The following is a 72,089-nucleotide window of genomic DNA, read 5'->3' as shown; positions in this document are numbered from 1 at the left end:
ACTGACATATGCCATGATGAAATTTTCAAGACTCTCACAATGTCAGAGAAGGCAGCAATGAATCGGCTGAAGATGGTAAAGGTCAGAGGCAAGAGAGGAAGGGGAGTTCCAGTCTTTTTGACTGAAAACACAAAACAGAGTGTGGATATGATAATAGACTACCATGACCAAAGGCAAAGAGATGATGAGCCACGCAGATACATATTCTCTCGAGCATGTGACACTGCTAGTACTCCGTACAGAGCCTGTGACGCAATGAAAACACTTACTGATAAGGCAGATCTTATGAAGCCAGAAAATGTCAGGTGTACACGACTACGGAAACATATAGCAACTACGTCCCAGCTGCTGAACTTAAATGATCATGAGTTAGAGCAGTTGGCCAATATGATGGGTCATGATGTTCGTATTCATCGAGAATATTACAGACTTCCGCAAGATGTCCTGCTGTTGGCAAAGGCTAGCAAACTACTCACAATATCTGCAAAAGGTGAAATGCACAAATATGCTGGAAAGTCACTTGAGGAAATTGAGCTGAGTCCAGACGACACTGTAGATCTAGATGAAACCGACCAAACAATGTCGGGAGACACACAGACTGAATATAGTGATGAAGAGACTGGACCTCGTGATGTAGACAAGAGCCCTGGAGGAAGCGATGCAGAAACAGTAGTTAGTGACAGTGAAGAGTCTGAAGTCTTTGAAGAGGTAAGCAGACGTACCCAAGCAAAAGTAAAGCGTGTAGGCAGAAAATACAACAGGTGGACAGATGAACAGACACAATATCTCAAATCCAGGGAAGAAGTCAAGAAAATGTTGAAGACTAAAACTGTGCCAGGAAAACTGGTTGGATTACAAATCATACAAAAGAGTAAGGGACTGCTGAAAGACAAGAACTGGAAAGAAGTTAAATTCAAAGTCCATACTTTAAACCAACTTGAAAGGAAGAGGTTGCAGAAGAAGGAAAAGATGTATGTGAAAAAGTAAGCAGGGTGTTGTGGATGGACCTCTCCTTTGACAGCTGAATTAATTGCGACATACCTGCATTTTGTACCATTTTTTCTTTTTTTGTTTGTATTGAAGTGTTACTACAAAAATTTGATATAGGTTTTAGTTTAGGGAAAAGAGTTCATATTTTACCTAAATTCAGTATCAGTATGGTACATGCTGCAAATCACATCATGGTTGATTATTACACAGAACACCTCTACACCAAGTGCAGTTGGTAGATGCTTCCAATAATATTGGAATGAATTTTGAAATACTGGCCTTTCAGGTTATCAAATACCTTACCTATGGTATGTGTCAGTGTTGTCTCAATACTCAATTGCCCATTTTCATTTTTTTTTTATCAGAAAGTAAGTGTTTCCTATTATTTTAATTAAGTTTAAGAAATCTGTACAGTAAAAGAAATGTCCTGCATTCAAAGCATTTGGTGATGGATATCCAAGAATTGTTATGTTGGTTTCGTTGATTTGCGGATGTAACACTGACACCTGATGTTTCCAAATCAACCAAATGCTTCATCTATCATGAGTCCCTGTGATTTCACTTGATACCATTGGTTGACTGTCTCATGTAAATATGTTGTACAAGTACATCAATTAAGGGTGGTGGAGGGATAATGTTTTATCCAATATGTTTTATCTCGTAACTCGTGAACAACTCTGATGGGAAGTGCATGAGTGTATACATTTTCTGACAGGAAATTACACAATAAATCCATTGGTGACTCCATTTAAATCACACAAAAAACCTGCTTTTTACCCAATTTTTTGGACCACCATTATAAAGTAACTTTACAGGGAAATTTTTTTTTTAATGTAACATTAATCCAGGCACTTGAACCTCATTTACTACTCTCAGTTGTTTCAAACTCGTACCTATTGTCCAAAACATTGACAAATATTTTTTTGAAAATGTCATTCCCAAGTTTGAGTTTATGCATCATGGGTTATGAAAACAAACTCAAGGACCTACTTTAATACAAAAAATTAAAACTAAAATTTAGTTGCTACTGTATATTCTGCATGAAAGTTTACCAAGGAGATGCTTTATTTTGGTGTCTGGATTAGTTCCAAAAAAAAAAAAAGTGGAGAAAATAATACGACTGAAATTGTTGATTTTATGCAAAAACATTTATTTTCATCTAATGGCATCCAATGGCATCCAATGGCATGTTTCCAGTTTTGTAATGATTGCCAATTGTGTTAATTTCCACAGATTTTAGATTAAACATCCACATGGTATATATTTCTGAAAAATTTGAAACATGTTTGCATAATGTTGCATATGAGTTACAGCGCTGTTATTTTGCTCTCAAATGACCCTTCATTTGCTCAAATCCCTCATCCCACCTGTCACATATATCACTATGCAGATCTTCATGGTAAATATGGTATGTTTTGTTTCAAACCTCATTTTCAAATGATGATAATTGATTACTCAACTGTGCATAGAATAAGTGATTTTACTAATATGCAAACATGTTTCAACTTTTTGAGAAATGCGTCTGTATATCAAACATCTGTACAAATTCAATTCATAAAACCTTTAAACATGGGTTGAATTGATATTACACATACTGTGTTTATACTTTGCATATAGCACATGATGATTTGTTGATGTAATTTGTTATCCAGTCGATGTAGATTTGAGAAAATTATAAATGCTTTATTTGGGTGTCTGGATTAGTTTTTAAAAAAGTGGAGAAAATAATGATAATTGACTGAAATTGTTGATTTTATGTTCAAACATTTATTTTCAGTTAATTTTCAATCTCATATTTGAAAAATCACAAATATTTTGTCTCCTGATTTTAGGACAAGTTTGCTGACAAGAGGCCACGTCCAATGGCATGTTGTTTTCAGTTTTGTAATGATTGCCAATTGTGCGTATTTTTCCAAGTTAATTTCCACAGATTTCTGAGTAAACATCCACATGGTATGTATTTCTGAAAAATTTGAAACATGTTTGCATAATGTTGTATATGAGTTAAAGCGTTTTTTTTTTCTTCTCCCAAATGACCCTTTATTTGCTCAAATCTCTCATCCCACCTGTCACATATATCACTATGCAAATCTTCATGGTAAATATGTGTTTGTTTTTTCCAAACCTTCTCATGTTTCAAGGATGATAATTGATTACTCTGCTGTGCATGGAATAAGTGATTGTCACAAACGAGGCGTTGTAGAGAAGACTACAGATTTTACTAATATGCAAACATGTTTCAACTTTTTGAGAAATGCGTCTGTATATCAAACATCTGTACAAATTCAATTCATAAAACCTTTAAACATGGGTTGAATTGATATTACACATACTGTGTTTATACTTTGCATATAGCACATGATGATTTGTTGATGTAATTTGTTATCCAGTCGATGTAGATTTGAGAAAATTATAAATGCTTTATTTGGGTGTCTGGATTAGTTTTTAAAAAAGTGGAGAAAATAATGATAATTGACTGAAATTGTTGATTTTATGTTCAAACATTTATTTTCAGTTAATTTTCAATCTCATATTTGAAAAATCACAAATATTTTGTCTCCTGATTTTAGGACAAGTTTGCTGACAAGAGGCCACGTCCAATGGCATGTTGTTTTCAGTTTTGTAATGATTGCCAATTGTGCGTATTTTTCCAAGTTAATTTCCACAGATTTCTGAGTAAACATCCACATGGTATGTATTTCTGAAAAATTTGAAACATGTTTGCATAATGTTGTATATGAGTTAAAGCGTTTTTTTTTTCTTCTCCCAAATGACCCTTTATTTGCTCAAATCTCTCATCCCACCTGTCACATATATCACTATGCAAATCTTCATGGTAAATATGTGTTTGTTTTTTCCAAACCTTCTCATGTTTCAAGGATGATAATTGATTACTCTGCTGTGCATGGAATAAGTGATTGTCACAAACGAGGCGTTGTAGAGAAGACTACAGCTTTTACTAATATGCAAATATGTTTCAACTTTCTGAGAAATGCATCTGTATTTCAAAGTTTCCAAACTTACGTTGAGGAGTTTATATCAAACATCTGTACAAATTCAATTCATAAAACCTTTAAAATGGGTTGAATTGATATTACATATACTGTGTTTTTACTTTGCATATAGCACATGATGTGTTTCAATGACTATATTCTTCTTGGCACATACTGCAATGAAGTCTTAATTTGAACTGGATTGACAGCAAGTTGTGTTGAGTTGCAGTGTAAAAATTATGGATAGATAGATAATGCAACTCTATAAAGTAAGAGCATGGATGAAACCTTTTTAAGGTCAAAAGATTTGCTTCACTGCCTGCAATTTGTGTATAGCTTGTGATTTAATCCATTATAAGAATGAAGGTGAAATTTGTGCAGTGCTTTTTTTAGATTTCAAACATTTTTTCAAATTGTATTTTTCTTTTTCAAGTTTGATGGTTAAAAAGTTGACAAATTGTAGCTTTTTTAGGAAAACAATTGAGATTGTAAACTGCCAGCACTGTCTCCACAGCTCTTAATAGGGCTATTGCATTGGCTTCAACTTCAAGAATGCTGAGAAGATTTCCCTGTTAAGTGAAGTGCATGTCTACCAGTTATTTTGTTATTTCACTGATGTTGAACTCGCAAAATAAATGTTCAATTGGCATTTACAACAGAGAATAAGTTGTGGATATTATCTTTTATTTAAAGTATTTTAACACTGCAGCAGCAATCTTATTTGTAATTTAGAGACGGTGCTAAACCCAAGACATACATAAGAAATAAGCACAACAAATCGCTGACAAGACAAATCCATACATTTTTTATCTTTATTAAATGAACGCAAAGAATAAAATATCTGAAATGATAGCCATTTCATTGCAGAGTGCAAAGACGCCACAAATTTTTCACATTTGAATGTTGAAAATATAAAGACATGTTTAACACAATATTGACATTGGAAAGCACCAATTCAACACCCCGATTGTTTGACATTACAAACGCAATTCAACACCCCGATTATTTGACACTGCCAACACATGCACCAATTCAACACCCCGATTATTTGACACTACAAACACATGCATCACTTCAACACCCCAATTGTTTGACACTGCAAACACATGCACCAATTCAACACCCCAATTGTTTGACATTGCAAACACATGCACCAATTCAACACCCCAATTGTTTGACACTGCAAACACATGCACCAATTCAACCCCAATTGTTTGACATTGCAAACACATGCACCAATTCAACACCCCAATTGTTTGACATTGCAAACACATGCACCAATTCAACACCCCAATTGTTTGACATTGCAAACGCATGCACCAATTCAACACCCCAATTGTTTGACACTGCAAACACATGCACCAATTCAACACCCCGATTGTTTGACATTGCAAACACAGTGCACCAATTCAACACCCCAATTGTTTGACAGTGCAAACACATGCACCAATTCAACACCCCATTTGTTTGACATTGCAAACACATGCACCAATTCAACACCCCAATTGTTGGACATTGCAAACACATGCACCGATTCAACACCCCAATTGTTGGACACTACAAACACATGCACCAATTCAACACCCCAATTGTTTGACATTGCAAACACATGCACCAATTCAACACCCCAATTGTTTGACATTGCAAACACATGCACCGATTCAACACCCCAATTGTTTGACACTACAAACACATGCACCAATTCAACACCCCAATTGTTTGACATTGCAAACACATGCACCAATTCAACACCCCAATTGTTTGACATTGCAAACACATGCACCAATTCAACACCCCAATTGTTTGACATTGCAAACACATGCACCAATTCAACACCCCAATTGTTTGACACTACAAACACATGCACCAATTCAACACCCCAATTGTTTGACACTACAAACACATGCACCAATTCAACACCCCAATTTCTTGACACTACAAACACAGTTCAACACCCCAATTGTTTGACACTGCAAACCATGGGTGTCGATACTTACGTAATACCTATTCATCAGGGGGGGGGGGGGGGGTGAATGAATAGATCATCCCCCCCTGATGAATAGGTATCAGTTACGGATCGACACCCATGCTGCAAACACATGCACCAATTCAACACCCCAATTTCTTGACACTACAAACACAATTCAACACCCTAATTGTTTGACACCACTTGGTCAAACTATTGGGGTACCTCAATTGTAGGTTCATAACGTGTTCGAGTACTGGTCCAGAAATTAATGTTTAGGAGCGTATGCGTGTGTGTGTGTGTGTGTGCCCATTGTGTGTTTATTTGTGTAATTCAGTTTCTATTATTCACTAGTCTTAATCTATATCTATTTGGTATTTGTTTCGTACTTTCTCTCTCTCTCTCTTCATGGCCATTCCTCATAAGCATTTTGCCTTTCTTTTGGTCCTTTCCATACTCCACACTGTATTTTGAATAATTGTTGTGTGTTTTTATGGTTAAGGTTAAATAAAATATCTTCAATATACATGTTAATATTTCGTCGGCACAAGTCAGCTGTAGCCGTCTCCTGTTTGTTCTATCAGTCGACCAATACAGAAGAAAAGTTAAGTAATTCAAATAAACATTGGACATATCGAGAAGTGCATGCAGCTTTCAAAGAATGATACCCTTCTAATATCGTATTCCAACTGGACATTGTCTTGTGAAATTGGAGAAAGAAAGCATCCTTAAAACGTGACGTGGGTGCCATATAAAGGATTGTCAGAAATTGCTATGTAAAGATTTACACATTGTTACACAAACTGTCACGTGTCATCTCCAAATCACTCAATTATTTAAACTGTTTTTATAAGGGGAATCATGAATAATACTGTCCAAGTGTAGTTTTCATGTCACGAATACTAAATCGACTATTTTAAGTTTCTTTATTCTTGCACCAATTTTGATTCAAAAACTGATCGGATCTGTGTTCCTGATTTGTCCTGATCATTGGCTAAAAAATCTGTAATATTTACCATTTCATTCTTTTTATTGAAGAAATATCCTTATGGACATCAGTGGAGCGTTGGTATTTCTACCGCCTAGACTACTTCATCTAACCTGGGTTCCTTGTTACGTCATACTTATTCTGAACATTAACCATTCTTAACCTGTTCTTAATCTATACTGTAATTCCCCATTGAATCGGCAGAGCTTAAATATTTTTATTAACCAAAAGAGTTAACATTATTTTCTCCTCAAATCATTGTAGAGTGTTGAGATACCCAAAGGTGTTTCATATTTTCAAAATTCAGATCCAGAAGGAGCGAAACTTGTATTAAAATATGTAAATTAGAACAAGAAGCTGTAGGATTATCCGAACACGATTCCTTTAGGGGATAAATTGAGGTAATGAAATTGCCTAAGAGTTGATGTTATGAGTGTGTTTACTACACGTACGGGGATGAAACAGTAATCCATCAACTTATGTTAAGTGTACAGGGTAATTAAGAATTGTTTCAACAAGCCTGTAAGCTTCAAATGCTTAAAAAAAAAGAAAGTGTTGCAAGCAGGATCGTCGTTTTCGATTACGTTTAGCCTTGGTCTCTTCAATTTTGTACCTCATGTCGTATAGTTTGCTGAAATCGTCCGGAAGTCACGGATGTCGCCTTTCTATTAAGCCGGATGTTGAAAACATCCATCTATGTTACATCTCTTGACTAGCACTTCGGCTGCTTTCGTCGCCTTTCCCCCCGGTCGCTCGTTAGCCACTCGTGCTATTTTACACCAAACACTACGAACCAATTGACACAAGAATTGCTTTGGGCAACACAATGACGTTGCAAAATGACAAATTTCCAATCTTAAAGATAAACTTGAGTTCTGGTTAAAAAAAGAAAATGAATTCTCACAGAATCTAACGAAACTTACACTATATGTTCAAGATTACAAATAAATGTCATGTGCCAAACAATTTTGGAAGAAAATGTATACTGGCTGAGTAATGAGCATAGAAAGATAAGGAAATCAGGGTAGTACTAGCCCCGACACCATGTGTGTTGTCCCATATATATCTTTCTGTGTAAGTGATTGTTACTTTACCAAGACTCTGCCAAATTTATGATGATTTTGATAACTCCAGAGCCTTGCATTACACACCATTACTTACATGTACATGCTATATGATCAACTTTTCTGATCCATTCCACACCTTTTCTTTCACAATGCAATCGCATTACCAGAACTCAAGTTTATCTTTAATTAGATCCATGACAATCCCCTGAATACCTGTAGAGATCAATCTTGCAATGTAAACAAGTAAATAGTCTTGAACCCTCTGATAAATATACATGTCCCTATGATCAATACAATGAGTGATTCAAAGTTGGGTGTGAGTGTTATTGTTAGTCTTTAGACAGTCAAGAGCTCTTAAATCGAGCTAAACATTTGCTGATGAAATTAAGAGCCCGATACCGATATCCATATAGATAGCTTAACACACTAACAGTTTCAAAGCTTTATAGCTTTCCTATTTTTGATGGGATATTGCTCAAGCTTACACTGACTTGTTTCTCTTGTTTTTCTGCTTTTGTTGGTTCCAGCTAATTATCGGGGTGCACCTCCCCTTTAAAGAAAAAGTCTTTTTGTTTCGCTTTCTGTTTTCCCGGAAGAAGAAAAATTTGGGTCATCAAATATTGTTATAACATTTTTATTTAAAGTTTAAGAGATATGCAGGAAAGAGGCTGTGGGCACTTAATTTTTATTTTGCAAATGTATATATTGTTGTTATGGGGTCAAACTAATAAATATGGATGCTGAGTTTTCAAATATGAGTTGAGTCAGTTGATTGTCTGGAGGTGACTTTGCTTCAACTTTTTATTTTTCATGCAATCTCCAAGAAAGTGATTTTGTTTTTCAAAAATAGGTTTGACATAATATTACAACAGTTAGTTGATTGTCTGGAAGTGACTTTATTATCCATTCAATGTACAAGAAAGTTATTTTGTTTTCCACAATTAGGTTTAAAATATTGCAATAGAGGTGATCTATCCTCCATTACCCTCAAGAGGAATACAAGGCAATCTCCAATCTCTTAATCGCAGACAATATTCTAGATGTCTTCTATCTTTATATGTCAAGTACCTTGAGATTACTGTTCCAGACAAAGCAATGTACATCCCCCTTTCCCCCTCCTACAAAGAGAATATAACAAATTATGGGAGATTGAAAGGGGCGGGCAAGACTTAGTAGCTCCTAGAAATTTGGCAATGTTTCATAAGACATTATTTATATATATATATATATATGTATATATATATTGGGTAAGGCAGACTAATGGAACATGGTTGCAACTCCGAGTTTCACGCCTTGCGAGCGATCATCAGGCAACTCAGGACTTATCCAATATATATTTTGCTCTGCCCATAAGCATTGAGCACTGTACGGAGGAATAGACCAAATCTAAGTATATATATATATCTATATATATATATATATATATATATATATTCATATGCATGAAAATTAAAGAAACAACCTCACAGTCCAGAACATTGATTAATTGCTTTTCCATGTCTACAATATTGTATCAGAGAAAACCATTCCACTTGTGATTTAATAAGTCAATGACACTTCAATGAATAATTACTCTTTATTTCTGAAACTCAATTTGTGAATTTGTCTACTTGTATTATAATAAGTATGTTTAAATGACCATGTCGACATTTTGTGTTTGTTTGCTTTATCTTATAGCAAAATAACAGATTACAAAACTTGTTTTGATGGTGAATAGCAGCTCATGCAAGCTGAATATTGTGCATTATCCTAAATAATTAAGGTTATATTATATGAGAGAAGAATATTTGTTTTAAAGACACACGTTTTTTTGTAATGATGTTTCTTTTAAAGATGTCTTGATAAATAAGTGTTAGATAAATGATTTTGAATGTCTCTTATGTTTTCATTAAAATGTGGCCTACTTTTGAATTTTTCAAAAATAATTTAAAGACAAAGAAGTTAAGTCAAATAATGTGCATTCACACGTTCAAGAAAATAATGAGCGTACTTGTACATTAAATGTATATGTACAGTTTATAAAAAGATATTTTTAAAAACACCGAAATTGTAACAAAATTTATGTGCGATTTGTTTAAAATGTGAAACTATATTTTTGTTTATGTGAATATTTTTCTTCTGTAAAAGTGTAACTTTACTTGCAAATATATGTTATATGAAAATGTATTTGTAACCTGGTATGTAAACGTTAAAGTTGACTTACAAAATGTATTTAGGCCTATGTGAAGATTATTTGTAACTTTGTAAAAAGTGTTATAAATTATGTTTTTAAAAAATTTATGAGAGAAGAGAATAAAAAACTATTACAAAAAAAAAGATCTCGAAATCAACATTTGCTTAATCCCTAGGGGCTAGTGGTAGTGAATAGGACATTTGAACGTAAACTATTAACACCAGCCACAAATGTCGGTTCAGCAGACGACAATTTGTCAACATCTATAACACTAGCTACCGGAAGTTGACGATATTCAGCGGCTAATTTCTATTTCAGTGTTTAGGCTGGCTTTAGTGTATATTAAACACTAACACCAGCCGTAAACACCCAACTTGAACTCACCCATTGTGACACAAGGAGATTTTATTTTTGTGTTTTATTTTGGTAAAATTTATCCTGTTCGACTTTATTTCGACTTTATTTGAATGGATACTAAATCCCTCATCCACTTGTGAACTATGTGGAAGCAGAAAAATCATATACACAAGCTAATGAAAAGTTCGGGATAATGCGGGCAACAATGCATGGTAAAGTAGTTTATTATGAAAATAATACTGAATAATTGTCGGCCATATTTGTGATATACTGAATCAAGTGGCCATCGATTGCATCATCGATTGGTAAATAGTACGTGAGTAGAAAGGGGGAAGGGTAATGAGGTAGCGAATTTATGGGTCGAAAGTAACTGAGTCGCACACAACATGTACAATGTACAAGTACGTCATCAGCAATACGAACTGCTTGTCGTACAGGTTATATTTGAATTTTTAAAAAAAAATCAAAATGCTTTTATGCTTAAAAGACATGTGACATATATCTTGTTTGTTATTCAGTTTCATTAAGCAAGGTTTACTTAAAGCCCCTCTAGAGTGTTGGGAGCCCTACGTTCGCCAAAACTTTGATGGCAAAATTGCATTTAAATAGTATCATAATGTGAAAGAGGATGCATTTTGGACACACTTCTGCAAAGATTTCCCCCAGAAATGCGTTTGAAGACAAATCATGATGAAAGAATACATAATTTGTGTTTTCTGTCGTACTCAGAAAACCAAAGTTGTGTACTTTTTCATCATTATTCGAAATCAAATGACATCCTCTCCATCTTAATGACACAATTTAAGAGAAATGTTTGCCATCATAATTGTTTGGGCTCCCAACACTTTAGAGGGGCTTTAAAGAGTTGTGTAACAAACTATTTCATAATGATGTACTAACCTTAGTATTAATCGCGGTACTGAAGTGATATTTTTATCACATCGCATGGGTAAGGGAATTATGTTACTATATGACATGTTTTTAGAGGTGTTGAGGTAGAGTGGTTTATTCACTTGAATCTCAATCCAAGGGTTCAGGGTTCAAATCCCAGCCCGCTACCAATGTACTTTGGAAAGAAAAGAATCCCCATTTTACACCCACACTCCGGTGCAAATGGGAATCTAACAAATCTTGTTTTTTTTAATAATTTCTGGGATCGAAGGAAGAGCAGTTCTAATACTGATGTGGCTACACTGGGTAAAAAGATCCAATTACTATTATATAATGAAAAAATCTAAGTCCTTGCCAACATTATTCTTACGCTTTGTCGATTATTTTCCCACCTCCATCGTCTGTTTATTTCTTATTCTTCAATCTTCATTCTAGGGTATGATTTGTGAATGTTCACGTTGTTCTTACATTGCCACTTAGTTGTCTGAACCTGGAGTCATTATAATGTTTTTTTAAACAAATAAATCAATCTTAAGTACACTATCTTGTTTCTTTTTTTCTTTTCTTTCTGGGCATGATTTCTTGATAGCTATTTGCGATGAATATTTTATTAATCACATCATAATTTACCTTAATCATTGACATTACCATTTTTGTCTAGATATTTCGATTAACACAATCGAACTGCGTGCAATGGCTTATAATTCCATCACTAAGAAATTAGTGGGTGTCATTGTAGTTTCGGATTCCGAAATTAGATAGTTATATTTCAGGAAGTGAAAATAACAAAAACTGAGCACACATATAACTCCATAATTATACCCGAATATGAAATCTTATTTCCAATGTCCATATTTTACACATAATCTTGAATGAAGACAAGACAAGAAACTTGTAGTTTTTTTATCCAGCAATACAGCCGCAAATGTAACCCTTCTGTGTGGAGTCGTCTGTTCGAGATTATCAACGGAATTCTTCTTATCCTTGGGAATTCTACCGAAAGTGTGTTCTACCTCCTATTGCATCAAAATATCGATGATACAAACGGAATTTGTCATTATTATGCTGTTTTTGGAACATATATAAAAGGTTATTTCAAGCATTACAAAAAGGCGATGGATAACTTCCTCATCAGTTGAGTTGGCGGGTTATTGCAATAGCGTTTGAAAATCACACCATCAACGGTCAATATCTCTTGGCTATCCTTTATTAGGGTACGATAACAATAACCCAAGAGAGCGAGCACGCTTCTTATTTTGAAACAGATTTTATGTCTATCAAGGGCTATATTTGCAGAGCACTCGGGGTATCATCAGCGTTCATGAAGTTAGATAAACAGCCCGGTCGCACCACCAGTCATTTGTTTGCCGTTTCCCAACAAAAAGGCGATGCATTCTCCCTCTCAACTTGAAGACGGCGATGACGACTAAAACCCGATGGATCATACAGGAAGTGGAAGAGTGTACATAGAACGTGAAGAGAGGGAGGGGGGGGGGGTAGGGTCCAAATATGCAACACAGTTTCATAATCACAAGGGATGGCTCCATCGCAATTACTTATGGTATTTTAAAGTACCGTTTTCCAACAGTTCTTTTCTGAACGTCTTTTCAAATCAAATATTATAACGAGCTACCCAAGAAATTAACTGATTTTGGACTAAGGATTTTATACATTTTTAAACTTTACCGAAAAGTCGTACTTTGTTTCTATTTAAAACGGATTTTTAAAGTATAGATAAGGCTCTAGGCCAGCATGAAATATCTTCTAGAGTATTGAGGTACCTGTGCCCTTTTCCAGCGAATACCCCCCCCCCCCTTTTAATGAAGGAAAAATGAGAAAGAGATAGATAAGGATGATGTAAGAAAGGGAGAGAGAAATAAAATAATATAAAAATAAAATAACCCATCCCCTCTTCGTTAGGTCGCTCTGTCACTACACTCGCTCGCACTCCACACAACCATACAGCAAGCCCGGCGTCCCCAATGGTTCGAACCTCGGCACTGACTATATCTTCAGCATTATAGGAAATTACACTCAACTACAAGCACGGACAAATGAAAAACAACTATCACAATAATAAATTAATCAAGTGTCACATTGGACAATCACTCCCAGACGAATTGCTCCCAGACAAATACCGCATATTACCCTCAAGGAGTTTTGGAGATTAATTAGGAATAAACCATTAAAGGGTAAGGGAGTTAATTGTCGAAGGGCTTAGTGGTCCGGGTAAATATTCCGGTTTAATTGTCAAAGGGAGTACCATGGGGTAGTTGTCGGGAAGTGATAATTGGAGTGGTTTTCCTGAATATCTTGTTAGTTGAACATTAAACTTCTAGCAAAGGACCTCCGCGTCGGTTTTTCCTTGGTTAGCTCTTTGAATGATATTGTAAGATTGTATACTTATAACTGTAAGAGAAAATAACTTGTGAAATTGCATTGTGCTTAGTGCATCTCACGTGAATATTGGGGGGAAATGGGAATTTATGAAGGAAATGGACGTTTATCTCTGCTTTCTCATACTCTGCTTAATACTGTTTATCGTTGTGGGTAAACAAATGAAATGGAATGGAGAAAAAAAATAGTGCACATAATGTAAAAAAAATAATGCCTGTTATGATGTATATCAGGGTCTAAAGCGGGCCACCGGGCCATACGTAGAGTTGCATAGTGTTGCGTACTGACTACATCAAGCGTACGATGTCCAACGCTGACCTACGTAACTATACGCCGGGGGACGAAAAGGGGTAAGGCGTAGACACTAGACGCAGAAAGTAAGCCATGCCTACGAAATAGTGCGATTCTCTACGACAGTCCGACGAAGCAGTAAAAGCGTTTAAAGGCGTCCTAGATCCAAGCTACACACAGTAAGCCGTAACCAAACATACGTACCCTTTACGCCAGGCCTACGTAAACGTACGCAACCCTACGCCTGTTACACGCAATCATACGTGTTGGTACGCCAAATACATACGCCGTAGGTACGCGGTGCCTATGCACATGGTACTTAACCATACGCGATCTTACGCGAGCCTACGCATAACCTACACAGGGACTACGCCGAAGCAATATTTTTTTCATGAGTACGTAGTCTAATTTTGGCGTACTCGGTACGCCACACTACCCAACTCTTCGCATATCCGATGTAAAGGGGCTTTAAAGGTGTCGACGATACCTTTAAGCGTACGCAAATAACATGACACGTTTGTGTGTTTAATTATCCGGATGCATATTTTTACTGTAGAGGATGAATTTGGTCGTGATTATTCATAAATGCGATCTGCCGCGAGGAATGAAAAACTAAAAAATGAATAATATTTCAAGGAAAATATTCCTTTCAGAGCGCTTTTAATGATACATCGATATGTCCTACAAATCACGTATGTGGTAGACGACGACATATATGTTTTATTTATAACGACAAATTGCTCCCTAGACGTACGATGATTGCATGGGATATGTCAGTTGTAGAACATGGTGAAATGTTTCAGTCCCAGCCCCGGGGGAGGGGGCAGGGGCTTGATAATGAAACCGAGCCGGTTGCTGTTTTTCAATTTTCAGAATTAAGCTGTCTTGAGAAATGTCTTGCGGGACTCAAATGACGATGGGTTATTTCCGAGTCTCGCGCATTGCGAACCTTACGTATCCTCCCCCTGGCAACGTCCTTTATTTCATTGCACACGTGGGGAAACTGGTTTAATGCAGCACAGTTTCGAGGGGGAAATGGCGAGGAGTGTGATAGGTCAAAGATTAAATTTCGTCGATTGGAACACCTGAAATGAATTGACCACATTCTGGGGGTCTGTTTTCTTTATACACATAAGGATCGACATGTTGCTAAGACTCACGTTCGTCATAGAATGTCAACTCATTCTGTAGATATACTTTTAATATAAATAAATACCTGCAGATTTTCAGATCAAGGTCTAAAGAGGTCGTTGCACATGCAGTCACACCCGCCAACTCCCACATTCAACACAGTATAGAGATCTTTTGTCTCTCCTATCTTCAAAATTTTGTGCATTAAATTGGTATCTGTTCATGTGTAATTATGATACAGGATAGATACCAGACACCCTGAAGAACCAGTGATTTTTTTTTAAACTTTCGCCCAAATTATTATCGATATAAAGAGATCATTTTGAAGGTGCACTTTCCCGTGATGTGCGACCACTTGTTATATATGTAGAAAAAGACAAGGAAAAGAAAGTTAAGTTCCATGAAAAACAAACACACCCTTATCCACACATACATACAACTTTTCTATGCAATGGTTTGACTACATTTACTCTAACAATTGTGTTTGGGATGGCAGACCGAGTGAAGATCGAGCGATATAATTGCAAACAAAGCGCATGTGCCCAAAGTTGATTGTTCTCACACAATAACGATTAACTACTACCTTATATGATAGCTGAAAAGCACCACTGGTCCTCATTCTTGACACTAATTTGACTGTTCTCACACAATAGCGATTGACTGCTACCTTATATGATAGCTGAAAAGCACCATTGGTCCTCATTCTTGACACTAATTTGACTGTTCTCACACAATAGCGATTGACTGCTACCTTATATGATAGCTGAAAAGCACAATTGGTCCTAATTCTTAACACATTAAGGCTGTGTTGTTGAGTCTTGTTTTTTTTTTTTTTTTTTCTTCCTTTTTTCGTTACAGTTCATGACACACATTGCTTTACATTACTAATGAACTATTCATAGCAATTGACATGTTAACCTAGTGAGATTGCCTGTCGTTCATTGAATTATTAACTAAGTACATCTACGCATCAAGTGAAGCATTCAGAATAGTGTGACGCTAGCATTCTCCTACAGTCAATGTTTGCCTGATGATCTGTACGAAGATGAATTCAAGGTGAGGCAATCACAAAGTATCGCTATAAAATGTCTCAGCTCCCCCTTAAATGCTTATATATATATATATATATATATATTTTTTTTTTTTTTTTTTTTTTTTTTTTTTTGGGGGGGGGGGCATAGAAGGGGAGGTTATTTGAGATTCGGTAGGTCTGCGAACTTTAAAAAGGTTACATGATACCTACAGGCTACGTCACTGGTTTCTCCGAATGCCCTAGGATGGGAAATTGTGTGCTGTTAACCGAAAGGTGTAAATTCATTTAAGGCTATATCTATAAGGTCATATTACATCTCATGTTGATTGCAACCGGCAAGGCAGCCATGGCAGTTGATAAAACAGTACCGCCGTGGAAAGGGTGTTTGGGGCTACACTGTTTAAACAGAGTTCGGGAATCACATTTTCAGTTCCCATTTAACGATCCATGTGAAATCATATCACCAGTCGCTTTCTTGCACACCTCCAACCTCTAGACCACCCGACAATAAACTGTGTGAGGCACATCACTACCTTTTACATCACTTTACCACAACACGAAGCGCGGCGAGAAAGAGGCAAATGCAGTGCAGCGAATACAGGCGAGAACATGAATGATATGACAACGCAATAGCGCGACACTCGTCAAGTGAAGATGGATATTAAGCCACACAATAATTTCACTTCACGTCATCAAAATCTAATCAAGGATCATATCCTCTGAATTACCGTAATGCCCTCCAGCTTATCCGTTGATGAAGTTTGATTCGGCTAACCTTTGCAGCTACACGATCCCCCAAAGAGCAGGATACAACCCGACGTTGACAACAATAGGGTCGTTTTTTATCAAGAGACTTCATCAACAAAGGTGTTTGTTTAATTCATACTTTACGTGTTGCCTCATATTAAGACGTCAAATTAGATTCATAGACCCCCTTGAGGTGAGGTCGGACAGATATTACGACCTTGGCGGCGCAGAAATGCCGCCTAAGAAGATTTTTATTTTCACTTTCGCGGAAGGTATTGTGTTCGATGATGCGCGATTGCAGGCATACACGATTCATAATTCGGAAGTATATATAGGCACAAAGCAAGTACACACACACATACACACACGCACACCCTCGTTTCTCCACCCACACGCACATTCATAATTTACTATATTTTTATTTTTTCCTTTTTTTATCATATTAAGCTAAACATAATACTTTTTCCTGAGTAACGATTGCTACATAATTATTTCGTGTAAATAAATTAACGAATGTTAAATTCAGAGGCTTCTTCGAAGTCATATTCACTATATATATATATATATATATATATATATATATATATATATATATATATATCTATTAGCTGAATAGCTATGAAGCTCTCACCTACCCGTCTCCGTTTTACGAAATCTATTTTGCATGTTGTGTAAACATCAAACAAGTCTTCAACACTTATTTGGCGGATATTGTCTGTCATGTCAAAACAATTTTAATATGTTCTCCCAAAAGCTAGGATTAAAACAAGTACGCGAATGACAACCTAATTGACGTTAGAAAAATTATCTTTCTCTTCTCTTTTTAAAACATCGATTCATCAACATATAATATATAGATAAACCAGTATTAAGTAGGACACATCATTTCAAAAATCACTGTCATCAAAATGAGTAGCCATTAAAATTCCAGATTTTGACATTCAGCATAACTTTGTCTGTTTACCTTATCAATTACGCGTAGGCCTATTTCTATTTACATCTTTATTTCCCAAATGTGGTCGGGAATCTCTTAATTCTGATCGATTTCTCCTCCATTCTTGTGCTTACCGAAGTTTGGTTAACCTTTTCCTCGACCATTTTAGACAGACAGAAGAGAGAACGGAGCACAAAATCGACGTATGAACGGGGAGAAACCTTTCGCATGGAAATATAGCCCAACCGCACCGTGCTTACGACGTGTTCAGGAAGTTGTTTGGGTTAAGACTGAATCAATCAGTGGACGGAAGTGTTTACATGTAGAAAAGACCTTATATTTTGGAAATAAAATCTCAATTTATTACGGTATTCTAAATGATACGTCATTTTATGTCACAAAGTCGTCCAACCAGGAATAATACTCTGGAAAGGATAGCGTAATTGCACGCTAGATCAATGACTCCTTTCATATTTTTCGGAGGAATTTTTTCTTCGCGTACCGTCGCTTTTTCATTCATTTAAAGCCGATATCATAATCATATTTATCGTTATCGTTATTAGGTTATGGATGATATGAGTCCGACCCTTAAAACCTACCTTGACAATATCGCAAGTTGAGCAAACAACAAGATGCTGTTTTTCAGCATTTTTTTTCTTCACATCACCTTTGTTCAAGCCAGGGTCGGCGAGAATAGCAACAACTAAAGAGAAAGTGAGACGAAAGATAGAGAAGGGGAGAAAGACAGACTGAGAAAAAAAGCAGAAATGTGATAAAGATTGAGCAAGCCATGCCGGACACCACGAAGAAACAAGAGACTTCACATTCGACAAGAAGAACCGTTAGGGGCAAAACAGATTGTTGTGGTCCCAGTGGCACTGGCAGATGCAATCGGTGTCGGTTTGGTGTAACACGTACGCCTTTTCACTATAAGCATTCCTTTGCCCTTCAGAGGGTGTCGTGTTTGATACTTGCACCCAAGGAATGATTGTCGACGATAATCTTAAATTTTCAGGGGGTGTGTAGGTGCACTGTTAATGATAATAAAGTGTTGTTTACCAAGAAATAATGGAAGCTGCTATCAATTTTTGAGACAGGTGCATAGAAATATTGTGGTATAGTGGTTTATTCATTTGCTTAACTCTCAATCGAGAGGTTACACGTTCGAATCCCTGCCCGGTACTAACGACCTTTTAGGCATTGATGCTTTATTTGTCACTCTCCACCCGGGTGAAGATGGGTACCTGGTATGCTTAAGGGTAACAAATAACGCTACTGGGATACGAATACACTCTGTCCTTGAAAAGTTTTGCTTGAAAGATAACGAATGAGTAGCAATGATTGTTGTTATTATTGTTCTTGTTAAATATTATTATTATCAATGTACGCTATATCTTAATCATTATTACTAGGGACGTTTCTGAGTAATATTAATAATAATAATACAATGGAGACTTGAAAAGCGCTCATGTTTGGCACATTTTCCCTCTGATGCTGCATTATTATTACCCCGGCTTTAAAACGGTTGCCATTATAGCGCTCGCGCATTTATTTATTCCTGCCGGGTACCCATTTACCTCACCTGGGTGGAGTGTGGCAAATGTAAATCAATTTATTTTATTTATTTATTCATTTCTAATCTTTTGACAGGGTAGCCCATTCACCAACAAGTAGTGGTCTTCCATGGGGCCCTGCATAAACATGAACATATTTACATCCTTTATAACATTTATACAAGCAGTTAAACAAATAATACTCATTTGCAAAATAAACATATATCATTAACCTAGTAAACAGAAATGTCAATAGGAAAATATTGATTAAGTCGCAATTATGTGAATAAGTCATGTTAATATTACAGAACATGCACGTTGTGTATGCTCGGCTTGAGCCATTCACAAATTACAACTTTGTTTAAACAATCTCTTAAATGAATTGACAGAGGAAGCCGTTCTCAACGAATTATCTAGCTTATTCCATTCAAATATGGAAGAAACAATTGGGCTACACTTATAACAATCAGTGTGAAATCTAGGCACACGTAAAAATCCACTGTCTATTTGCCTTGTATGATGCTCATGTACATCGTTAGGATTGATTAAGCCTACCTGAAGGTAAGAAGGTGCTAAGTTGTGAACGCATTTATATATCATCATAACGCGACTAAGCTCAAACCGCTAATCAATGTCTTACAAAAATACATTCGTGATGTGACAGGGGTTTGAACCCCGTACCTTGTGGTTCACAGTCCAGAAATATATCCACTGGACCACAACACCTCTACCTTAATACCTCTACCAAACTCATATCTTCAGGCCCTCCAGTGCTTTACCTAATAAACCTCGACACGTTCATGTCCTCAATTCAAGCAACCCTATTTGTCAAGTGTCATTTCAGTCAGCTTCAGATAACAATGTACTTGGGGATTGCTAGCCACAGTCAGAACGCGAAAGCCAAACCCATTTAAAACATGAAAAGGGGTCGTTAAATATGGTAAAACGATCTTTTCATCGATCTGATGAAATTTTCCCCCAACATGAAACTGCTCGGAGAAAGATGAGCACCACACGGTCCCTCTTGTTGGCGACATACGTCACAGAACATGGTCTTTCATTACGCGTAATGAAATATCCTGACCAATTATTTGATATGATATATTGATGTGCAAAGGTACATCGCCTTCATGGATTGCAAATCAGCGATGACAGGTGTAATGATGAATAATGAAATACTTGCGCAATCGTATGTCATGCATCGTAAATAATGTTCTGTTCAGCCCACATAAACGCTTTCGTCTGTACATGTGATATTAATTACCGAATACCGAATGTCTGTAACGAAAATGTGTACGTTGTTTACCTGTATTACTTTAAGAAATCAAGATGAAATTTGAGGTTGTAGAAATCAGGAGATGATATAGATACTCAATAATTTTGGCCACAAAAAATAAAGCAAAAGTTATCACTATTGAGTTTATTTTTGGCATGTGTGGGTTGTAATAAACCAACATTAAGGCACATTTGCACGATTGATTACCAACTAATGGAACGATCAGTTTTGGAGAAAAAATGAGAGAAAATAAAAATGTATGAGATTTCTTATTCTTACTTTGTCAACGAAAATACTATTCAAAATGAGTATTCAAAAATCACTCCAATTGCAGATGAGTATTGAAGAAGTATTCGATAACTTTTATAACATAAAGTCTATGTTGAGGATTTATAAAGCAATTACTTCCACATGTAATATCAATATTTAGCCTACATGAACATTTTTCCAATTTCTTTGAGTACGGGAACATCAACTCGTTATACTAATCTTTTAACTTAGCTCCAAACTTTCATATTATATTGAACTTTATCTATCTATAGATCTTTTTAAAAAGAAATTAACCTGCATTTACAATTTTTAATTTCTATTTCTACCTTCTTGGTATCAACTAGGAACCCCATTTTATGTGATTTACAAATCGCAATCTCCACCAGTCTTCTTGGGCTATAATCTAATGCGTCCTTGTTGCAATAAACATGTAAAGCATTAATCCTCAAACTCATGTTTACTTAAAACAAATGGAAATGTCATATCAACAAGGAAACTTGTAACTTGCAGGTTAATATGCAAAACACTTTCTCAGTTTTAAATATATCTCAATGTATCATCAATGTATTATTACGTCATGTAAGTTCTACTCTAAAAAATAGATCAACTTTAGCTCTTAGCTTCATGTTCGATGATTTCTTTCACGATAAACCAATACGATACAACATAATACAATATATTATAAAAAAAATTGTGGCTCTTAGAATCATCGTCCTTAGATGAAACTAAATATTCCTTAAAATTCACAGTCACTGTGAAGCAATCTACGTGCTCAGGTATAAGCTTATAGTTTTAAAAATAGAGTACTTCTCACTTTCCAACAAATGGCCGGTTTCTTTGTATTTGACCAACACATGTCTGTAGATTTACAATAAATTGGTTTATCAGTATATCATCCTTCAGGTATAAGGGTTATAGTTTTAAAATTAGAATACTTCTCACTTTCGTCACATATATTGCGAGGTAAACAATTTATATCAAATCTTGTGTCGAGAATCATTATTACATTGGTAATAGTATTACCATTGATGTAAATTGAGATAGAAAAGATGATTTCTCGTGTTTGGTCATTACTCAAGTAATATCTTTACCTGATCTTACTAAACTGACAACCTATAAACATACAGACATCCAACAAACGGCCAGTTTCTTTGTATTTGACCAACACATGTCTGTAGAGTTACAATAAATTGGTTTATCAAAATATCACCCTTCAGACTCTCATCAAATTAATCCATTCTTTATATCTAATTAACTATCTACTTTATATCGCTCATCAATTTATATCAGCAAGTAATATATATTCAATCCTGGGTGCACAGATTTTAATTCGTATCATAGACACCGTGGCTCGTAATCCTGACAAATTGCCATCGCAAATTTAATCTGCTGTAGGAGTTGGACAACCACCGACCATAGCGACAAGGGTATGTTAATGTTCTTCTTATTAACGTAATGCCTAGTACCCAAACTTGCCTTCATAATATTTTCATTTTGCTAACGTGTGGATTATAAATGGTCTCGAGAACCCAAGTTGAAGCCATCAAAAGGTGACAAATGTCCAGAAAGAAGTGGCGTTTTTGATTGTGTGGATAAAAATGAGAATTCGGGAAGCAAAGCGATTAAAAAAACACGTCGACGAAAGCCATTAATTTGTTGGTCAAGATAAACACTTTTTGAAATATCTGAAATCATGTTCACATGTACATATGGCTACAATATAACAAGGTTCTTTTAGGTATAATACATGCACTCATGTTTGATTTGTTGAAGTGGTTTATTTTTAACTGTCCCACAACGCTCAACGGAATAATGAATATAAAAGTTCCTAATATGTAACCTTGAGGGAAAACAAGCCACGCTGTCATCCCGGATTAACTCATTACGCTTTATGCGAACGTACATAATCATAACGTATCTAAACAATGTCCACTACGAAATAGCTTACCTGTGGTTTGTTGCGTATTGATGTCTCAAATTTGAATCAGAATCTGACAGCAAATCAACTAAAGAAAAATCTTCATGTCAGCCCGGATGCCCGCCAAGTATCTGGCCAGAACAAGAACAAAACAAACGACGAATCAAATCTGATATCGCTTTATCCGATAGCATTAACTGTAATGTGGAGGCGTTTATTTTACGGACATTCTGATCACATGATCATAGGAGCAAATTCATTAACGATTGCAAAAGGACGCTATCGCAATCGGGATCGATTTTTTTCCTCGTTTCAAGAAGGTTGTTTGAGATAACTGGAATGGAGTCGAGAAGTCATAAAATTGGCAATGTTTGTAAACGAAATTTAAGTGTGCCGGGCGGTTATTTTGGAGGGCTTGTGATAAGTTATTATTAACTAATACGCTTATAAGATGAGGTTCTGATGAAGTAGACAGTAACAGTTAACACGAAGTTGCTGGCTTTAGTACGCTATATTTATAGGACCCTAATAAAAATGAGTACCTCCGGATTTCTATGTGGCTGGGTAAAGATAAGGTTTATTTAAATAGAAAAGAAATCTAAGAAAATAACTCAAAGATTTAATACAAATTATTCCAAAATTGTATGCTGCATTCATGTCATTATTATTATTTACAGAAATAATTTAATCACTATTGGAAAGAACAGATCGAAACAATTTCAGAACAAAGCCATGTATTTTGAATGGGAAAGGATTTATGTAAGTCAACCTAGACAGTAAATGCGTAATTTAGAAAGAAAATTAGAACAGGTTCCTCATCATGAAAGAAAAGACGTGTCATTTATCTCCTGACCCTATCAGCGAATGACGAAATCTGAAAATACGTGTCCATATACCATTTGACCACTTTCAAATAAGTAATATACAACGTTTGGTTGGCACCGTTTGCTAAATATCAATCAGCCACGGGTCATAATTTGGTAATGTGAACGGACCTTTATCGATGAGCTAAATCAACCCAAGCCTTGTCAAGGGCAACTCCAATTGGATTACCCAGCTATAATCATTACCACCGCGCCTACGCCACGCCAAAATTTGACATTAATTTCGCGACGCAATTTTGGCTAGCAAGACGATATTTTTTCTGGATTCGCGCTCCACACAGTGATATCAGAGCTTGTAAAATATCGTAGGAGGTATAGAGAAATCCAATGCTTTGCTGTAGAACCAAACAGAAACGAAATATTATAAAAAGAGATGAGCTGGGGATTAAGATAATCTCAAATTTGATATTGAGAAAGAAATACCTTCGATGTGGCAGGTGTTGCTTCTATAATAAAAAACACCCACACTCAATATCATTCAGTATATAGAAAGGGGATTTGGTTTATCATAACAGAGATAGATGTGATACGACATGCGCTCCTACGACCTTTTATCCGGGCTTTATTTCGTAGAAAATAGACTTAGGATTAGAGTTGCGATTTTGTTTAAGGTGAGGTTTAGAAGTATGTTTTTGTAAAGGTCGGGCCACGAGTTGAATTAATGGATCTGACTGATGTATGGAATTAACCTCGAAAAATTTGACACCAGAGAATTCGTTATTAGAACATAAGTTAAGACGTTTATTTTCTTTCAATGCAAAAAAGCGACCAATTAAAACCAACTCAAGGGAATTTTTTAATACAGTGCTGCATATTCCACCGAAATATTTTACTTATTAATACGTCGTTCTAATCTTCGTGTATTTCAATAGGTGATGAACAAGGCTATTCAAACTGCATTATATTTTTACGAAAGTGTTTGCGATCGCTTATTCTAAGTACATACCATTATGTCATGGTGTCATGGTTATGAATGGAGAGTCTCCAAGTCGATAATCAAAGTGCAAAAATCACACTGTGTTCATATCCACCCAAGATCCCCGCGACGGACCTTCAGATGTGCTACCTAGTACTTTCCTGTCATTCATCTTTTCATTCATCCCCTTTACCGTCCTTCACAGGCGTCTTTCTTTCAATTCAAAGGCATTATCTATCACAGACTGGGCACAAAATCGATAACTTCATCAAACCCCCGACAGCAAATTGACATTCAGTGAAATGATTGGACGGAGATGTGTTGTTTATCCATTCAAAGTTTAATGACATTGGATTCGTTCTGTTATACTGCAGTTTATCCCTCTGTTATCAAACTGGGATATGACTTCTGAACTTCTGCTTACAAAATAGTTTGTCCGGATCATTTAAATGTATTAATGAGGGGAACAATTTAATCTGTAAAAACAGTTTCTCCCTTTGTTTAAATTTTTGTTCACATATGATTAAAAATTCTGCAGTTATTTCATCTAATCAGCCTCTGAAAAGCTTTAATTTTATATATGAAATATCATGATTTCCAATCAGATGTTATGAGCGACTTACGAATATGAATAAGTTTAGTAACACGGCTTTTCAGTTGTTGCTGGAGCGAATGCAATTATTTGGCACTGGCATTTGAATAGTAGATTGGAGCGAAAAAATCTCTCATATAACCTAGGTGAAAAATTAAATCTAGAAGAGAGAAAAATGGTCGTTTTTTTTAAAAATTGTTAAGGGGGATAATAGAAGATGGGGACACACAACCTCTCGGAAATAAAAAAAAAAAACCCTACTTTGCCAGTATTTCTTGCAAGATTTTCATATGTAAACCATTCTTCAATAATACGGAGGTGTCTTAGTCGAGTCGTGTAAGCACTTGACTAGAAATGCAAAGGACGTGGGTTCTATCCCCGATACAGCACTTAATATTTTTGGCAAGACATTAATCTACATTTGCCACTCCACACCCAGAAGAAAAATGGGGACCTGGTGGGTTGAAAGCCGTTGTGATAGTAATGGCCATATGCCGGTGACCACATAGTAGGAATACTCCCCAGGGAGTGGAGTTGGTTCACACTGAAAGCGTGGAATAATCCAATTAGCGGGGTAATAATAATAATATCTGTATAAAGCGTTCAGAGACATTGTTTCGTTTTTAGCGCTATATAAATCCAAATTTGTTATAATTACCATTAATATTGGGGTTTTTTAAATCCACAAATACTAACATTTACTAATAGACTAGAGTAAACATGGTAAACAACAAATGTGAAGAAATTGCATATTTTGCATTACATCGTAATCGTTTTATTTTCATTAACCCAATCTGTACATAACATTAGAACGCGCTGTGCACAACACGCAGATGGGAAAACATTTTTTTTTTCATTTGATGGTGCGGCTTTTCGGAATAGTTTACCTAATTTTTAAAAAAATGCGCCATCAAATTCTTCATTTACTCTTTTGTTTTGGCGTTATAATAATTTAAATCATTAAACTGGTCCATTGTGTTTTTTTTTTCTTTCTTTTGTTCATTCATTTTGTTTCGATTTGGATTGTTTACATCAATATGTTTGTAAATTTTGTATTTATGTTGTAGGGCCTCCACGGAAAACAGTATTTAACTACCGATAGAGCCACTCTACTAAAAAAAGACTAATAAATAAATAAAATAATTGTAACAGAAAGAAACATGCAAAGCACATATTATCAGGGCTCAAAGACTAATGATTATTGCACTTTGAACATGTTGGTAATTGCGTTTGTTCCTGAAAGTATAAAAGAAACAGAGTGGGAAAAATGAAAATGCATCCGCAGGACATCTTTACAATCGGCAAATATGTCTCCACATGCTGTATCCCATTCTGTGTAAGCAAATTTGAAAACAATGATCATGTTCGGATGGAAATCGATATTGTGGGGACAATACATAGCCACATCTTCACTTAAACGTCTAGAATTTATTCATTTATTTCAATACCGAGGGCGAGAACTATCATGTTTGTGGGATGGCGTAAATGGACCCAGATCGATATGTAATGGTGGAGACTGTTGGTATTGTGTCAATTAAGCTAACCTTCAGACAGAGTCCATCAGTGTACGCTGGTAAGAACTTTCTAGGATAACAGACATAGTATCGGTAGATTTTTTAGAAACAGCGACAAAGTTTACTCATAAGAACAACCGAAATATAAGCTTCTCAGTCCGTTTAATAACAGGATTTTTGTTTTCATTCGCCAGTAGACAACTCCGGTATCTATAGACGTTGTTATTTACTCGTTGGTGTTGAGTTGTTTGTGAACAGGGTGGACACTACTTTTACCAGAGTGCATGTCAACCTCCAAGCGTCGCCCTCCCATCAGCTCTTTCTTATTAAGAGAGCGCTCTCAAGCCCAAAAATTGAAAGATATAAGAGAACAATATGTGGTTTTCAAAATATTCTCAAATTCCTCCTATCAATTTCATATTTCATTAATTTGTGAGCGGCATTGTTTCGTTGTGGCTGAAACACCATGTTGTATCTTGCCATTATCAATAATGGACTGACAAAAGAAACCGGAATGCCAGAATGGAACATTAATTATTCAGAGAACTAATCAATCGGCACAATAGTGTTTTCTCCTTGGAAATGATTGGAGGTATAATTGATGGTTACGAAACAGTTCATGCCTACGTCATTTTTCAGGACGGCTGCTAAATTTGAGTTGAACATGTTGGTGAAGATATTTCTATCATTGAAGCATCATTTGTTTGTGTGCCTCTTTACCACTTTGAAAGCCTTAATACAAAAATAACCCGGGAAATGGCAATTTAAATTTACAGAAGAATGTTAAGATGGATGGGGAGAATCACACATTCTAATATTTATATAAAAGATAACTGTTGTTTTAATAAACTAACAAAATAATGCACATGAAGATCTCTGCAAGATAACTATTTTTTACAGTGTAGAAGAATTCGATGATAAATAATTTCTAATAAATACAAAAAACAATTAAAACTCTACTTGTGCATTATATCTGGTACTCTTTCATACCGTTGCCCTTGATTGCATAATAATTCCATTGATAAAACTAGAGATTTACCAATCATATCAATACACTTTATTAACAATATCCGTATTAACCATACAATTTTATTTTTTTTATAATGATTTCCTGAGTTGTATAATACAGTTGTGTTTATAAGATTCAAATATAACAACATTCATTTCTCAATAGATTTTAATACCAATCTCATTGCAAATGTTTCAAGAACGATGTCTTTTTTCCGTCATTGTCTTTCAATTTATGATCCTAGGGTCAATTAATCACTTTCCCAATTTCTCAATACATTTGAAGAAAAACAAATTCTGTAAAAATCTTCAATGATTTTCGATTGTCTATTTTACAGCTTTGTCTAACTGGTCTGCTCGTAACATTGTTTGTATAATTTTAGTGACGACCTATACAATAAACTTTTGATGATTTCCGATTGTTTTTTTGTCATGTCCCTGATAAACCCATGAAATTTAACAGTCATTTTTAACAGTTATTTTTTTTCTCTCTGAAAGATATTTCGATTATTCGTATACGTTTAATATCATGAGATTATAGCAGCCATTTCTTTACTGGGCAGCTCATCTGTAGTTAAATATGATATTCAATATTCTTTTTAATCAATAAATTGACTATTGATTATATTTCAATCGAAGCTTTCTATTATAAGTATATTTTCAAATATAGCGTCCCTAAAGCGTCCTCCTCTTTATAGTCGGATATATTTCCCACTTATAATGAGGGCAACGGCCAATATATCACGATGTATCTAATATACAACGCGGGTTTTCTATACTGCCGGGGTTTAATGAAAACCTGTCTACCGACTAAAACGGGTCACAGAGGAAACAATAAATACGGGAGAACAGGTGGATTTAGAACGTGTTGTCATCAATCGGCGGGAAAACACGGCGATGTCTGTAGTTATATTTTCATGATTTTCGAACAGAGAAGAAATTTCGACATCAGTGTCACGGCTGGCAGTGACATCAATCACAATTAGGGGTGAGATTATTCATTTATTGCTCCTTTTTGGGCGCTTCAACTTAGAGAGCTGGATTAAGGAACCGTTTCATTTCCGCATGGCAAATAAGGTCAAATTAGAACACAAATTACTGCCCAGCCTAGCAGGTCATATAGTACAACAGGGGTAGCACTGCACAATGCTACAACTTCAGTGATGAATATGATTGATCGTGACTGCCCGAGTTTAGGTACATGCCGTCATCTTGTTCGCCATCTCCGGTAAAGCTTCCTAGTTTAAAGAATTATGTAAATTCCGAAATCAAGGGGCATATGACATTTCATTTCCGGAAGCGAAAGCAATGCTATCCCGTAGGGATCAAACTACCAATCAGATGGTAATTAAAAAGTAATCTGTAAGAGAATAACCATAAATTCATATGATTAGAAACCATAAAATATCTCGTGTGACTGTTGTCATCGTGAGGGGATTATTCAATTCTTTCTAATGCTCTTTTTCGGACGACTGTTTTACAAAAAACGTAAAATTAAAAAAAAACCTGGGGAACCCGGCAAAAGGGATCCCATAATGCAAAACGCTAACGTTGCCTTTTAATTGCGACATCTTTCGATGGCTGTTCATGATTAATAATTACCTCAGTAAAACATGTTGAAATCGTTTGGCTAACTGGGCAAGGATTCATCGAAATCAAAATGACCATAAACGTACTCTAAACTTGAAATCATGATTCATAAATCGCTCTGCTTATGAGCCTAGAGTTTAACCACTGCCTTTAAAATTACATGTTTTTTAACGTCTCAGTGACTTCTTCTTCTAATATATATATGTAATTTGAAATTAAATGAGAAAATAATGGCAATACGTTACTTTAGATGAAAGTTCCTATTGCTGTCCTCCCTTAAGAATTTTTGGCAAAGGTTGAAGAAATGTCTCCTCCTGGATTCGAGCCAGCACGATTCCTTGGTTTAGGACGCAAATGCCATTCCTCCTAGACAGTAAAGACGAGCAGTGGTTTCGGCGACACCGAATTCGGTTACCCGTAAGACTGACAAACTTTTTACCCTACAACTTTCATTGAATAATTTTTCTCCATTTCCTTACACTTATTTCATATTCATCATACATATATTAAATGTTCATTCAAAGAACTACGTTTCATTTTCATGTATGGCATAGTCGTCGCTACCTTCACACATGAAAACTTTCACACTGAACCTTTCAACTTAGATCATCAAAATCCAAAGCCTGACAAAATAATCTTGCGCTCTGATTACACTATCTTTCTTGTTAAGTGGAAGATACTTTTATAAGATTATCCCTGATTATCATCGAATTTCTGAAAATCTGCTGATTTCTATTGGGTCAAGGTGATCACAATTCATCTCCCACAAAATATAAGATTTATATTCTAACCCAAATGCATGTTTTACCCGTTTAGTATATTTTTCCAATTTTGTTAGCAAGATCCGTTGATCTGGTAATTTGCATACAAATATGTTTTTCAGATTGTTGTTAAAATTTTTTGCTTTCACCCAGTAGATAAGAATTGCGTGCTCGATCTTGTAATATGGAACCAGCGGGATTTGAACCAGTCATCTAGCTGCTTGCCGGGCACTGACTATACCACCAGGTCACAGGTCATCGCAGGTCCATGGCACAGTCGTGATGTATTGGAAACAAATATCTCGGCTCTCCTGCCTCATTCTGACTTTTAATATTCATTATGACAATACAATTGATTGTTACGCTCCCTGTTAAAATTGTTGTATAAAATTTGTTAGCTTGCACCCAGGGGGATTAGAACCTGAAGGACCACTGGATCCGAGATTTTGCTGACTTTTGCAAATCAGAATTCTTGTTTCAAAAATTGAAACTGCTCCGAGGAAGCCCAACATTCAAATGTTTTTACATACTTAATCCAAAGTCTAACGACTGCGTTATTTCTATTATTAAAAATCAGTTTATCAAGAAGAGTTAATATCTTTCTGTAAATCTGAGAAAAAAATGAACGGTCCTGTCTTTTTAAAGGATATCAAGAACTATTTTGCTATAGAACGAGTATGTGTGTAAATATGTTGAGGTGGGTTACGAATACAAGATTTTCCAGCTTCTAAAATTTTGTGAGCGGTCAATGCGAGAAAGCAAATGTTCGACTTATATCATCAAAATCTAATGACGGGAAACTCACAATGACACCACCTTACTTCCCAAATATAAGATGGCAGGTGCCCAAATGTAATGTGGCGGTTGTCCCCCCCTCCCCCCACAAAAAGCTCTATATGTATCTACATAAAATCAATGAAACAAAGTACAAAGGTGCAAGTAAATCAGAAAATAACAACACTGAAATTAAGTAAAAACGGGAAGACTAAAGAATAAAGAAATATATATATAGAGAGAGAGCAAATCTAAGTATATATATGATAAACCTGTGTCAGAAAAAATCAAAATGAAACGTGACGTAAAAATGGAAATATGATTACATATAATTCGAATAAAATATTATAGGTCAAACAGAATATACCAACATGAAACATGATGTGAAGTTGCCAGACCAAAAAACTGAAAAAAATATAATGTAAATTGAACGAGAAAATACCAAAATGAAACATGGCATCCAAATAGAAAGCTTTAAAGATTTTTGTGGCGAGAGGGAGTCTTCTATTCGGTGTTTTGACACAACTCATCATGCAATTCAGCATGTTCAGAAAGAGATAAATTTCCATTATGAAACAAAAGCTTCCTTTCTCAACATTTACCAATAAGTAAGCATTCCAGTCACTATGTCAAGATCATAAAAAGCTCATTGTCGAATTCAGATGAATATTACGTTTACATCTTAATAATGGCATAATAATGATGATAATAAGAAATAATAAAAACAATGATAACTATAACGATTATTATTTAGTTTACACACGGAACTATCACCGGTATTAATACTTTGCTTCCTGAAGGCCAGTCAATTAGTATTGCCCTCGCCATTATTGAGTATTATTTACACCTCGATGGAGGCCGTTACTGCTGGGCTAGGATTCGAACCCCCGACCCTTGGATTGAGAGTCAAGTGAATATAACACTATACCACAACACCTCACTCTACCTAGAATGAAGATTTATTTCGAGACAAAACTCATTGTTCGCGATGCTTTAAGGCATACGTTGAAAGCTAATTAATTTTATGGTTCGTTTTCGTCCCTTTATTACTCGGAGACGCCAACGTATATATCTTACTTCGGGTAGGTCTATTTTTATGGAACATAAAATTAAGACTTACTTACTTAAGAGTAATGGTCTATGTCAAAACGTATGGCATGAGAGAGCCCCTATTCACCACTTGTACCGGAGGCGACCAATGCTTTTGTAATTAACAGATTGCATCTTCTTTTACGACTGCTACAGGCGTATGCGCTTATGCACAACATCAAATTACTGTTGATTTAATCACCGCTAGTCATGAAATACAGAAAACGGGTTACTCTGTATAAAAGTTATAGGGTTAACTCCTCATGACGCATTATTACTGAAAAAGCTTTCAAATCCCCAGGTCCTGACCAATTTTTCTTCTTTCTAATAGCAGGAAATGTAATTAGCCAGAGCAGATCTGTCTATTAGTTGATTAGCCTCGTTCGTTAGTGATTTATCAAAGCAAGAGCGCATTAATTTTGATAGATCGTAAATAGACGATGTATTCTTCACATATTTAAAAGCTGGTTTAATATAAAGCATAAGCAAAATGTAATCTTAATTATCTAAAAGGGATACACTTTTTTCATTAGACCAGAATTTTATTGTATCTGGAAAAGATAAATTTGTTTTGGTTTCGCACTGGTTACGAGGTGAAAAACGGTCAAGATACTGCAAAAACTCCTTGCCCCGCGTTCATATCCCTCCCCACACCATTTAAAGACCCTGAAAAGAAAAAATACATGTAAACATATCACATGTATTGTGTGTACGTTTGGCTCGTCGGGTTCATAGACCTGTTTACTAACATATTAAATGTGTGGTTGGTTCTTTCCTTGGGACCTTGTGACGAGTTATTCCATTAACCTGTTATTGATGAATGAACTACAATACTCGGAGCCCAGTCGGCATATATTACTTGTTTCTAAGTCGGGGAAGCATCAGGCCATCTTTCAGGTTGTCAAGAACAACCCTTGTTTTAAAGGTATACATCAAATTTGAATGTGTTAGTAAAACCGGTCTATTCGACCTCGCCTTCCTGAAGAGGACTCGACCCGTTAGACCGGAGTGTTGGCTCAGTCAGTAGAGCGTCCGCCTCACAACCGGGACGTCGTGGGTTCGAACCCCGGCCGCGTCATACCAAAATACGTTCAAAGATGGGAGTTGTTGCTACCTTGTTTGGCGTTCAACAATAAGGGATAGAGCAACGTCGATCTGGCGCTGCTCAGTGGCTGCCGGGCTCACGATCAATTGGGCAAAAACAATTTCCGTTTCGGTTTAATAAAATTTGGAGTGGACTATTAGGCTATTATTATTATTATTATTATTATTATTATCATGTTACGGATACGCCAGAGATCCAAACCCTGGCACATCTCTTTGTCAAGTTGTTAGAGTTAAAAAGGTTGGGGGTAGCAACTTTCCTTACTGAAGATCTAACGTGAAATTGCCCCGAAAGTAATTGCACATACCTAATGTGACAGTCATCCATCATTTTTCCCACGGTAGCCTATTAAATCTGGTGAACTAGAAACCAATGTTCAGCGTCGTTCTGGCACTGATAGGAACAACTTTGATGCATGCGCTGTAGGTTAATGTATTAGGGACACCCAACCTTCTTTTCACAGAAGATTTTTTCCCCTTCTTTTTACAGACTTCAATCTTGTGAGATCTCATTTAACTGTTCGAATTCGAAGAAACCTTTATCTAATTAGCATGTGACACGAGGGGGAAAAGGTGTCGCAGGAGTTCCATTAGTAACATTAGAATTCTCGAGGAAAGACTGGGAAGATGCTTGTTCTTATGGTGGATAAGAGATGACCAAATCAGGGGAAGTTTGTAATATTCGAGCCTACTAGACTAAAAGATTGACTGTATTACTAAGACCCAATGTTCTTTCTAATTTAGCTAAGCTTAATCATGGGTCAAAGATCACGATTAACAACTTGAAATTTAAACCTAGGATTCTAACTTGTTAAACCCGATTTTGAACTCAAGATAATGCCAGGCGTCGGGAATGAATTTTAGCAGAATACAGGGTATTCTTTTTTCTGCCTCTTACATGATAAGAAAAAATTATACGCTCAAATGATGCATATCAATTACTTGGAAGGGCGTTGGTACTGGTACGTTGTAATAATTTTGCGAACCGCGCCATGACGGCATCATGTAAAAATCGTGGGGGCGGAGGACTGACCCATTTCAGGACCGAGACAGACTATCTCGTCAATCCAAGCTTTTATCGACACCAGCTTAGAGCACGCCAGATAACCGATGTAGACAGCTAATGTGGGTATTATGTTTCAGATGCACGGTGATGGGCCGGATCAAAAAGGAGTGTATTTACACGAACGACAGCCTTGCTCACCAAACATCACTCACGATCTCCGCTGCTGTCATGACAACGATGGCAAATCGATAGCGCCGTGGCTCAATTGTCTGCGCCTGGTACCGGCATTCCAAGATTGATATTCAAGCGCAGTTGTTTGATTTGAAATCTCGTAAGCACTGGATGGTCTCTTTAATACGCTAATTGATAATTCTTGGGCCACATTTTCCAAACGGAGGAAAATACACTGCCTTCTCGACATTATGGTAATTGCTAAGATTAACCAACTCCATTTGTTTAATGAGTTCATTTCGTTTGGTCAAACAATTACGTATTGAAAGCCGGTGACACGCAAATATACGCGCATGCTAGCGCGGTCATGGGTTAAATCATGTAGCTCCAAATAGTTTCCTCCCACACGCAATCTCTATAAGAGGGAACCATTCGAAGCTCCATGAAATAACTGACCAGTCAAAAGCGATGCCCATTTTCGTTACTCTTTGTAAATAGTTAAGCCCTGGGTAAAACCATGTACTCAAAACACCTTTGTTCATATTCTACTACGTCAGTCAAATCCAACGCAGGGTCCCAAATCATGCTCAAATAACCTTTTGCTCGCTTTTAGTAAGTTAATTGAACAAACAGTGAACTGCCACAGTCGACTTTTGTCACACGGCGTACACCTTGTATGAAATATGATACTCTCAAAACATTGTGGTATTCTAGCGTTTCAATCCGTAACGAATTTTGGGTATGCGCGTAATACGCATGAGGTTGTTTCGATTGTGTTCTGACCTGCACTGATATTTACCGATACATCGTATCAAATTCAACTCGGTGTTTCGGCTATCTATTTAGCAATCAATGTTTTTGTACGATGTCATCCTCGCACGGCGCTCAAAGGCCGCGACTGTCAACTGACGTATTCCAACGTCAACCAAACGGCGCCTCGTGTAAAAGTGGCTTCCTTGCTTTAATTTCACTTTAGACCGTACTAAAACACAGCGTCGGGCTATAAATTTAAATCGAATATGTGTCTTTCAATTTAAAAAAAATTTAAAAAAATCACTAGCGATGTAAAACCATAGCAGATCAACTTTGCTTTTATTGATCAATAATGTTGATTATCTACATTTCTGAAATATTCTTCAACAAATATATAACGCCAAAAAAGAAAATGTTTCACGACCCTAAATTTATTATATCGAAACCGGCTTCAACTTTGGACAAATTATTGTTTGAAGCCTGAAAACACAAACAAATAAAAATATATTGGCGATATAAAAATGCACAACCTGATTAATCAATAAAAGCAAAGCCGACCTGCTTTGTAATCAAAATAGAATGGTGTAACAGCGCCAGTCGAACCACAAGTGCATAGTCAGTACATGGTTTGTATTTTGAAATCATGAAAAAGCTACAAGCTACATTGCCAGTGTACGGTTTCAAATCCCAAAGATGTAACAAAATATGTTCATGATCATGAAAATAGATACCTCCTACTTTAGGCAAAAGTTATAAAATAATTTTGTGTCTAGAGAAAAATGATTCTGACCAATTTATCTATCTAATCTCCCTTTTGGTTATCATAATTGATAAGGTAATTTGGAAATGCGACAAGGTCTAAAAAAGAAGAGAATTTGCTTATCGAATTGTGGGCGGAAACATGTGTCGCAGTGGGCTTTGGAAAGGATGTAAGAGATACATTATTACTTCACCTGACTCATTAGAAGATTATACCCGCAGGCCATTGTAAGTCAATTAATCGTTCGTGGCGACGATTTGTTAGTCCTTCCGTACTCATTCTATATACCTACATCTTCAGGCTAGCGTATTGAAGTAATATTCCCACCATGGCTTACTCTTACGTCATACCATGCCATGTAGCTGGTATCGAAACGTCCTAATATTATGGTAGGATTATGAAAGATGTTGGCTCGGTTGAGCACTCAGTGTTTGCCGTGAATGCAATTTCCTATAATATCAAATCATCTATTCCCCGTTTTCATTGAATATCTATTTAGTTTTTACATGTATATTACTTTTTCAAATAAGCTTAGTTTTGTTTGACACGCCTTCATTTCGTGTGATTCAACGTATGCTCCGGTGACAATAGCTCCGGACTTTATTTCTTCAAAGATAAAGGCATGGGGTAAGGATTGCAATGGGATGTTAGGTGTCGCTTATGATTATGGTTGTGGTTTCGTTTAGTGGGGAACCGAGGGTTGAAGTTAGGAAATTGGCAGCGGAGAAATTGTCGCAAGAACATTTGTCGTAGAAATGCATGTGGGAAGGGGTGACATTAATGAATTGTTAAAACAACAGTACCTGCTCAAACACTTATTCAAATGAAATGTTAAATTCTAACGATAGGAATTAATATATTTGCCACAATTTTCGCATATAAATAGTAAAGCAAAAACATAACGGACAAGAGGAAAGAAAAATAAATAAAAATTTGAAAGGGAGAGAGAGAGAGAGAGAGAGAGAGAGTTAAGCAAAGATAATAATGAACGGAGTGGATGAGATGGGAAGAGAAATACATACACACCCACGCCCACCCAAAACACATTCAGCGCCACGGATTCCCTAGTCTCATCAGAAGTTGACAACAATTCTTTACCTTCTTTGAAAAAAGAAAATGACTACTGCTTGTAAGTTTTGTTGTTTTTAACCGCATTGGAGGTGGAATAACAAGGAGAGCTCATAAAAACAAAAACAAACAAACAAACAAAAACTGCCTAACAAAGGGGATGTTCAATACGCACAAAACATGTTAACTTGTTAAGTTGAATTCCACAAATTTCTCGCAAATCGAATATATACCTTTAGGCTGTTTTCGAGTCAAATCAATCTAAGAGAAGAGCGTGAAGGGGAAAAATGCAAAGGCAATTACAACAGCAGAAAGCAAGAAAGCCAGAACGGTTCTATGCAGACTTCATCCTATGAGCATAAAATAATTGGATTTTGGATACCGCGCTGGACGTTGTCCCAGGAGAGTGTATCATTTTACCTTCATGCAAAACTACAATAAAACCTGCAGTGTTGCAAAGAAACAAATATGTTCATTTCCGAAGTGAGGTAAAAGCGAGTCGTTAGTAAGTTTTATATCCTGCATCAAAAATTTGTTGGCTTTTGATTGGTTGAGAGCTCGTCACATGACCAAAAATATTTGAGCTATTTTTAGAAAGTACTATATGAGAGTACTATTTTGGTTTACTATTTGGGAGTTGAAAAAAAATGTGAATTTTTTTTTTGAATTGAATCATTTTTTTTTTTCAAATCTTAATTTAATGAAAATAAAATATTTTAAATCTTTTTAGATAAAAATTAACATTTTTTTTGTTCCAAATTTTTTTTTCTTCCCAAAAATGTTTTTTTTTTTTTTTTTAAATAAATTGTTGATGCAGGATATAAAACAAATATACCATGCCTTCTATTCGAGGTACTGGTTAAACTATGGGCCTCGGTGACTCCAAAAGTACCATTTGCTTCGGGGCTGCGCCCCTCAGCAAATAGTACTATTGGAGTCACCTCTTGCGCATAGTTTTAACCAGAACCTCTCAAGGCAGTGTATATTTGTATACTATTTCAGCGTCTTTGGTGTCTACTGTATCATTAGGATATACTATATATTATGCATGTCTGTAAGCTCACGTGGGCAGAATCGCAGAGTTATTAGTGGTATTGATCTTGGCGTCTATAAACAAGCCAGATCCTAATCTGGCAAATAAACATATTGTTATTTTTAGGATTTAAGGACAAAGTTCGCTTTAAAAGAAATTGACCCACTAGGAATAACAAAATAAGAACACAAAATAACAAAATAAAATGCTTAAGATCAGGAAAAATTGATCAAACTTCTTACGCACATCTGCAAAGAAGCGAAGGTCGATGACACCTCTCGAGAATAGAATATACAAAAATCATTTCAATGATCTGGAGCGTACCGACTACGCCGAATTTAGGCTGCGTTTTCATGAACGAAATGTTGCTTCGGCGTAGTCCCTGTGTAGGCTATGTGTAGGCAGGCGTACGATGACGTAAGTTTACGTACTCTGTTCATAGGCACCGCGTACCTACGGCGTATGCAATTGGCGTACCTAAGCGTACAATTGCGTATGCCTGGCGTACATGTTTGCTTACGGTTGAGAACGGTTGTTTACTGTGTACGCAAGCTTTTACTGCTTCTTCGGACTGGCAAAGGGTAGCGTACTGTTGCGTAGGCTTGTGTACTGTAGCGTAGTGTTGCGTAAACTTGCGTACAATATGTATACTTTCTGCGTCTAGTGTCTACGCCGAAAGTACGCCAAAAAATTAAACATGTTTAATCTTTTGCGTTCATCTCGCTTACCCCTTTGCGTCCCTCAGCGTATAGTTACGTAGGCCAGCGTAGTGCAGCGTACACTCGGCAAAAGTACGCAACACTACGTAACTCTACGCATGGCGCTGTGTGAAAGAGGCTTTACACACTAAGAAATGAGGGTGCGATTCTGCTACAATAACAGCACCCTCTGCAAAATACGCGTAGGTGTTTGCAAATCTTCACCCTTATTGCACCCTTATTTCTTAGTGTGTACCACTTTTAAAAAAATTACACAAGTATATGCATTGATGGACTACTTAAAAGTGCCTTTTTGAACGACGTTTATATTGCCAGTGGTACAGACTTTTACAGAAAGCTCCACGAAATAATCACATGTACTTTCGCATAATTTGTATTTGTTAACGTCTTTTTTTAATGTTTTAGTATTTATCAATAAAATAATGTCAAACTTTTATGAGAGGACAGCAACTGATTTTGCTGTCGCTACTGACGGGAGGAAAAACACGTATTTCTACGATATTTAAAATGCCAAAAGTGTAAGTTTAGATCCTGTCTAATTATTTGTTTACCATTATAAAAATCCTCATAGTATATATACTAATACATTTGCTTCTCATCCATATACAAGCGTCACCATTACGGAATACGTTACGATCCATTTAAAGGTAAAGACCAGTATTGGTAACGCCCAAATTTCAAAAAATGAAATGGAAGCTCTCATTACCAATCATGTGAAAGAATATGTTTTGACTAATACATGATGATAAAAAATTTGCCGGGAAACCGCCTACTAATTCATATATTTGGTAAATTTGTTTCTCTCATGGTCCTGTGAGAGATATAGGGTAGTCCCATATACATCTTTCTGTGTATAGTGCTTGTAACTTTGCGAAGAATGGGCCAAATTTCTTATCATTTTGATGATTCCAGAACCTTGCAGATGCTAGATGCTAGATGATCAACCTTTTCTGGTCGATTCCACAACGTTTCTTTCACAATTCAATCGCATGACCATAACTGGTCTTTACCTTTAAAACTTGTTTTGTGTTAAAGAGATTGGAGAAAACGTAGGAGAGGCGGTTCCAGCAGAATATTTTGAGTGTGCTGTCGTAGCCGGGGGCTTAGAGTTCTTGCATGTATTCTGTACATATGCCTAGCTTAAATTCATGTATAATTTTTGTTTTGTGGGGGGGGGGGGGCTCCCCCTTTCAGAACCGCTATTGCAGGTGATATGATATGAGATTGCAATCGTATTTTTTTTTATTGAAAATGTATTAAATAAGAGAACATTTATTCTTAAACTCAGTAGAGAAAAATCGACTTCAGTTTAACCTATTTTGTAGGAACAAAAAATGAAAAATGTGAGCTAAGATATCAGATTTTCATTGTTTCACAAGGCTTAATCCGTGGTAATATTTGTTTTCCAGTATCATTACTTAAAACTTATGGGCAATAATGAAACTAGATCAATACCTTTATTATATTTGTTATGTAATCATATGGTTTATTGATATCCCAACCATGCGATATACGATCTTTTATTGTAAGAAGATATTCGGGATGATTTCCTTACTCTGCTTGCAAAATTAAATCACAGTATACCAATTTCAAATCGAAAAAAGGGAAGAGTGAGGGAGATACCCCTTTTCATGGTTGGCTTTGTAATTTGTTAAAAGATATGAAAGATTTAATTTGTGGCTGCGACGGCCGGGAGTTGGCTTGCTAACACGATTCGCATGCGGTCACTGCATTCACTGCAAACATGCGAAGAAATTATTTCAAATCTCGTGAAGTGAAGTGAAGAAGAAGGATCAATAACGTTGTCGCCTTTTGCCTTGACCATTCTCTATTATCCCATTTTCAGATAAACGAGATGCCCTTTTTCCTCCGATTTCGACCTCCATATTTTCATCCTTTTTACTTGATTGCCAATGAGGTTGCTTTTAGACTAGGCCATAATTTCATGTCTCCTAATCCCTGATGAAATGACTTTCTTGAAGGAAATCTCACCGGCAGTTTAGTTGCAAAGAAAGCAGATGATCACGGAAACAGATTGGTAAAAGTTTGTGGTTTCGAAAGTTTCAATCAGTTTACTACTTCAAACTTTATATTTGTCTTCTTATATAATATCACCGCTGCACTGGAATGTCTCCCATGTGCCTCTACGCACAAAATGACTGGACTATTTGAACTAGTTTGAAGGACACGTGACAAAGTGATATTTATATTATATGTTGCGTAACGCCCGAGTAGACTGATGAAAATGGTGAAAAATGGTGATGTTCGAGTATACAGCAAATGGGAGACATATCCCGAAATTCGATTTTGATTGACGTTTTTTCTTCACGTTTAAAACTGTAATTAAAAAAGAAATCCAAGTCCTTTCAAACTTTCACCAAGATTTGTTATTGTTTTCTAGGTTTAGACCATTCAACTCGTTGAATTACCAATTAAATTACTAATTTCACTGCATTATGCGAAGGTACAGATACGTTTGGGATGCACGAATAATTTATAAACACAATTACAAATTGCATTTTTTCGTACAGTAAGGTAAGCCTTCATTCCCGTGGGAGTATGGGCGTGTATTTTCGTGGAGTGTGCGTACGTGGAGTGTGCGTTTGTCGATAATGCGTGGGTGTGGAGTGTGCGTTTGTCGAAAGTTCGTGGGTGTGGAGTGTGCGTTTGTCGAAAGTTCGCGGGTGTGGAGTGATATTTGTGCTCGAGCGAGTGGCAGAGGGCGCACAATGCTGCTTAAACACAGAGCCATCCGTACAGTGCACCTGGGGAAAAACGAAACCCCCAAGCAAATGGTTATTTTCAATGATTTTCTAGGTTCATACCATTCAACCCGTTGGATTATCCATTAAATTACTATCCAGGTTTCACTATATTATGCGAGGGCCACTTATAACACTTACAAATTATAAATAGAACAATTTAAAATGGCAATCAAGCCTACATAAACGTAGGTCTAGTTTCCTGTGGACGTATGGGCGTATGTCGACGTGGATTGAACGTACGTGGAGTTTGTGTTTGTGGAATGAAGGTGGGTGTATGTGTGTTCAAGTGCGTAGCAGAGAACACACAAAGCTGCTCAAACGATCCTGGAATCTGAACGTTTCTCGGCATTATTTAGAAAAAATAGTACAAAGTCAAGTTTAACATGTTTAAGGTCACTCATATAGCTCGATTTTTTTCCTACAAAACAAACGCATGATGTAAACTCAGAGACTTTTTGCAATGTTTAGCGGCGCCAAATTGAATACAAACTTTCAGTATTAATTTTCTTAATACCTGTTAATTATTTTAACAATTACTTTGATAAATAAAACATAACCGGGTAAATGAACACTTGCCTAAACATTAAATGATATTTAAAGATGCTATTGGCGGAAACACCCAATCAACAACCGATGCAAAAACATTCAATATTAAATCAATTAATAATTAATCAATCTGGCATTAAACAATCAATCAGTCAACCAACCAATCAATCAATCAATCAATCAATCAATCACTTATTACGAAATAAAGTGAACAATCAATCTCTCCATACGCACATCAATACATTTTTGAGGCATGCAGTCAATCAAGCAACTATAGATTTGGCAAAATATTGCTGCAAAATATTAGAAGCCGGATCATAGGGCCGAAAAGGGACTCCGCTATACTTCCATTCGAGAGGCACCAACTTATACGTTTAAAATCTACTTAGATCTGATTTGTGGCAGTTTGTTCGACAGTCTGATTCTCTGCTTGCCCTATCTCTCTTGGAAATCTGGCAAATGGGAACGATAGCTGGCGCACTTTCGTTAAAGAAGCTATTTTAGACATTGACCAAACCAACAAAATTATTAGCAGTCAACAAATTTTTCTTTTTATTATTGAAAGGATAGATATATTTTTTCATCGAAAGGTTTTGGCTGTTAACAACCGTGAAAATCGATGTCTCAGAAATTGATGTGTGTATCTCTTTGTCTGCAACTAAGACGGGAAGCACAACAAAAAAAGCATTTAATTAAAGGTTACATCGGTTCTTTTGAATCACAGATCTGATTTATAGATGTTTTTGAAAATGAGAACTACAGATGGCGCTCTATCATAAACATATATTTTGGATATTGACAAGTCCAACACTGTCATTATAAATGAACTATATCTGACATACATTTGAACATTTTCCAAATGTTCGTGTAGAGTATTTTCCCCGGATTGCTTTGTTGGTTTTATATTCATGGGATGATAACACATCCATAGCGTATAGGTCATGGGACAATTTAATATGTGCCAATAGAAATCTAGCCATCTTATTGGTCAAAATTGCAGTCGTGATTTTAGCCATTCTCCCGTAAAGAGACGAACAATGCCAGTAATGGTTATAGTTCATGAGTGATATTCCGGGTACCAAGAAAATAGTTAAATTTTGCTGCGATCCCCATTCATGAGTAACATTCCAGAAAGATTCCGGGTACCAGGAAAATAGTTGCGATCCTCATTGGTTTACGTGTTAAAACTTAGTTTGTGCGCAGCGCGGCTACCATAAGGTTTTTGTGCGATTAATGTGGTCGCTACAAACACAGCGCAGATGACGGCCGATCTCGATTGTACGCCTAGATCTACATTTAATCTCCGATTTTTTAGTTTCTAAACTTTATTTTATGTCCAAAGAAGGTAAAAACATCTGACTCGAGACTCTTCCTAGATTTGAACTTCTTGGTGATGATCAATTACAAGACTTGATTAATTCTGCGGACAGCAAGAACACCAAAAGTTCCGTGACATTCTCTGTAAAAAAAAAATCGAAGACGAGATCTCTAGGTCTACCTGCAAGTTATTAACACAGACCTCGATAGCGCAAACAAACTTGATTACTATGATTGGTACGTCGCACATGTATTCTTTTTACGGTATATACCTAGGGGTGATCCCTTGAGCCTATAAAACAACTATTCATCTTATAGCAAATTAAAATATGCGAATTCTATCCAACCCTACTTGCAAGGATATTAAACACATGGCAACAAAGGGAATATCTTTACCAGAATACGTTTTTCATCAAACTTAATTAATTTATTGCAGTGAAACAAGTTTCTGTAATTCTTTATATACATGATATATAAATATAGGGTAATAATTTGATCTGCATCTCCTTCAACAGTTAAATACATGTACTAAGCATTTATTTCAAGGTGACTTTATATTTACATAATCAAGTGATGATGATAATAGAAGGTTCTAATACATCCATCATGATGTTACCTTTCAATCTGTTGCATCACGTATTAAGCATTAATGAAGCTTAATATTTTTCAAAATAATTTAAGAAATGCTTATCATCAGTGTAGCTTGCATAAACACCCTGCTTTATATTGAAGACTTTGTACATCGGGTGGTCAGACAACCTATTCTAAATAGATTTACTTGTACATGTATATACATTTATATAAAAATCCGACAACCCCCTCTATGACAAAAAAAATGGTCAGATTGATTTTATATTTGAGGAGGGGGGCTAATGTTCGGATACACCTATGTAATGCATACCTGCCAAAATAATGGAACACGCGACCTCTAAAAGGAAAGATCCTTTTTGTAATCAATAGTTACAAGGTTGTTTACCAAGCCGACGTTATGTTGTTTACAATTTATTCCCAAAATTAAAGACAACAAATGTTCACGCCGTAATTTGGAATGCCAATCATATCGTGTTTGATTTTTCATCAGGCGTGTCCTTGGTGGAGTACGAACATTTCGGCATTTTCATCATGGACGGTCGAACAGATTGACTCGAACTTCCTTGGACCAGATCGGTTTGTGAGTCAATGGAGCAACGCCGATCCACTGCTTGTTTGGACCTTGTTGGACCCTCGACACTCTCAATGTTCTTGCTCGAGGCAGCAGTCTCTGAAGCTTCCTACTTAATTTCAAGGTTGGTAGAAGCTTAAACTTCATATTTCGATTACCAAAATCAATTAAAACTTCATGAAAAATATCTTTTTCTTTGTATTTACAAACATCATGTTAGAACTTCCTTCATGCGAGAAACGGATGCTTTCTATCATCTTTCCTCGATGTTGTACGCTAAAAAAATCTCGTCAAAAATGGTAAAGTCAACCATAAGAGTAAACGATTTCACATCAAGTGTGTACCTGATCGATTTGGCCATTTTCATCATGAACGAACGAAAACATTGACTCCAACTTCTTGGACTAGGTCGGTTGGTGAGTCGATGGAACCGCTGAGGACACAACGCTGATTCGCTTTTACCCATGTAAACGCTTGACAGTTCAAGGTACCCAGGCATTGTTGTGCACATCGGATATGGCTTGTTCGACCTTCAACAGTTTCAATGTGCTTGCTCGAGGCAACATTCTTGTCGGTAAAACGAAGACAGAAGTTGCCTGAGGACTTCCGGGCAGGAGCAACTAGATATTTAAAAAACGTGAAAAAGAAATCAATTAAACAAATTGTAAATATTTTTTAGTGATTACTGATAGCAGGTACAGATATACACAGGTCCCGTGGAAAACACATTTGATATGTTTGAAGATATGTATAAAGCTCGATATTCGGGAGAAACCAATGAGTTCGAGATATCCCATTTTTACTTTCACACTTCAAAATAAAAGGGGGACGAAAGAAAAAGAAAAAGGGGGAAGAAAGAAAAAGAGAAAGGGGACAGATGTAAAATGATAATTTGTAAACTCTTACATTGATTGGATGAACGGGGAGGGGGGGGGGGAGGAGGGTAATAAATACTATACTAAAATGTTATCATAAGTCATTGATCATCTTGATGGTAGCCTGACTTATAGCCCACTTGTAGCTGCAATTGTTTATATTATATTTGTCAATATATTAGTGTGGAATTATATGATATCAAATATTCAAAACAAACAAAAAAGGTTTTTCGGAGAGTCAGCCCCTAATCACCGTTGTGGTTGTCGGGTTTTCAGTACCTGGTGTAGTGGAAGGCATTTCTGTTGTTGTTGTTGTTGACGTTGTAGTTGTTGCTTGGGTCGTTGTTGCTTGGGTAGTTGTTGCTTTGGTAGTTTGTGCTTGGGTAGTTGTTGCTTGGGCAGTTGTTGCTTGGGTAGTTGTTACTTGGGTAGTTGTTGCTTTGGTAGTTGGTGCTTTTGTAGTTGTTGCTTGGGTAGTTGTTGCTTTTGTAGTTGTTGCTTGGGTAGTTGTTGCTTGGGTAGTTACGTCACTACCTGTGTTGAGAAAAAATATGTTGAAATACGGTATGTAAATATTCATTTATTTATTCATTCATTTATTTATCTCTTTCAGCCTCTTTTTTAACACATGGACCCGCTTTTAATACCGAGTATAACTTTTCGAGGGGGCAATATCTGTACAATTGAAAAGCATAAAATCATTACAGGGTTTAACATGATAATATACAAAGAAAAATACCGGAAAATACAACATTAGCGTAATACAAATATAGATATCATTCTTGATTCAGAGATAATACAGCGAGTTGTTATTTTATTGTAACCACTGACGTAATTACGTTTGGCTGAGTTATGGGTATGCTTTTGTCCCTAATTTTTTTAAACTTCTTTCGTATTGTGAATTCAACTATCTTCGTACAAGTCAGACTTTATCAAACATTATTTGTTTATTATTGCTGTATTGCTTAACGAGTCCTTTAAAATAATGAGAAACCTAGAATGAAAAAAGTCATATAAATAGGCTTGATGATCTTTGACATAACTCATATTTTGGTATCACAATTAATATCCTTAACATGAGAACCCTAATAAGAAAAGTCATATAAATAGACCTGGTAGTTTTATCCATAAACATGTTAGTCATATTCAGGTGTCACAAACAATATTAACTACGGTGTTCTGAAGCTTTTACAGTTTTGTGATTTCTTTTTTTCCTGATAAAAAGGAGAATTGTTAGATAATGGATGACAAATTGTTACATGTAAATGCTTCCGAAAGCTGTATAATCTTTTTTTTCGAACCATGTTGGATTTATACCAGGTTTACTCCGTATGTATTCTATTTTATCTTGAATAAAAAAATTATATTAACACCTTCACTCCGGGAAATTCGATATGTTCACGCGTAATCTAAAGCAACTATCTTAAAGCTTAAAACTAGAGAGTCATTTCCGGTGTCATTTTCAAAGAAATGTGTGTACTTACCATATATTATGGTATGGTAGTCTAAGCATCTTTGCGTCTGGAATTTTTGAGCGCCTACATAAGCATAACCAGCTGAACCATCCCCAGCAGCAGCTGTACCATCCCTTGCGTAATTCAGCACAGTGAAGGCTCCGTTGGGATCAGATTGCGATATGGTGTATGTAAATGTTTGGCCTCCCGTGTAAAAGTAGGCACACATGGAGCCCTTTGCTGTTGAAGACGACGCTGTTTTCAAGTAGACATTATCACCAGGGGCAGTGCCAGTAACGTAAATTCCCGATTGAGAGGAGCACGGGACCACAATTGTAAAATAGTGGTTGAGATATATACCGAGGGTGTCGGCACCTGATATACGAAAGTAGCTGTTCATCAGGGTGTACTGTTCTTCAGGTGGTATGACGACCATTGATGCGGCCCCCTTTAGGATCTGCACTACTTGGATGGGTTTATCACTGGTAATACGTAGCATGGTGTTCGTGGTGACTTCTCGGCTTTCAGTCTGCCCCTGTCCAATGCTGACCAATGTACCATCGACGTTGATGGTCGTGTCGTCTCTGCCTGCAGTAATCTGGATGTAGTATCCCGTTGAGCCATCTTGAAACGGCGGTACGTTGAAGGTGGTTCCCCATTTGTCGTAAGGCAACAGATGCTCTATGGCATAATCACAAGATCCGCTGCTAATTTCTGGACTATATGCACAAGAGGACCCACTTAATACCGAAACAGTCTTGTTTGCCAGTATTCTCGACCCGGTAAAGTCGTTAGATGAGGTAGTGATAATCATCTGATACCAGGCCGGAATCTCCACTTCCAGGTCCGAAAAGGGACTAGAGTACGTTATGCCGTCATAAGTAAATGGACCATTCGGTGTCAGACGGATGAACGTTGTTTCACCGGTCGAAGAGATAACCACTTGTCCGAGACCTGGACCTGCTAGGACTGATGCAAAGTATTCCTGGCCTAGATATACGAGAGGAGTAACGGCGGTTGCCCCATATGTACCTTCCTGTAAAGGATAGAAGTAAAGGAAAACACACCTGTCAACAAAAAAACAGAACCGAGTGTTGTCACCTGCACGATGCTTGCAGGAGTGGACAGGGTCAAGCAGAAAAGCATGTGTTAAATCATCAGGTTTCCGACAAGGCTAAGTTTTGCCCAGATGTTTTAACCTAAAATGTATCCTACACCTAATCCACCTACTATTTCGTCCTTCTGACGTTTACCGTGTCAGTCAAAAAAAAAGTTTACACTCCGCAAATCGTCATTTATTTTAAGAGTCAGCTATGAACGAAAGATTATCCCACATGTTTTGAAAGAGTGTCATATCCCAAATCGTTTGGTGTCCTTTTTGTGTGATAGGTATTCACGCTTGGATGAACAGCAGGCATTGTTTGCGAGAGTGCAAAAATCGACTTACCCAAAAGTACTAAAGTGAGAGAATGAATTGAATGTATTTAAAAATAGATGCATTGCATATGCTTTTTGCAGAAGCAAAGTCACACACAGACACACACTGGCACAATGTTCTTGGATATGTGTGGCGTGATTAATGTTGTTAGGGATGTTATTTGGATCTGCGAAGACCGAATTAATACCCAAATCCCAATTGTTTTATTCAAACATCACATAAGCATTACCTTGGTGCAAGTCGATTTTTGCACTCTCTTAAACAATGTCTCCTGTTCATCCAAGCGTGAACACATACCACACACAAATGATACCAAATGATTTGGGATAAAACACTCTTTCATAAGATGTATAATATTTTACTTTTTATAGATGATTTTAAACATAATTAGCACGTTTCTAGGTGTAAACTTTTTTTTGACTCACACTGTACAGGCTCACCTTGAATTCGGGCAGAGGATACATAGAACTCGATGCCGTTCCATTTTGTTATACTCCACGTATCATAATGCCAAGAAATACTTCAACTTGTCCAGCTCTATTTATACTTACATTTGTGTTAGATCCAAATAGGTACACGATAAGGTTGTAGTCAGGGAGGACACGTAATGTCCCGTCGTGTAAACCCGTGTCCCTGGTAACCGACGACTCTGCTGTATATTCTATTTTGGCATGCGATGGCATTCCACTTGTGGAAAACTGTCCAGACTCAGATCTGGCCGGTCGAGAAGCGTAGTAATAAGTACCCCCCGAGTTGGAAGTCTGAATAAAGTTCCCGTAATCTCCGAGGTACGAACTGTACTGGCCGCTCACCGGGAGACCGAAAACAAATTCGGTACCGAATCGGGTAGAATCTGCATGATCTCCGACTGTTGGGATAAATGCAATGGATTTAAACTTTAAACTTTATTTCAGTCTTTTTTCTTGAACAAAGTCAACAGGATGGTTTAAATCATGAAGACTTTGTTATATGACACATACGAAAGTTATTAGTGACTGTTTTAATGACTTTGGTTCAGGCATCTTCCTCATACGTCTACTGGTAACCAACTTTTACTTGCTGAGGGAGTCTACCAGGATGGTTCAAATCATTAGGATTTTGTCTTTGGCGCATCCTAAGCAGACACTTTTTTTTTGTTTTTTGGTCTCAAAATTTCAAAATTTGACATTTTTTTTCGTTGGGGGGGGGGGGGGGTAAGGTCACCTTATTTAGGTTAGCCGTGGGTATAATTTTTTTATTTTTTTTTTATTTTATAATTTAAAAAAATATTTAAAAAAAAGCCAAAGGGGGGGGGGGGGTTTTCGGTTTTTTTAGGGGGGTTTACATACATTAAAATTCCAAAGGGGGGGGGGTTTTGAACCCCAAACCCCCCCCCCCCCCCCCCCCTGCGTACGCCCCTGGCGTCTCTTATCTTTCACCTCGTGCAAAATCTTGTACCATTGCACTCATGACCATTCACTATTTGTATATTACCAAGTCCCTGTGGAGCGGACTTGCAGCCCTCGGACCTCTGGTTGCCAATACAAGCATCCACTTACTTTCTTAGCAGTCAGATACGTACAAACCACCAACCAGCCACAAACCACAAACTTGAGCTTGCCAGTGCATGTGTAAGGACGATGTCTGAACGAAACTATCAAAGATAAATAGCTTTAAGATGTGCCATAGAATGAAATTTGCAATTGTTGCCATTGTATTCTTAATCTGAAAAGGGTATAGATCTTTGGGATATATTGTACGGAATTGTATCCACATATGTCAAGTTTGGGGTGATATGCATAATTCGTAAACTCAAGATCTGAAATAAAGGGTACAAATTATTCAGGAATAACGTTTTCTTTTATTCAATTATTCAGCTACCAAATATTAGACGAATTCATTTTCACTTGCTGCCTGCCGTAGCAACAAACAGAGTCGACATAAGACTTAACTCCGTTTAGTTGGCAATCAACCATACATGAAGTCTTTCATCTTCTTTGTTAATACAATTATGAAAATGCAAGCATTACTTAAAACAAACATAATTTTGTTATTCCTGGCTCATTTTTCCTGATTGAGGTGTCATATGAAAGGGCAGAACGAACGAACTTCCTAGAAATATGGTTTTCTCTTTGGAATTCAGATACCGTTCGCCCAATGATTTGTTGGTACCCTTCTTCAAATTGTTTTTAATCACTCATGCGTGAAATATGCATCATATTTGTTTGTTTGTTTGTTTGTTTTATTCACCATGTAAAATAACTGTTTACAGATAATAGAATACAGTGGGTTACATTGATATATAATACATAGTAGGAACAATGCATAAACAAAAAGTGTTTGAAGCGCAACGTCCCTAAGTAACAAAGTTAATAATTATTAGGTAAAAATAGAACATGGCTTAAAATAAGACATTCGTTACAAAAATAAAACAAAATACAAAAATCATGCCCATTAACGTATTTGAATAACAAGCAAAAACAATGAAATACACATTACCTCTTAACCTCATAACTAGCACTATACAAAATGTATCTCAAAAGTTAACAGTTATATTTTAAGAGAAATAATTCCTTCATTTTCTTTTTAAATAACATAATGGTTTTACAAGCTCGTATTTCAGGTGACAAAGCGTTCCAAATGTCAGGACCTACATATCTAATTGATCTGTGGGCTAAGGCGCTCCATGGTGTAAACAAATGGAAATTAGAAGAATGTCTGGTTGGGTAGTTGTCAATGTCTCTATTTAGAGTAAAATCGTTACACAATGATAAAGGCAGTTTTTTTTATTAAGTCGGTACATGAACACTGCAATATGCATAAGATGAATATCAGTAACTTTCAGGGTTCTCAATTTGAAAAATAATGGGTCAGTATGATCAAAGTACCCAGAGCCACAACAAAGTCTCATGGCTCTGTTTTGCAATCTAAAGATACCATCAGTATTTAATATATTAATAGCCCATACAATGTTACAGTAAGAAATACGTGAATGAATGAAGGAATTGTAAATAATGAACAAAATACTAAGTGGAACAAAAGGCTTTAACTTGTACATAACACCAATATAACAAGACAAAACTCGAGAAAGATCACGTACGTGTTCATGCCAAGACAGGCACTCATCAATATAAATGCCTAGGAATTTTGTGTTTTTCTTTTGTTGAATGGAGATGCTATCTATCTTTAATGAAACATTATTTTCTTCAGTATGAGCACGAGTTTTAAAGTGGATGAAGTTAGTTTTACCCAAATTCAACGATAATTTATTGCATTTAAACCAGTTAGATAATTTTGGAAATTCAGTATTTAGTGTTTGAACAAGACTCTCTAGGTTGGAATTAGAGCAAAAAATATTAGCGTCATCATCAAATAATATATATTGTAGTAAGGAAGAGACATTAGAAATATCATTAACATAAATCTAAAAAGGAGCGGACCTAAAATAGAGCCCTGGGGCACACCATACCTAACTGATGACATGGTCGATTTGGCATTATTAAATATTGTATATGTGTATAAATACGAAACCAATTTAAGGTATACCACGTATCCCGTAATGGTAGAGCTTGTGTAGAAGTATGTCATGATCGAGGGTATCAAATGCCTTACTTAAATCCATGAAAACCCCTATAACATGCTCGTGTTTGGCTAAGGAGGATGATACCTTATCATATAATTTAATAATAGCAAATTCCGTTGAATGAAATTTCCTGAATCCATACTGATCTTTATTAAGTAAACTGTTGTCGGTCAAAAATGTATATAGTCTATCATAAACGAGTCGTTCTAATATTTTAGTTGCATCAAATGAAAGAGGAGAACCTAAGCTATTTACACATAATATATGTCATTTATTATTTATAAATGTGACGCACTGTATTAAGGTTATTGACATTACTAGTAATATGTCAGCTTCATTTAACAACTTGAAAACATGAAAAATATCATGGTTTTGAGGTTTTGTTTTGATGATAAATCCAGTATAGTTGGTCCCAAAAGAAAACAAGTTTACCTATGACTTAAATATGATACGTAACAATGGTAACCATTAAAAAAAAAAAACGATTAAAATACATGCCAATGTATGGACCTATTACCCAGTATCCGGTTTAAAGTTAAAGACCGTCAATACTACTGGGCCAGAAGGGATTAGACCACACAGCGAGGTCACTGACAGGTGGCTATCTCATTATTAAACTCAGCTCTCAACTAACATAAGAAAAAGAGGATCATGGGGACCAACAGGCACCGATTGGGAAAGTTTTGTATGTAGAGGGAGCAAGTAGCTACAAGTAGAACAGTTGGGCTTTAAGATACCAATAGGCGGACAGGGAAAGACAATTTGACTATTTTTGTGTCATTCAGTCCTATACCGCAAGTTCACAAATTTGTCAGCGTTCCTAGTGTTTAAACCGTGTGTTCTACTCGGGGGAAACAAGTGTCTCTGACACGTCAGTCTCACTAATGAGGCCGACATTAGATTGACGACAGACCGAACCAAAATATCACAAAACACTACTTGAGGATTTCCGATCGGTTTGGATCGGTTTGGAATTATTAACATTATTAACAGTGCCATTTGTATGACTGAGTGGTGGGAGGTAATTCCTTTGCCTCTCAGTAACGTGTGTCTTGTGTGATTCGGGCCTGTGATAATCCGAGAAGCGCTGTGTTCGAACATTTGATTATAGAAGTGCAAATATGATCTACCACATTTGTGTAGCAGAAATGTTTTCTCCCCAACCCGTGTCATCTTCTGAATGTCAATCTACTGTACATATATCTACAATTGTCTAGAGAACTGGTTTGTTTGCCAATTTCCTTCCGGCCCTAAATGAGCACCCATGTGCTAAGTCGAGGTGGATTTTTTTTCTTTCGTGTTTGTACGAGCAACCAAAAATTTAAAAAAATGGATAACAAATCTGCATGGGATTTCAAGAACAAAAATCATTGGAAATATAGCAACACAGAGCAGATTTAAAGTTGAGCAAAGTAGATGAGAACAAAAATGAGTTATCCTCTAGTGACTAGTCTACATAATTGCATGTTGCACCCGCGATGTTATTTCGATTGCGTCATTATATACTTTCGCCATACCTAACATAATTATGAGGGTAGTAAGCATGTGTGTCAGTGATACAACACAATATTTGCACTGTTCGTTTTACGTTCCCCTTTTTTGTTGCGCTATCACTCGCACATGGCGCGTCTAAGACCACGCCAGTCGCCAACGCAGTCCTGCGTCAGCAAATAACGCCTCGTGTGCAACGGGCTTGTCTGCACTAGTTTGGCCAGGAGGGATTAGACCTTCCTGCAAGGTCACTGTCAGGTGGTTATCTCATCAAAGCAGCTCTCAATTAACATAAGAAAAAGGGGAACACGGGGGACCAGTGGTCACCGATTAGGCATAGTTTGCTATATAGAGGGCGCAAATAGTTATGAGTAGTACAGTGGCGCTTTAAAGCCTAAGCAACGATTATGCAAGGACTTACCTGTACATGTCTGTGCTCTTGCAACACTAAGTAGCCGCAGAAGAAAAATCAGCAGAAGGGAGAAAATTGCCTGAGACATATTTCGTGCCATGCCTTGGCGGCTTAATGAAGTAGAAAAACAATTCTGGAATAAAGGAAAAGAAATATGATGAAATTATTTTTTCTAAATTAAGGATTGTTGTACAGTCTGTTAAAATTGTAAAAGTCTGTAAACTTTCGTTATGAGTTATTTGATATTGAATTAGCGATAAACAGAAAACAAGCTCTTCTTTTGAATGAAATACAACACGATAAATTTAATTTGCTATTTCTATTAGTTCCTAAACCCCATCCTCGGTATTAATATTGGCGTATCGGCTTCAATAAGATCACGTTGAATGTAGAAACCTGTGCATTCAGATGAGAAAGAAAAAAAAAAGTTACAATAATCTATACTTGTATATGTTTCAAATTTGCCTTGTTCATATGTCATGGTTGTTAGCATGTCTGCCTACGTTGAATCAGATAATAAAACTCCCAAATTCGTTAAGAAGGCGATTTGTTTTCATTATTACTGCGCTTGTAACCAATATGTGTTATCATTCTAAAATTCCACAATGGACGTAAGTCAATTAAACGTATTGCCATATATCACTTTTTATTGCCACGGTGATTGCATTGACCTTATAAACACAGAGGTTTCATAAATAAATCAATCGTATTCTTTTATTTTAATTGCCGCATCATGAAGAGCTCTCGGTGAGATGATTACAGGGATTTATTCTTAAGCGTTTATGCCTACGAAATGCAGTGGCGTTTTTAAATTGAAAATTAATCATATCTTCATTTGTTCATTTCGGCTCCATGATGCAGATACTCTGACCATGGACCTAGGTCCATGCTCTGACAGGCATAATAACTTCGACCGCAGTCGGCATAGAAATAAATTTTCCCTCATCAACCACAAAGGCAGTGACATAGCTACGTATCGGGGGAACGTGCCCCCTCAAGTGACGGGTGAATTGAAAAGAAAAAAAAAGACGATAAAACAGAGAAGGGGGCGAAAGAATGGGAATGGGACAAAAAATGGGAAGACGCCTAAACCATCTCCCGCACCCTCCCCTTATCTCTGGGGGTGTTTCACAAAGACTAAGATTGACTTTAAGTTGGACTTAACTATGGCAGGATGTCCATGCCACTGTTTGCTCTCACCATTATGATCTTTAGATAATATTTTTTCCTTCGATAATTAATTATCAAAATGTTTTAATTCTGTAGATTTGTGACCATGATTTGTACTTCCCTTGAAAGACCATTGTCAGTAAATGGTGAGAACAGTGGCATGTAAAGCCTGTCACAGTTAACTCCAACTTAAAGTCGGTCTAAGTCTTTGTGAAACACCCCTGGACTTGTAAATTATAATTTTATTCGCTACCCCTCCCCTTATTTTTCAGTGCCCCTTTCATGGGCAGAATCACACTACGCCATTTTTAAAAGGTCCTCTGGCCTCAAAGTGAGATTAAGGTCTAATCAGTTTGGCGTAGGCATTGAATTATTGATCATTACGGATAAAAAAAAAAAATGATAAAACATGATCAAGGGGTATTTTGAACGCTTACTATGGAAGCTGCACCATGCACTTATTAAAGCGGTGTACCGAAACAGAATAGATTAATTGTGATTGAAATGTATCATTAGATGTGGTGGGGAAAACAAAGCCCAATACGCCTATCAGGGTTATTCCCAGACTTAATATAATTACATACAAATTGTATTCATCGTGCTTCATTAAAATAGAAAAATATTGAACAGTAACAAAATAACTCACAAAAAAAATAGGATGAATTGGAAATACATGAACATTATAATTATTCTAATACTACTACTACATGCACTTATTAAAGCGGTGTACCGAAGCAGAATATATTAATTGTGATTGAAATGTATTATTAGATGATGTGGCTATGTATTAGTTATTTCCTATCATCCGTGCGAAATAAATATAACACAGATTCAATCGAAACATGTACTACTCATAATGAGGTGGGAATAACAAAGGCTAACAAGCCTATCAAGGTAATTCCCAGACTAAATTAAACTACATAAAAAGTTAATCGTCGTGCTTAATTAAAATGTAAAAAATAAAGGACAATCCTACTCATAATGAGGTGGGAATAACGAAGGCCAACAGGTCTATCAAGGTTATTCGCAGACTAAATATAATTACATAAAAGTTAATTATCATGCTTAATTAAAATTAAAAAAATAAAGGACGATTATTTAAAAAAAATATAAAGAACTAGTACTTCTAATGATAATGATAAAAAAATAATACATAATAATAATAATAATAATAATAATGATAATTATAATAAATATGTTAATATTGATTATGTTAATGGTAGTATTAATAATAATAATAATAATAATAATAATGATAACAATTATAATAATAATAGTAATGATAATATTAACAATAATAACAATAACAGTATAACTTATTTTGGCCTGGATTGACGTCTGGCGCCAGAACATGCTTTGTCTATATTTGTTTAATTTGTGAGCGACCACAGAGCAATATACAGTTCATTAGAGCGACATTGTAACTTCGTGAGAAAATAAATAAACAAAGATGATGAAAGGTTGTGCTTAATTTTGTTAATAAAAATGATACCGATCTCCGTTTTTGTTCATGAAATATGTTTGGTATTTTTAATAACAAATAATAATTGAGTTTAATTTACTCAAGGTAGCCATATCAGAATCACATACTGCTTTCCTTCGCTGAGGGCCCTGCCATTAGTATTACCCCCAGTTTCCCAAAATACACCGGGGTAGAGAGTGGCATATGTGGAGTAATGTCTTGCCAAATGACCTTTCACGCTTAGTTCTGTCCTTATTCTCTCTCATTTCCGACCATTCCCCTTTCTCTAACATTCCCCTCCTGCCATTTCCCTCTCGTTTAACTCTGACCTACTTTAAACCCCCAATGTGGGCTGCCGATATTTGGATGTTTTCCCTCACATATACGTTGGTATCGAGCCACTTTTATATCGATCCGTGACGAACTACTTCAATCAATCAATTAATAGTAACATTGACGTAGTAATATATTGACTGCTTACTTGATGAAGATGTTATTTTCAGTTGTATTGATGTGGGGGCAAGCCATAAAATGAAAAATATATAATTACTTGTAATCAACCAGCCATACCGTTATGAATGGTCATGGACACATACATTGAACTGCACTACATTATTACTATTATATTATGGAATGTGAGAACACTGTATCAGAGCGGAAAGCTGGAAAATGTTAAACAAGAGATGATGAGGCTAAATGTCAACATATTGGGACTAAATAAAACAAGATGGCTGAATAACGGCGAGTTTGTGATAGATGAGTACAGATTGATTTATGCAGGAGGTGAAAAGCATGAAAGAGGTGTGGGGTTACTGCTGGATCCAGATATCTCAAAGAGTGTGTTGGGACACTGGTGTGTAAGTGATAGGGTGCTCCTAGTGAAATTACAGGGACACCCTTTTAACATCTCAATCATAGTGATTTATGCACCAACGGCAGATAGTGCTGACGAAGTTATTGACACCTTTTACGATTCCTTAGATAAAGCTAAATCTCAGTGCAAATCGAATGACATTGTCATTGTCCTGGGAGACCTGAACGCTAAAGTCGGTCAAGGTACAGAGGGCAAAGCAGTAGGTCCGCATGAAATTGGTGAAAGGAATGAACGAGGGGACAGATGGGTTCAGAGGTGTGAGGGGGGAACATGGTCACTAATACTTGGTTCAACGAACACCCTAGACGAGTGTACACTTGGAAGAGTCCTGGCGACATCGTCAGAAACCAGATAAACTATATTGCCATAAATAGTAGATTTAAAAGAGCAGTGAAACAATCAAAAATGTATCCAGGGGCTGACTGCGGGAGTGATCATGTGCCGGTGATATGTACACTTCAGTGCAAATTAAAGAAACTCAAGAGACCAAAAGTTGTGAAAATATTGGATTTTAAACAGTTGAGTAAACAAAACATACGTCAAGAATTTACTGTACAAGTAAAGAATAGGTTTGAGTTGCTCATGGATGAAGGTGAAGAAAACACGTGGGAGACAATGAGAAATATTCTGGTAGAAACAACGGAAGAGTATATTCAATTCAATTCAATTCAATTTATTTTGCCAAGCAATAAAAAACATACAGGGTAAAACAAAAGCAATATACAAAGTTTCACACAATTACAATTACTAACATAGATAAACACAGAAATACACAGAATCAATTACAAACATGAATAATACAAAGGAAATTGCTAATGCTGGTAGCAGCCAGAAAGGAGGTGGTGCTTGTATGCGGCTGACCAATTAATCAAATATAAAAAATTAAGCTGTAATAAAAAGTGAAACAAACAACAATTACATGTAAAATATAATGAATTTAACAACCGTTAAAATCTGTAGCTAATATCAATATACGTCCATCAAGTACTTTTTAGGTGGTCTGTCGATGACAGATCACCTATTGATTTCGTTAGAATTTTCTTTCTTTATTCTTTATTCTTTATTCTTTATTTATTAGGTGGTCTGTCGATGACAGATCACCTATTGATTTCGTTAGAATTTTCTTTCTTTATTCTTTATTCTTTATTCTTTATTTATTTTTATTTATTCCGTACACTTTTTTTGTGTATACGTTTACTCGAACTCGACCTGGTCAATTTCCTTCAAATTTCTGCTAGTCATCAGGCCCTATGATATGAAGTTCCCGAAACCTTTTTCAAGTTCATGGGGTCATCGTGACGTCATCCAGGCGCCATTTTGTAAAAATCAGGTCAGTATCATATCTCGATAACGAGTCATCAAAAATCAACCATATTTGGTATACATCAACTTCAGGTCAAAGGTCAACGAAAAATGTCAAAAAAATTTGCGCGCGCACCTCGACGCGCACGTACGCGCGCATTAAAATTTTAAAATGGTCAAATTCGTTCCAAATTAATTTTGCATACGTTTCAGGCCATTTTAAGCATTTTGCAAAAAAACGCGCGCACGGACATGCGCGCGCGTTTTCGCGCATAATTGCATCTTCCAACATAGAATCGCCAAATTTTTTCTGTCATCATATTTGGCACATTTTTTCAAGCATTTTGATACCTTGTTCAACTTTTTCTGCCCATTAATAACGGAATGAGCGTCCGTTTAAGATAATTACCGTGCGTGCGAGCTCTTGTAATACATAACATACATGTGCAAAAACATGCCTATACAAAATTCATTGTAACTCTTCAGGATGGATAGATACCCCCCAATTTCTTTCATATTTAAATAGATTATGAGTTGGAGATATGATTTCATGTTTCATTTGACCCTCAATTAACTCATGACGTCATCATAATGGCCTCCGAACTCAAAATTTCAATTTTCATATTATGACGTCAGCAGATTTTTGGAAAATTGATTGTATCTCTGCAAATATTGATCAATTTTCTTTCAAATTTTGATATGTTCTACCTTAGAATATTCTCTACAAATGCAGTCACCACGATATTTCATTTTGACAAAGGCATCATGGCGTATTTTTGCGATTAAAGGAGGCATGTCAATTTTTCACATTTTGCGTGTATTCTCTATGGGACATGACTTTTTCTCAAAACTGGTTTCTACATTCTCGTCTTTCGCGAGCAATATCTCCGTCGTTTTATCTTTGTTTACGCTGAGCTTTGAGTATGTTGTAGCTGAGACAATAAGCTATCACAAGTGTGCCTTTTATTTTTCGATCAGATGCCGGGATCATGCTCATATTTCACTTACAAAGTGGGATTTGAGAATTACATTTTCCGTTTACGTGTAATCTCTATAGGAAATGTTTTGGTATATCGGCAACGCACTTGACTTCCGACCTCGAGGTCCCTGGTTCGAGTCCGGGCGTCTCCAACAATTTTTTTTCTTCACTTTTTTTTCTTTTTGACCTTTCACTGTACCATCTCCTTTGAATATTAAAACACATACAATCGCAAATAATGTAATAAACAACCATATTTACTTTATTATTACCCTATTATCACTTGATCCATTACTTTTTGCGTGTAATCCTTATGGGAGATGACTTTTTCTCAAATCTGGATTCTACATTCTTGTCTTTTGCGAGCAATATCGCCGTTATTTCGGCTTGATTTTTGTTGATTTTTGAGTATGTTGTAGCTGAGACTATATACTATCTCAATGTTCTCTCATTTTTTTCAGTCTGATGTCATCATGGTCTGTTGATGATAATCATCAACATCATCATGATCATCATCATCATCATATTCGTCATCACAATTACTATCAAGATCATCATCATCATGATCATCATGATGATCATCATTGTTTACATGTCTATATAACTTGAAGGCAGACCACCTTATTCGTCCTCGTGACGAATTAAATTCTAGTTTTTATTTATTCCGTACACTTTTTTTGTGTATACGTTTACTCGAACTCGACCTGGTCAATTTCCTTCAAATTTCTGCTAGTCATCAGGCCCTATGATATGAAGTTCCCGAAACCTTTTTCAAGTTCATGGGGTCATCGTGACGTCATCCAGGCGCCATTTTGTAAAAATCAAGTCATTATCATATCTCGATAACGAGTCTTCAAAAATAAACCATATTTGGTATACATCAACTTCAGGTCAAAGTTCAACTAAAAATGTCAACAAAATTTGCGCGCGCACCTCGACGCGCACGTACGCGCGCATTAAAATTTTAAAATGCTCAAATTCGTCCCAAATTTTTTTTGCACACGTTTCAGGCCATTGTAAGCATTTTCAAGATTTTGCGCGAGAGCACTTTTTTTGCGCGCGTTTCCGCGCGTAAGTGCGCGTACTGACATTTTACAACATGGAAACGCCAAATTTTCTCTATCATATCAACCACATTTTTCCAAGCATTTTGATACCTTGTTCACCTTTTTCTGACCAGTGATAACGCAATGAGCGTCCGTCAAAGTTTACAGCACACGCGGATCTGCATTATCCCTATCCACATTACATGTGCAAAAACAAGCCTATACAAAATTCATTTTAACTCTTCAGAATGGATAGATACCCCCAATTTTTTTCATATTTAGATAGATCATGAGTCGGAGATATGATTTCATGTCTCATTTGACCCTCAATTAACTCATGACGTCATCATAATGGCCTCCGAACTTAAAATTTCAATTTGCATATTATGACGTTAGCAGATTTTTGGAAAATTGATTGTATCTCTGTAAATATTGATCAATTTTCTTTCAAATTTTGATATGTTTTAGCTGAGAATATTCTCTACGAATGTATTCTCCACGATATTTCATTTGAACAATGGCATCATGGCGTATTTTTGCGATTAAAGGAGGCATGTCAATTTTTCACATTTTGCGTGTATTCTCTATGGGACATGACTTTTTCTCAAAACTGGTTTCTACATTCTTGTCTTTCGCGAGCAATATCTCCGTCGTTTTATCTTCGTTTACGCTGAGCTTTGAGTATGTTGTAGCTGAGTCAATATGCTATCGTAAGTGTGCCCTTTAATTTTCGATCAGATGCCGGGATCATGCTCATATTTCACTTACAAAGTGGGATTTGATAATTCCATTTTCCGTTTACGTGTAATCTCTATGGGAAATATTTTGGTACATCGGTAACGCACTTGACTTCCGACCTCGAGGTCCCTGGTTCGAGTCCGGGCGTCTCCAACAATTTTTTTCTTCACTTTTTTTTTCTTTTTGACCTTTCACTGTACCTTTTCCTTTGCTTATTAAAACACGTAGAATCACAAATAATGTTATAAACAACCATGTTTACTTTATTATTCCCCTATTATCACTTGATCCATTACTTTTTGAGTGTAGTCCCTATGGGAGATGACTTTTTCTCAAATCTGGATTCTACATTCCTGTCTTTTGCGAGCAATATCGCCGTTATTAGGTGGTCTGTCGATGACAGATCACCTATTGATTTCGTTAGAATTTTCTTTCTTTATTCTTTATTCTTTATTCTTTATTAGGTGGTCTGTCGATGACAGATCACCTATTGATTTCGTTAGAATTTTCTTTCTTTATTCTTTATTCTTTCTTTATTAGGTGGTCTGTCGATGACAGATCACCTATTGATTTCGTTAGAATTTTCTTTCTTTATTCTTTATTCTTTCTTTATTTATTTTTATTTATTCCGTACACTTTTTTTGTGTATACGTTTACTCGAACTCGACCTGGTCAATTTCCTTCAAATTTCTGCTAGTCATCAGGCCCTATGATATGAAGTTCCCGAAACCTTTTTCAAGTTCATGGGGTCATCGTGACGTCATCCAGGCGCCATTTTGTAAAAATCAGGTCATTATCATCTCTCAATAACGAGTCATCAAAAATCAACCATATTTGGTATACATCAATTTCAGGTCAAAGGTCAACTAAAAATTTCATCAAATTTTGCGCGCGCACCTCGACGCGCACGTACGCGCGCATTAAAATTTTAAAATGCTCAAATTCGTTCCAAATTAATTTTCTATACGTTTCAGGCCATTTTAAGCATTTTGCAAAAAAACGCGCGCACGCACATGCGCGCGCGTTTTCGCGCGTAATTGCATCTTCCAACATAGAATCGCCAAATTTTTTCTGTCATCATATTTGGCACATTTTTTCAAGCATTTTGATACCTTGTTCAACTTTTTCTGCCCATTAATAACGGAATGAGCGTCCGTTTAAGATAATTACCGTGCGCGCGAGCTTTTGTAATACATAGCATACATGGGCAAAAACATGCCTGTACAAAATCCATTGTAGCGCTTTAGGATGTAAGGTGACCCCAAGTTTTTTTTTCATATTTTGATAGAGTATGAATCGGAGATATGATTTCATGTTTCATTTGACCCTCAATTAACTCATGACGTCATCATAATGGCCTCCGAACTCAAAATTTCAATTTTCATATTATGACGTCAGCAGATTTTTGGAAAATTGATTGTATCTCTGCAAATGTTGATCAATTTTCTTTCAAATTTTGATATGTTCTACCTTAGAATATTCTCTACAAATGCATTCTACACGAGATTTCATTTTGACAAAGGCATCATGGCGTATTTTTGCGATTAAAGGAGGCATGTCAATTTTTCACATTTTGCGTGTATTCTCTATGGGACATGACTTTTTCTCAAAACTGGATTCTACATTTTCGTCTTTCGCGAGCAATATCTCCGTCGTTTTATCTTTGTTTACGCTGAGCTTTGAGTATGTTGTAGCTGAGAGAATAAGCTATCACAAGTGTGCCCTTTATTTTTCGATCAGATGCCGAGATCATGCTCATATTTCACTTGCAACGTGGGATTTGAGAATTCCATTTCTCGTTTACGTTTAATCGCTATGGGAAATGTTTTGGTATATCGGTAACGCACTTTACTTCGAACCTCGAGATCCCTGGTTCGAGTCCGGGCGTCTCCAACAATTTGTTTTCTTCACTTTTTTTTCTTTTTGACCTTTCACTGTACCATCTCCTTTGAATATTAAAACACGTACAATCGCAAATAATGTAATAAACAACCATATTTACTTTATTATTACCCTATTATCACTTGATCCATTACTTTTTGCGTGCAATCCTTTTTTGGAGATGACTTTGTCTCAAATCTGGATTCTACATTCTTGTCTTTTGCGAGCAATATCGCCGTTATTTTGGCTTGATTTTTGTTGATTTTTGAGTATGTTGTAGCTGTGACTATATACTATCTAAATGTTCTCTCATTTTTGTCAGTCTGATGTCATCATGGTCTGTTGATGATAATCATCATCATCATCATGATCATGATCATCATCATCGTCATCAACATTAATATCAAGATCATCATCATCATGATCATCATGACGATCATCATTGTTTACTTGTCTATATTACTTCTCCCTTTCTCAATATAGTAAATATTATAATCTATCATAAGACTTGAAGACAGACCACCTTAATCGTCCTCGTGACGATTTAAATTCTAGTTGTATTTACGTTTGAAAGTGTTAACAAATTTCAATTCACGTGTTTTACGAGGTATAGTACTCCATAAGCAAGGTCCATTAAATATTACTGTACGTTTATATGAAGTTGTATGTACAAGTGGCAAGTGAAAATTCTCAGCATTTCTAGTACTATAGTAGTGTATATTACAATTTAGTATAAAAAGTTTTAAAAGTGATTTGGGAAGGATTTGTAAATAGCACTGGAACATAAATATTGCACATTGATAATTATACATATCAGTAAAATTCAATATTTTCATTTCTTTTAAAAAGTGGATGTGAATGGGCAAGATAAGAAGTATGACAAATAGTACGAATTGCACGTTTTTGCAATAAAATCACTTTCCTAATATGGGTTTCATGTGCATTCCCCCATGCAAGTATTCCATAATACAAAAATGGTAATATCAAACTGTTATATATCATCTTCAATATACATTTAGGAAATGATTTTAATTTATACATAACACCAATATTTGTCGATAATACATTACAAACAGCATTTATATGATCAGTCCATTTCAACTTATTATCAATGGTTATGCCACGAAATTTAAGTGAAGAGACCTTTTTAATTTCTGTATTACACAAACGAATAATAATAGAATCAATGTCACATTTTTTATTAGTAAAAATCATATAATGTCTGACAATTTATTTACAGAAAACCATGTGTTTATTAACTTAATTTCTCGATTAAATATATCTTGAAAAAATTGTATATTTTGATGGGATAAAAAAATGCTTGTATCGTCGGCAAATAAAATTGATTTTAAAATTCTCGACACACTAGGAAGATCATTGATATATAAAATAAACAATAATGGGCCTAATATGGATCCTTGAGGTACTCCACATTTGATTTCTTGGTAATTTTATTTTACATTATCAATAGAAACAAATTGATGACGATGTAACAAATAACTTTAAAAAAAAATCTAAACCGATTCCCCTTATTCCATATTGACATAATTTCACCAACAGTATATGATGGTCTAACGTGTCAAAAGCGTTACTAAGGTCTAAAAACAATCCAAGCATAACTTCATTATTATCTATTGCAGAGGCTACCTTATGAATACAATCAATTATTGCACATGAAGTAGAATGTCCAGCTCTAAAACCATACTGATTATTATTAATAATATTGCACTTAGTTAAAAAAAGCATATAATCTATTATACATACATTTTTCTAAAATTTTTGAAAAAACTGTTAAAACGGATATAGGGCGATAATTAGACATTGTTTCAGACACTCCATTTTTAAAAACAGGTATCACTTTAGCTATTTTCATTTTATCTGGAAATACTCCTTGTTCAAGACATTGATTAAATATTGTACATAAATGATTGCATAATAAATAGATACATCTTTTCACAATTTTAACATCAACATCATCATATCCAGCACTTGTATTATTTTTTAGTTTTTTAACAATATCTTCAATTTCTGAACTTGTTACAAGTTTAAAGAACATAGGCTTGTCATTCATATCAATATACTTGATACACTCTGAATCATCAAATCAATCAAATTTACAATTCAAATTATACCCCACATCTACAAAATATTCATTCAAATTATTAGAAATATCATTCTTATCAGTTATCACTGTATCATTTTTATAAATCTTTTTAATGTTAGTCGTCTTACATTTTTTCCCCATTGCTTTACTGATCACATCCCACGTTTTCTTTATATTTCCTGTAGAATCTTTAAAACTTTTCTTGAAATAATTCTTTTTTTCAATCTTAATCTTATTATTCAATTTATTACTCATTACTTATTCAACTACTATTCACATCACTAGATAGATACCATTCAGTTGAGTACCGCAATTGTAAAAAGTACATTCTAATATTATTTTCATTTAAATCACGTTTATAAAAGTCAGTTTCACAGGAACTTTTGGGAATATCAGTATCACAGATACAGTATACCGGGAAGTGGTCAGAAATGTCAGTGAATAATATTCCAGAATAAATATACCAAGAATCATTTGTAAAAATATATCTAATAATGATGAAGATCTGTCAGTAACACGAGTTGGTTCATTTATTAAAGGAATCATAGAATGTAGCATTAAAATGTTTAAAAAATCATTAACAGATTGAACCTTCCCAACATTTAATAAATCACCCATTAAATAAAATAATTTCATGTGTATGTGCCGACGAAAGAGAGAAAAAGAAGGAACAAATGGATGACAGAGGAGATTCTTTTAATGATGAAAGATAGACAGAAAATTGGAAATAGACAATGCAAGAAATATAGGGACTTAGACAAACAAATTAGGCAAAAATGTAATGAGGCAAAAGAGAGCTGGCTAAACGAACAATGTGTAGAAATTGAAAATCAATTCGATAAGAATAGTAATGTTTACCAAAGAATAAATGAGATTTCAGGTAAAAAGTCTGGTTGTTCAAACCCTGGCTGTATCAAAGGAAAAGATGTGTCAATCCTGTTTGAAATGAAGGACAAAATGAGTAGGTGGACGCAATACATTGGCGAACTTTTTAAGGGATAGTAGGGAAGCAATGCCGAGTTTTGCAGATAAAGTCAAAGGGGAGAAAATTCTTAAATCTGAAGTGCGTTGGGCAATGTCAAAGATGAAGAAGAACAAAGCAGCTGCACCAGATGGTGTGGTCACTGAAATGTTTGAAGCATTAGAGGAATATGGTGTTGATAGATTAACAGAAATTATCAACAAAATATATGATGACGGAACATTTCCAAATGAATTGGGCAGATCCATTTTCATTACTCTCCCAAAGAAACCAGTAGCCGTGGATTGTGAGCAATATAGGACAATCAGCCTTATTTGCCATATCACTAAGATTATTTTGAGGATTCTGCTTTTGAGAGCAAGAAGTAGCATAACTCCCATGGTCGGAAGGGAACAATTTGGTTTTGTAAAGGATGCGGGCACAAGCAATGCAATATTTGTGGTTAGAAATATAACGGAGAGAGCAGTCGAAATGCAAAAGGATGTGTACATGTGTTTTATTGATTATTCAAAGGCTTTTGATAAAGTAAGACATTCAGAACTTTTTGAAGAGCTGAAAAAGCTAGATATGTATAGGAAAGATTTAAGACTGCTACAAAGTCTATATTGGAATCAGTTTGCATGCATCAGGGTAGAAGGAAAGTGTAGTGAATATATCAACATCAGACGGGGAGTCAGACAGGGTTGTGTTATGTCGCCAGACCTGTTCAATATGTATAGTGAAATCATTCTAAGAGAATTGGAAGAGGAAAATGGGATACAAGTGGGTGGTCATTCAATCACAAATATTAGATATGCTGATGACACTGTTTTTCTGAATCAGAGAAAGATCTCCAGAGACTCCTGAATGTAGTCGTAAAAGAAAGTGAGCGAATGGGACTAGAGATCAACTATACCAAGACAAAATGCCTGGTGGTCTCCAAGAAGAGCAGTCCAAAATGTAACTTGAAACTGAAAGAACAGACTATTAAACAAGTCTCCTCATTTAACTACCTCGGCAGCATGATTACCGAGGATGCCAGATACGAGACAGAGATCAAGAGAAGGATAGCTCTCGCTAAATCTGCATTTTCGAAGTTAGGCAAAATTCTGACAAATCGAACAATGTGTATGAGGACCAGAATGAGGGTATTGAATTGTTACATCTACCCAGTACTTATGTTTGGAAAGTTGCGAAATGTGGTCTCTAAGAAGAATGATGAAAATCCCCTGGACTGACAAAGTTAGTAATGAGGAAGTTCTTACACGAGCTGGAGTGCAAAGGAAAATGATACGTGAGATGTTGATTAGGCAGTTGAAGTTCATGGGTCACATTACAGAAGGCCTTGAGAATCTTGCTTTGACAGGGAAAATTGTGGGAAGAAGGAGTAGGGGAAGAAGGAGGATACTTTGGATGGACAGTCTGCAGAAATTGTTGGAGGATACCATAATATCGTTTTAAATACGATATTAAACAAAGGATACTGATTAAGGTGATATTAATAGTTTACCTTAATCACAATAGGTAGCACAAATGCCATATGATAATAATTGAATTTAAAAGAAGGGTTTTCTCTCAAAATTAAAGACAGAGGAGGAATGTCGAGCAAAAAACAGAATGTCTGCTTTTCATGATTAAGTGTTTAGAAATGTATGACTAAATTTATGAGACTGATTCGAAATTGCAAGGGGAGCAACGAACTGTAACTAATTTGTTTTCCTCCATAGTTCCAGTATAGATTTCGAAAAGCGCTATTTATTGATCAAATTTGATCCATACGTCATTTCGATCTTTTCTTCAAGGATTTTTTTTTAATTCTGATTATTCATGTGTTTTGTTTCTCTCTTTTTGTATGTTTTTTTGTAATCATGTGTCCCAAAAGATTAACCTTCCCCTTCGTTTCCTCCATACCTAATCGTTGACGTTCCAGATTTCGATCTAGTCATTTTTAAGTTATACTATTGGTTCAAAATCACTTGCAATACTAAAACATTTCAGTAGATTCGCACAATATCTTGTCATTAATAGGCCCATGTAGGGGTAGAGAAAAGAGGCGCCTTTTAACAAAATTTGTTTTAAATTTCTTTTGGGAAGTAACGCTTGTATTAGACCGAAAATTTACTCTTATTTATGCTTTAAAGGTACTATGTCCCATTTGCAGACCAACAAAATGAAAAGGTTGAATTGCAACGGCATTTGAAAGACAATTCTAATTTAGAACTTCCCTCAAAACGAAAGGGCTTGAAATGGCTTTTAGTTGGAAAATAACGACCATTAGTTGTCGAATCGACTTCAGTGATTGCAATCACCTGAGTAAAAGTCTGATTTTCACTTACGTTTTGTGCTGCACAAAGAGTCAATCAGTTTAATTTTGGCCATTACAAAAAGTGGGTTATTGATTCAGACAGATACTCATGTACCTGTTACAGCTCAGTTTATGTATGTTATTACGAAAGAAAGCAAGATGTTAGTCAGCCACTCAATAGTGTCTGACAGTGAAGTCTAGAAGGTAAACGGGTTTCTTTGTTTATGTATGTTATTACCAAAGAAAAAAAATGTTAGTCACTCACTCAATAATGTCTGACAGTGAAGTTTAGAAGGTAAACGATTTTCTTTGCATAATTTGAATACTAGGACACTGCTAATGTTTAAATTTCACAGATAGGACAAATATTATGACATATTCATAATTCCTGCAAAGTTCTACAGAATTTGATGTTGGCTGCAAAAGGGACATAGTATCTTTAAAGCCTCTTTACCCTTGTTATCTCCTAAAAATATACAAGTATATGATGCCTCCTCCCTCTTTTCCATTTTATTTGTGTTTTTGTCTCTCTCTCTCTCTCTCTCTCTTTCTTTCTTTCTCTCGGGTTCCCTTACTACTATCAAACGCCTCATTTAAAATAATGAAAATACCCGCTTTTTGGACTACCCCTCAATAATGCTATTTTGTAATGAATATTGCACACGAGTCTACATTACTAATTTATCAAACGAAAGTAAAAAGTAAATTTGATTTTTAATTCACTTGAATTTCTGTTTATTATCTAATATCTTCCAAATGCACAATTCTAATTCTTAATGTATGAGAAGACGCTCCGTGGGCAAGTAATTTTTATGTTTTACCTGAAAATCAATTTCGGATGAAAAAACTAATTCGTTGCAGGGTCATATATATATATTTTATCTCTCTCTAAACGTTCACAATTCTTTGGTTGGTGTGAACATTTGATATACAGTCGATATGTGAAACTTCACAAATTGATGATGGTTAATCAAATGGTTTGTGAGATCTCCTTAAAGCAGTCCATCTTTACTTAATATTCATGTGGATCACACAAAATTATGAACTATTAATATTTCCTTTCCTTCCACGTTCGTCAAGAAATATTTATCGTTCATAATGTCACGCCAGTGCTCTTTACAATTATTTTCTTACATATTTTAAATTTACTCGGTAACATTGTTGAAGGTTAATGAAAAAGCTGCATAATTTTGTATAAAATGGTACTTATTAACCTTTATTAACCTTTTAGCATGCACAAAATCCTGAACAAAATATTTATGGTTTTCTTTGAAAGCGTCACTGTGCAACACCCTCTAACAGTACATTTTCTCAACCATTTTTGAATTTTCCCAACCGTTTTTCCATGAAGATAAGACATAGAACAGGCTATTAAAAATCTGTCACCACTTAAATGTCTGGAATGGTATATAGAGCTAATTCATTGCTATGTGACGACTTACATTCACATAAAATATAATTCAATTGTCATGATGAAGTTGGGATAATTAAGGAATCGATCAGATCAGTTTTCCCCAATTGTTATCATTAATAATGGTCTGTTTTCACTCAAACTTTCAGATTATCTTTAGCATTGAAGTCACTACCTTAGCACCTTACTCTCTCATCAATGTTACTAAGTCCCTTAAGTTCATATAATTTCGTAAGAGGTTTTTATTTTAATGTCTAGTGCTTATATTGGCAATATTGTTTACATTTATTAAAGAAGGTTTACATATAGTTAATGTAAAAACTTACTATTGAAGTAAAAAAAATGGTGATGATGATGATGATGATGATAATAATCATAAAAGTAATAATAATGATAACAACAAAATACTACTAATTCTAATTCTGCTACTACTACTTCTACTAATGATAACGATATGATAATAATAATAATAATAATGATAATAATAATAATAATAATAATAATAATAATACAAATAGTAATGATATCGATGATGGGATGATAATAGTAACAACAATAACAATAACAATACAATTACAATGATGACAATATTAAACACTTATGCAGCGCTCAAATCTACATGTATCATGTAATGTGGCCAAGCTCTCATATACTACCCCAGATCTAGCGAGGCTAATGATTTATGTGATAATAGCATACAAGAAATTCCTTCCTACCATGTACCCGTTATACCCCTGGATGAAGAGAGGCAAAGGTACGGTAGCATAGCTAATACCGAAAACTTAAGAGCATTCAAAGTTCTTGCGTCGATTCCCATCAGTTTTCATAGAACCACAGCACTCGGGTTAGCACTATAACAAATATATATTATACCGAATAAGATAAATATGAGCAAAATATTAGCAAAATTGCAAAATATTACCAAATAACTTACCTGGATTCTGATTGAATGAGATGAGGCTCCTACTGCAATCGTGTGAAACAAACTTGAACATCCGAGAGACACTATTCGTGTAAGTCTACGTAATGCTTTGATACAAGTGTACACTTCATCCTCCTATAACAAGACTGCGCTTCAAAAGCGAATTAATGAAAATTTAATGATGATGTAGTGCGCATGGGCAGACAGATATGATGCTGACCGAACCGTTTTAACTTGCCCCCCCCCCCACACACACACACACATACACACACATACACACAGCTTCATTCTTCTTCATGAGAATGGCACAGAAATGGCAACAGATCTTTAGTGATCTTTAAGATTTGTTGTTGTTGTTGTATTCAGCGTTATATAGCAATCAGTCAAATTCCACTATGATCACCGATCTTTTCTTTTTCTCAGTATAGATATTTATTTATTTATTTTGTTTTATTTACCCAGGGTAACCCCATCAGTGAGTAAAACACTGTTATACTCGGGGGCCCTGCAATAGTACAACAAAACTATGAGCTTAAATTGTGAAAAATTGATTGACCTCTGACTTATATTATTATCTTTTTATATTATTATTGTTATTATGAAAGTGGGATCTTTCCTCTTTTTTTAGTTTGACAGGTTTATCGCTCCGTTTCCCTATGACAGATTAAATGATGATTTCTTTTCTTCTTTCTTCTAGACATAATGCTTTGCTTATAAGATTTCAAAATTAAAGTATGCCCTGGAGATATTTAAAACGCTTCGATCCTTTTTTGTCTTCTCTTAATACAAATCATGTTACTCGTTTATCACTTCTACCAAATGAAATATGCATTCAACATTAGACATTGTTAAACAATGCGGTGATTGTACCTCCGCTGTTTTACTTTGATACAAAGAGGATTGTTTAGCGCCAGGAGTGTCAAGTCTGACAGACATAAGAACCCACTATTATTATAAATGTGAATTCTTAGACTATTATACCTATAAACGGAACGAACCTTTAAAAAACAGTATCGAATATTAAAGATAAATTACACGTGAAAAGATTTCACAGTGCAGTTTTTGAGAGCCACATACATGTTTTATACTCGAGCACGTAGACACGTTGACAAACAGTATTGATTGGATTGTTGCATGACAACCAAATGATCGTTCATCTCTTGGCGGTAATGGAAGGCACACACACTCATGGGGG

General features: G+C 35.9%; 2 protein-coding genes across 2 annotated transcripts in view; one reads left to right on the top strand and one right to left on the bottom strand.

The window, feature by feature from the left end:
• The window catches only part of LOC115919838, a 19,982-nt gene extending 15,333 nt beyond the window's left edge, over positions 1-4,649 (top strand). The window contains exon 6 of the mRNA XM_030974256.1: positions 1-4,649. This exon is cut by the window's left edge and continues 1,671 nt beyond it. Coding sequence (XP_030830116.1) covers positions 1-987 — 987 coding nt within the window. The 3' untranslated portion in view covers positions 988-4,649.
• A 41,153-nt stretch (positions 4,650-45,802) lies between these two features.
• LOC105443889 lies at positions 45,803-70,990 on the bottom strand. The gene is made up of 6 exons (XM_030974517.1): positions 70,907-70,990; positions 53,749-53,872; positions 48,826-49,142; positions 46,867-47,872; positions 45,852-45,916; positions 45,803-45,820 (listed from the first exon to the last, which is right to left on the bottom strand). Exons 2-6 carry the CDS (start codon positions 53,837-53,839, stop codon positions 45,803-45,805), a joined length of 1,497 nt encoding a protein of 498 aa, XP_030830377.1. The 5' UTR covers positions 53,840-53,872; positions 70,907-70,990.
• Positions 70,991-72,089: the final 1,099 nt, after the last annotated feature.

This window comes from Strongylocentrotus purpuratus, unplaced genomic scaffold (genome assembly GCF_000002235.5).
Source record: "Strongylocentrotus purpuratus isolate Spur 01 unplaced genomic scaffold, Spur_5.0 spur5_scaffold_7, whole genome shotgun sequence".
Classification (NCBI taxonomy): domain Eukaryota; kingdom Metazoa; phylum Echinodermata; class Echinoidea; order Camarodonta; family Strongylocentrotidae; genus Strongylocentrotus; species Strongylocentrotus purpuratus.
Note: the sequence above shows the minus strand (reverse complement) of the source record. Positions and strands in the feature narration are given on the sequence as shown.

Bases quoted from the DNA above. Each gene is read 5' to 3' on its own strand.
- LOC105443889 (XM_030974517.1), bottom strand. From the start codon at position 53,839: ATGGCACGAAATATGTCTCAGGCAATTTTCTCCCTTCTGCTGATTTTT. The intron at 49,143-53,748 runs GTAAGTCCTTGC...TTATCCCAACAG, and splicing joins AAGAGCACAGACATGTACAG to TCGGAGATCATGCAGATTCT. The intron at 45,917-46,866 runs GTAAGTACACAC...TTCTCAACACAG, and splicing joins CTACCATACCATAATATATG to GTAGTGACGTAACTACCCAA.